At 40.9% G+C, this 72089-nt stretch overlaps 1 protein-coding gene and 1 long non-coding RNA gene across 3 annotated transcripts; one reads left to right on the top strand and one right to left on the bottom strand.

Moving 5' to 3' along the window:
- Positions 1-26868: 26868 nt before the first annotated feature.
- dlc (deltaC) lies at positions 26869-35882 on the bottom strand. 2 transcript variants are annotated; one of them, XM_042062988.1, is made up of 9 exons: positions 35716-35882; positions 31023-31262; positions 30853-30913; positions 30470-30715; positions 29635-29996; positions 29309-29525; positions 28222-28930; positions 27914-28025; positions 26869-27806 (listed from the first exon to the last, which is right to left on the bottom strand). In XM_042062988.1, exons 1-9 carry the CDS (start codon positions 35854-35856, stop codon positions 27801-27803), a joined length of 2094 nt encoding a protein of 697 aa, XP_041918922.1. In that variant the 5' UTR covers positions 35857-35882; the 3' UTR covers positions 26869-27800. The 2 variants fall into 2 exon arrangements, with proteins under 2 accessions (XP_041918922.1, XP_041918923.1); XM_042062989.1 differs by lacking the exon at positions 35716-35882 and adding an exon at positions 31365-31657.
- Positions 35883-39614: 3732 nt separating this feature from the next.
- LOC121683385 lies at positions 39615-54743 on the top strand. The gene is made up of 4 exons (XR_006022769.1): positions 39615-39627; positions 39680-39684; positions 41491-41497; positions 54404-54743. It is a non-coding gene; the product is annotated as an uncharacterized LOC121683385 (long non-coding RNA).
- Positions 54744-72089: the final 17346 nt, after the last annotated feature.

Genomic DNA, 72089 nt, shown 5'->3' with positions numbered 1-72089 from the left:
CCAACTGTAAAGATCCGAAGCTTCCCTAACCAGAAGCCATGGGTGGATAGAGAAGTGAGAACGGCATTATAGACACGCACCATGACTTATAATGCTGGGCTTATTTCAGGGGATATGACGGATTACAAAGCAGCATCTTATAGTTTACGTGAGCTATTAAAGATGCTAAGCGGCGCTATAGAGACAGAGTTGAAGCTGATTTCTTGGAGGGTGATCCAGCACGAGTGTGGAAAGGACTTCGAACCATCACTGGCTACTGGCTTTGAAAGAAAGTCCCCTCCTATGATGAATGTGAGTAAAGCCCTCCCTGATGAACTTAATGCTTTTTATGCTCGCTTTGACATGAAAAACACAGACTATATTGGACTAGCTGCAGCATGTGAAGCAAATGAGGATGCACCTTTCTGTGTCTCTGAGGTCGATGTGAGCAATGCCTTTAGGAGGGTAAATTGTAGAAAAGCTACTGGACCGGATGGAATTTCTAACAGGGTTTTGAAATCCTGCGCTGCTCAGTTAGCTCCTGTGTTCACTTATATCTTTAACACATCATTGGCTCAAGAGACAGTTCCTACTTGCCTCAAGCAGTCTGTTATTGTTCCAGTACCGAAAAACAAAAGTCCATCATGTCTGAATGACTACCGCCCAGTAGCCCTGACGTCTACAGTGATGAAGTGTTTTGAGAAGCTTGTGAAAAACATTATCTGCTCATCCCTCCCTGCCTCCTTCGACCCCCTCCAATTTGCTTACAGAGCCAACAGGTCTACAGAGGATGCCATCTCAAACCTCATGCACACCACCTTAACTCACCTGGAGGAGGGGAATGGGAATTATGTGAGGATGCTGTTCATTGACTTTAGTTCAGCATTCAACACGATAGTACCTCTCACCTTGGTCACAAAGATGAAGGCCTTAGGACTGAACACCACCCTGTGTCACTGGATATTTGACTTCCTCACCAACCGTTCACAAGTGGTTAGAGTGGGGGGTCTGACATCTGACTCATTAACCATCAGCACTGGTGCTCCCCAAGGCTGTGTTTTGAGTCCACTGCTGTACAACATCTACACACATGACTGCAAAGCCAACAGTAGTCATACCTCCATCATCAAGTTTGCAGATGACACAGTGATCTTGGGCCTGATTAGTAACAACAATGAACAGTTCTACTTGGATCAGGTTGATGAGGTGGCACAGTGGTGTCAATCTAACAGCTTGACACTGAATATCAATAAAACCAAGGAAATGGTGGTGGATTACAGAAGGCAGCAGCAGAACTACAGTTACACCCCACTAATGATCAGCGGGCAACCTGTAGAGAGAGTCACAAGTTTTAAATACCTTGGTGTCCACATTACTGAAGACTTAACATGGACTGTTAACACTCAATATGTTCTGAAGAAGTCCAGACAACGACTCTACTTCCTTCGTCAGCTAAGGAAATTCAAAGTTTCTACATCCATCATGAAGGCCTTCTACACTTCAGCGGTTGAGAGTGTTCTAACTGGTAGCATCATCACCTGGTATGGGAACTCCACAGTTAGAGATTGTAGTACTCTGCAGAGAGTAGTGCGCTCAGCTGAACGTACTATAAGAACTCAACTCCCTGCTCTACAAGATATCTATTCCAGAAGAGTACTCCTAAGAGCCCAAAAGATTCTGAAGGACTCTTCTCATCCTAACAATGGATTATTCCTACCGCTGAAATCAAGAAGACGCCTATGTAGTCACAAAGCCAGAACTGAGAGACTCAGGAGAAGTTTTTATCCCCAGGCCATCCGAACTCTGAACTCACACTATACTGACTTTGCACACATTCACTCCTCAGCACTCTCAAACATTTCCCAACTCTGAACTCACACTATATACTGACTTTGCACTCATTCACTCCCCAGCACTCATGACCCCCCCCCCCCCATACACACACCTACAAGACTTTTAGCTCTTTTACATCCCTCTCCCTATGCTACAGATCTTTTATTTATTTTCTTATTTCATCACACGTCAAAACACACACACACACACACACACACACACATATCTGACTTTCTCCAACTTTTGCACATCTCCATAGAACTTTTTATTTATTATTTTTGATTTCTCCTCCATCTACCCATGTCCTTGATTGCCTAGCCTTTCTGTCCCCCACCCACCCCACCCCCATCCCCAACACACACACAAAAAACACACACTTACATCATCACTGTCATCACCTCACATACATACAGCACACTGCTTGCTACAGTAAGCCTCCTCTACATACTTGCTGCACACTGCCCCCCCTCCCTACATACACAACACATTGTCTTCAGGATCTTCTCCAACACACATCCTCTACATACTTACAGCACACTGCCCCCACCTACCCACACACACACTACACACACACACACACAGTCACTGCTCCACTCCCCTCCCGCCCACACACACATCTTCACTCTTCACTGTCATCACTTACATACATCATACATACAGTACTCTGCTTACAATAGTAAGTCCCTTCACCCCCTTTAGCCCCCGACAGCTTTTTTGCTTTATCCATCTTTTTCCATAGACGAAAACTCACTACTCGTACCTGCTCACTCAGCGTTCACGGCGCCCCCACTCCCTCTTCTATGTCAAAATTCTATGATAGAATCTTATGAGATAGGGCGCCTACTCTAGCCTGTTAGTCTTCTAAAATGTTATTTAACATTGAGGAAATGCAGAAATGATTTAGAAACGTACAACAGTAGCTACATATAGAAAACACCAAATATATGATTATTATTATTATTATTATTATTATTATTATTATTATTATTATTACCATCGCTTTGGCGCCCCCATGGTTCTGCGCCCCTATGCGCCGCATATAGCGCATACCCACTTTTTGCGCCACTGCTTGTATCTTGTATTGAATCAAGTAAGTCCTGATTTTCCGTATGTTGTAGAGTGTGAAACGGCAAGGCCGGGCAACTGAGGCAACATGATCTGAGAAGTTAAGTTGGTTGTCGAGAACTCCTAGATTTCTTGCAGTCCTGGTAGGTGAAACAGACAGGGAGTCAAATTTGATGTTGATGTCGTGGCGTATGGTAGGTTTAGCTGGGAGGACCAGCACTTCAGTCTTTGAGAGGTTCAGCTGGAGATGGTGTGCCTTCATCCATGTAGCTATGTCTGAGAGGCAATCCGAGATCCGTGCTGAAACCAAGGGGTCATCAGGTGGAAAGGACAGATAGAGCTGTGTGTCGTCTGCATAGCAGTGGTATGAGAAGTAGAGGGTGACACGAGAATCAATTTTCACTCCCGTCCCATCCTGAGCCCACACAAATACTCCCGTCATATCCCGATCACGTGACTGCCCCCCAAAAAAAATCCTGTCCTGCAAAATCCCGAGAGAAAGGCTCCCGAATCCCGTCCCATTCCCGTTTCGTTCCCTATGTTGTCTAAAGCATTGGTTCCCAAAGGGTGGGTCGTAGGAGATTTTATTTGGGTCGCCAGCATAGTGACAATTTATGTTGTGTAATAGGCCTAGCTTATACCTTATATAGCTTAGGAACTCCTTCCGTGCACATTTAGAACACCGCCAGAAAGTGGATATCACTCGCAAAATGAAACAATATTTCTGTCGGGCGCCTACCATGGACCTCACAGTTGCAAAATGCAAGGGACATGAATGTTTATATTTGCACGAACAATAACGCACATCAGCTCTTCAACATGGCTCATTAAAATCTAGAAAGTATCATTTTAAATCGTAAAAAACCCTGCTGTCAACAAGCAGACATCCATAGACCGGACATGAGGCTTATTTGTGTCATAGGCTACAGATAGTTTCAATTGTAGATAGGCCTCTTTAAAGTTAATAGCAGTCTCCTCACATTCCATCTTATTTCGGATTTAAAACGCACAAAAGTGCATTAGAAAGGCTATAATTTAAATGGACATGTAAACGCTATTTCCTCTTTCCAATCTTGCGAACTTCACTACAGTAAAGCTGCATTGCCATTTATTAGCTAGTTTCCCATAACAACCACCACTGTAGAGCTTCATTTCTATCATTTCACGCGGGCTCGGGCTTGCGCGGTAGGCTAAATGAGCGGTCAGGTGATGCGTTTCGGTTAGCTGCGAGAAAGATGCAGAAAAGGATGCTTAGGAGGTGAAACAGAGGCTGGCCTCTTGTGACTGGCGTTTTAGTTGCACCGGCAAAAAAAACAAAGTCTGAGGTGTGGAAAAGTTTTGATCATGTGCATAATGAGAATAATGAGCCAGTGGTTATGTAAAATCCAAAGGATGCAACATTCTATAGAACGACAGGGAATTCGTCGCTGATAAGGCATGTTGATCAAAGCTGTCAGTGCCCGTCGCTGTAAAGACATTAGGCCTTTTAATATCGTAAATGGCGAGGGGTTTGAAAAGCTGGAGCAAGAACTATTTAATGTCGGGGCTGCTTATGGGAGGGTTCCCGCAAACTTCAGAATGCTGAGAGGACTTAGGGTAGCCTATTTTATTTCTTTGTTACAATTTCCAAGTGGCCTAGGCTACGTTAGTCATGAATAAATGATGTCAAATGTTACTCATTCTTGACAAAAGGCAAAAGAGCTGCGTGTGTGCGGACATTTGAATAATGTCGGGCTGTAAACGGGTTCGGGCTTTTAAAAAGCTGTCAGTCTCGGTGTAAATGGCGTTGATAGGCCTGTATGGGAGCATGTGATTCCTCCGTTTGAATAACAATTATGATAAAAGTTAGTCTGTTTTTGTTTTCCTTTTGTATGTTTATTTTGCTGTGTGGATGGATATGATTATATTTTGTCCTTGGGTTGTTTTTGTTCAATTTATCGTTTGGTTGTATTTCATGAGCCGTGTATGTCATGTGACCTTGAATAAACTTATATGACCTGGAAGCGTTAGGGTCAGGGAAAGGACTTCTGAAATGAGTTTGCGTGCACTGCGTTTGCAACGCTCCAGAGATTCTACCGCTGGTACAAGGCGTACACGGTAATTGCTTGAATTTATTGTATTTTCTTTATACATTTTTGTATGTCTTCTTGCTTAATATTAATGCATGGTATGTGTTTTGTTTGTTGTCTGCCAGTTTTCACGGTGCTCATGACGAGCAAAGAAAATAAAGAGTCATGACATCAGTATGAAGCGTGGACCAGGTTTTATTGACACCAGCAGTAGCTACAGTGAAAACGTCGCCTTCTGACCAAGGATTGCTGTGTTCCTGTGGCGATTGTCGGCGGAACCTTGGCTTGTCGTCCCCCTTCTACGTCCTCCTTCCCGGGCGACCGTGCAGCTGTTCACCACGACAGGCCTTTGCAGAGGCGTATCAAGCTTTTTAAAAGTGTGGGGGTTGTGGGATAGGAAAATGAAACAATCTGGCCAAATTATAAATAACTCCCTACAGGGACGTTGTAAGTATTTTCTGAGAGGGGTGCGGACTATATTGGTGTCTGGGATATTCTGATTGCTAAATAGACCATTTTAATGCAGTTTGAGAGGGACAGAAAAAGCAGCGCCTATGTGTGGCTCATGTGACATGTAGGCCTACATGATCTACCTGCTATCACTTTACTATTTGACACTACCCTACATGGAGACATATCTCATGTTACAAATCAAGGAATCATTTCAGAAATTACGTTTTGTGCATATGGGTTAGCCTAACAGACAGCAGCCTAATTTCGAGGTATCACTAATATCTATTAAATAAATGTAAAGGACACAGAATAGTGACAGAACTGTAAGCTCAAATTCAAATACGTTTGAAGTCTACCCAAACATATGCAAAGGGAATATAAATAAATTGTGTTGCATATAGCCAGATTAATTAATGTCAATTTAAAGATTATGATTAGCAGTCTCTATGGTTTTTCCATTGATAGTTACAGGAAGCCACGTTGTTGTTTAAACTATTGTTGCTTCTAGCCCACGTTACCTCCAGTTTCACTTGTTGCAGGGACGCACACATTGAGCGCTCATAAGCGTTCTATTTGAGTTCTACATGCTGGAAATATTAGTTCTCAGATGTAGAACTCAAATGTGTCTTGACGCCGCCGTTTGTAAGATCAAAATAAGATGTTCTAAATGGAACGCGATCGTATTTAAGACATTAAGATCTCCAGTAGATGTAGCACTACGACACACATTGACAGTGAAATGCCGCCGACGTTTGTACGATCAGGTCAAATAAGACGTTCTAAATGGAACGCGATGTAATTAAGTTGTTCAGATCTTTTCCAAGCATCTTGGAGACGTATGTGTGCTGACTTGGCTATGTCTATATAGTTGATGACACCAAATTAATAAGTGTTTCTGATTGGGGAAACTTGTAGCCTAGTTTTTTTTTTTTCAGTCCGCGGTTCCATACAATTCAATCTTGCTGCAAATGATCAAACGTGTGAATCACCGGGCATAACTTTATTTCGCGGCTACGTGGACCAGTAGGTTAATTGTTGAGGAGGCCCATAGTTTGAAAAAAGCTGCAGATCATAGACAGAGAAAGCATAATGCTCTGAGAACAGTATAAGGTCTTTCTGCAGAAACAACAAGTGCCTTGGTGCGCGCACCCCCGCTTTCACGTTGACTCCCTGCATGTCTACATTGTGGCAAAAACTGTCAGTCAGACAGTTCATTTTGATTTACTAAATTAGCATAATGCGATAACAATTATAATTTCAATTATACCTGAAATCTGCTCACTGCAGACGTTATAATGCAGACCCAAGCAGCAGCACAGCCTTGAAAGACGCACACTTTGAATTTGATCAGAGCAGCTTTGGTTCTTCACTGGCTAACTTGATGTGATTGGCTGGATGACCGTTCAATCAAATCAACAGACCTATTTGTGTCTCTCTGTGTGTGCGTTATGGTAGATACGGTTCCAACTCTTTATGGGAGCGTTTATTTCCATATTTTACTTTCATTTTAATCTGACAAAAAGTGTGGGGGATAGAATCGTGTTCCAGCAAAAGTGTGTACGTTATAACATCCACATCCCCCACGCTTGCTACGCGCCTGGGCCTTCGTGTGCAGTTGGCTCGCCCTAAGAAGGAACTGAATTGCGTGGGCGCGCCTTTTAGGTGGACTATTGGACATTTCATCTTCGCGTCTTCAGCGCACGGCTCCGCGCATCGTGTTGGACAATTGAGGACTCGCTTTGTTCCTGCCGTGGGCTACAGCTACTCGATGGACTCTCATCTGCCGTGTCACAGGTCGTATACTACGTTCTTATGAAATGCTACCTTGATTGATGTGATCAGATACGCTTTAAGAGGCAACAGACACTTTTCTCGTCATATATACCTTGCCAATGCCTTGTTTACATTTGTAAGGGGAATTAAACATTTTATCCTTGTTTCAAATGTCATGATTGTGTGAAGAGCGGTTTTAATGAAAATATGGGTTTATGAGCATTGTACTGCCATTTAACCACAGTTTGTATTTAGTTTTAAATTAACCCTTTGTGTTACAAAATGTCTAATCAAAATGAAGCCGAGGCAGGTGATGGTATGTTAAAAGAAACTGAAGTAGTCTTCATGGAGCAAACAAAGTGTGATATTTGTGGTCAAAACAAAGAGGTTGTTGAAGCTAACGGTGAAAAGGTAGAGAATGCCATTAGACATTTTTCATGTACGTCATGCACAGAAAAGTCAGAGGTCAAAGTGAAAGGGCCTAGTGTTGCCGTTCAGACAAGCGAAATTAGAAAGTCTTCCCGTGAGAGACGTTTCACGCCAAAGATGCAAGAACTAAAAGAGCAAGAGCTCTCCCAGAAAGAAAAAAAGATTTCAGTCTGCCTATTAAAAATGGAAAGTCAGAGAAGTAAGATCGGAGTTGAAGACTCTGTGCACTGAGTCAATCTTATTTCAGATGATGGATGAATTGGAGAAGCGAGAGGGTGAACTGAGAGAGTTATATGATGACATACGGCATATCATGGCACCAAGTCAAGAAATTAAGACCTGTTGAAGTTAATAGGGGTGTGCTCAACTGAAGATGACATGGACTTTGATGCTGAGGCAGAGAAGGCAAGGTTGCGTTTGCTGCTTGACAATGAATATGCACGATCAATATATGGATCTACTGTCTCTAAAGTCACTAACCATAGCCGGCACTCTAGCCATGCCTCTGAAGCCGGAGGTGATGCAGCTAAAAGAGCAGAGGTCACCGCACAGCTGGCAGCAAAGAAAGCTGAATTGGAATTGGAGGCTGATATAGAGGCAAAGCGTCAACAATTAAAAAGGCTAGAGCGTCATAGAGACATTGAGGTCATGGAAGCAAAACTCAGAGCATATAAAGAGGAGGAATTAAGAGATCAAAGCAGGCAATGTAGCCTAGCAGGTGATGTGATCAATTCAAACCCCCTTCCCCCTAGTGTTGCTTCCCTGACAGGACATGCTGCAAAGACTGAAGTAAGTCTAGTGCAGACTCTGCAAGAGTCGATGGCCCTAACTCGACTTCCTGTTCCAGAACCCTCTGTATTCTCTGGGGATCCACTAGAGTTTATAGAGTGGAGTACAAGCTTCAAAGCCCTAATAGAAGGATGATGTTTCAATGCAGCAGACAAGTTGTTCTACTTACAAAAGTATATTGGCAGTGAAGCAAAGTCAGTTTTGGAAGGTAGCTTCTATAGGAAAGATGAGCTGGCATATCAACAAGCCTGGAAGAAGCTGAATGAGAGATATGGTCACTCCTTCGTGGTACACCGTGCTTTTAGGGAAAAACTCAACAGATGGGCAAAGATTGGTGCAAGGGAGTATATTAAGTTAAGAGAATTCAGTGACTTTTTGCAATCCTGCAGCGATGCTATGCCCCACGTCAAGGGCAGTCACGAGCAAATACCTTTGCAACAAATGTGAGGTCTACTGAAGCAGTTTGTTCCTCAGCCAAGTCCAATAATAGTGACACTGAAGATTCTAATACATTCCTGACAACAGTGGCGCCTGGCTTTAGACCAGTGAAATGTGCATTTTGTGGAGAAAGTCATGCTACCCACAAATGTGAGAAATTAATGTTAAGATCAGTAGAGCAGAAAAGAAAATTTGTGCTGGATAATAAGTTGTGCTTTGCGTGCCTGAAAAAGGGGCATACCTCCAGAGATTGCAGGAATAGAGCAACATGTGCACTATGTAAAAAACGTCACCCTACACCATTGCATGAAGATCGTCCTGCAGCAAATGAGTCTTCACAAGCAGTTCTGCCAGCTGAAGAAAACACAGTCTCACTGTCCTGCTCTGTTAGTGGAAAAGCGGGCAGCAGTACATCAATGATTGTTCCAGTCTGGCTCTCATCACCCAATACAGAGTCTGAGATTCTCGTGTATGCCCTATTGGACACTCAGAGCAGTCATACATTTGTTGATCAGGAAGTGTGTAAAAAGCTGCAGACAGAGATGGAACCCGTAAGGCTAAAGCTCTCCACCATGATGGGAGTAGACTCAGTTGTACAAAGCCAACGTGTTAGTGGACTCAAAGTTAGAGGGTTTACATCAGATTGTTACATCCACTTACCTCGTATAAAAGGGATTTTATCCCTCTGGAACGAGCACACATTCCCACTTCTGAGACAGCCAAGAGGTGGAAACATCTTGCCCCAATAGCAGACAAAATGCATGCTCCGATGGAATGTGAAGTTGGACTTTTGATAGGCTATGATTGCTCTAGAGCCCTGGCACCACGGCAAGTTGTTACAGGCGGTGATTATGAGCCATACGCCATGAAGACAGACTTAGGATGGAGCATTGTAGGAAGCGTACCACAGAATGCTAATCCCGAGTGTGTGACCGGATTTTGCCATCGCATATTGGTCAGAGAAATGCCTCCAGTGACTCCAGCTTCTGTCATAAAAACATTTGAACTTGACTTTGCTGATACTCGAACAGGAGAGAAGAGTATATCCCAGGAGCATGTTCAGTTTCTTCAGGTCTTAAGTGAAGGCATCAACCAAAATGAATGTGGTCACATCGAAATGGCCTTACCTTTCAAAACACGCCCTCATCTTCCAGGCAACAAGAAACTTGCACTAGTTCGACTGAAACACCTAAAACGAAAGTTGGAGAGAGATTCTAAATTCAAGCATGATTATATAAGATTTATGGAAGGAGTCCTTGAAGATGGCGATGCGGAGAAGGTAAAAGAACAAGCAAAATCAGGCAGTCTATGGTATATACCGCACCAAGGCGTATATCACCCCAGAAAACCAGATAAGATCAGGGTAGTTTTTGACTGCTCCGCTAAGTATGAAGGCACAGCTTTGAATGATCATTTGTTGACCGGGCCTGATCTCACTAATGGGCTTACTGGGGTGCTCTGCCATTTCTGTAAACACCCAATCGCCATCATGTGTGATGTGGAAAAAATGTTCCACAGGTTTCATGTCCGTAGAGAAGATCGGGACTATCTGCGATTCTTGTGGTGGGAGAATGGCGATACAGATGCAGAACCCACAGAATATCGCATGAAGGTCCACCTTTTCAGAGCGTCATCTTCTCCAGGGTGTGCTAATTATGCTATGAAGCAGCTTGCCAGCATGAATGAAAAAGAGTACCCATCAGCTGCCAGTTTCATCAGGAATCATTTTTATGTAGATGATGGACTCATAAGCCTGTAGTCTGTTGATGAGGCAATAAAGTTGGTAAGGGATGCTCAAGCTGTATGTGCTAAAGGAAAATTACATCTCCACAAATTCCTCTCCAACAACAGAAATGTCCTGGAGACTATTAGTGTGACTGACCGTGCTGCTGAGGTGAAGAATGTCAATCTTAACCATGATCATCTTCCTGTGCAAAATGTGATGGGGGTGAAGTGGGGTCTGCAGCAATGAGCAACATGCTGAAGGAAGAACTTGACCTCAAAGTTGACAGAGAGTACTTTTGGACTGACTCACAAGTAATCCTAGGGTATATCAATAATGAGGCTAGAAGATTTCATGTCTTTGTTGCAAATCGAGTACAGAGAATTCGTGAGACCACAGACCCAAAACAGTGGCACTACATAAGCACAGAGGAGAACCCTGCTGACCATGCCTCTAGAGGCCTTAAGGTAGAAGAACTGATCAATTCCAACTGGTTTACAGGACCCAGATTCCTCTGGGGAAGAGAGATAGTTGTCAGTCAAGAGTGGCCAGAGTTGTTGGTGGGAGATCCTGAGGTCAAAGCTGTCCAAGTCCTGACCACTAATGTTGCAGAAGAAACTGATTTCTTGCAGTGCCTGTCACGTTTCTCAAAATGGCCTCTGGCTGTAAACGTTGTCGCTCGAATCCAACAATTGGCAAAGAGGGCGAAGACGTTAGCGCCCTTGAGTGTGGAAGAAAGGAGGAGGGCTGCAATGACTCTGATCCAGCTTGCACAGCGAGCAGCCTTTGGAGAGGAGATACGAATGCTCAGCCAGGAGTGTGGGAAGATCGCTCGCAGCAACCAACTGTACCAACTGGACCCATTCCTTCAAGATGGTGTAATGAGGGTGGGAGGAAGACTAAGGAGAGCGACAGCACCTTTTGAAGTAAGGCACCCAGTAATCCTTCCCAAAGAGAGTAATGTTACACAGCTTGTTCTTGCACACCACCATGAGAGATCACAGCATCAGGGTAGAGGACAGACCCTCAATGAACTTCGAGCAAATGGCTATTGGGTTGTTGGTGGCAGCAAGGCAGTAGCGCAGTACATAAGCAAATATGTCCCATGTAGAAAAGTTTGTAGGCCACTAGAGCAACAACGAATGGCAGACCTCCCCACTGACTGCACAGATCCTTCCTCACCCTTTACTTATTGCGGTATGGACTGTTTTGGTCCTTTCTATACCAAGCAAGGGCGCAAGGTGCAAAAACGATATGGCCTTCTCTTTACCTGTCTCTGCTCCAGAGCGATTCATATAGAGATGCTGGAAGATATGACCACTGATACTTTCATTAACGCTTTACAATGTTTTATAGCCATCCGGGGAGCTGTTAGACATCTCCGATCAGACCAAGGAACCAACTTTGTCGGAGCAAAGAGTGAGCTGGAGAAAACACTAAAGGAAGTCAGCAAGGAAAGAGTGACTGCTTACCTGGCAACCAAGCAGTGCGATTTTTGTCTGAATGCACCAAGCGCAAGTCATGCTGGTGGAAGCTGGGAACGGCAGATCAGGACGGTGAGGAGTGTGATGAGCTCAGTTCTTGCACAATGTGCTGGGCGATTAAATGATGCTTCTCTGCGAACATTCTTTTATGAAGCAATGTCAATAGTTAACAACCGCCCCCTTACAGTGGATGGCTTAAGTGATTCCACTAGCTTAGAGCCACTCACTCCAAACCATCTGCTTACCATGAAGTCCTCTATCCCACTTCCCCCACCCGGCAGATTTGAAAAGGAAGATCTCTATACAAGAAAGCGATGGAGGCAGGTTCAATATCTGTGTGACCAGTTTTGGTGCAGGTGGAAGAAGGAATATCTTGCTAATATCCCTCTAAGGCAACGGTGGCATTCTCCTAGGAGGAATGTGCAGGTTGGGGACATTGTAATCGTAAAGGATGATGAAGTCTCCCGCAATGAATGGAAGCTGGCCAGGGTCCTGGGGTTTTGCGAGAGTGATGATGGACTAGTACGTAAGGTTGTAATACAGATGGGGGAACGAAGGTTGGGAAAAGGGGGTGAGCGTATTACCAAACCCTCCATTATTGAGCGGCCAATACAAAAGTTGGTTGTCCTGGTAACCGAAGGCTGAAATCCAGTGTGGTAATTAATGATATGTAAATTAAATTTATGATGGGTGTTTTTGCCTTCTTACTGTATGAGTTTCAATGATACATTTGACAAGGTTTGCAATGTTTTAATCTTTTTCTACAATAGGGTGTGTAGATTTTAAATAAAGAATGCAATGATGAATTAAGGCTTTCAATTATGTGCTGGGTTTAATGTACTCAGATGCTGGGAAATTACCATTGATTGGATGTATTTTATGTGTGTAATAATTCAAGGTAATTTGGTGGGAGTGTAACTGGCGTTGATAGGCCTGTATGGGAGCATGTGATTCCTCCATTTGAATAACAATTATGATAAAAGTTTGTCTGTTTTTGTTTCCCTTTTGTATGTTTATTTTGCTGTGTGGGTGGATATGATTATATTTTGTCCTTGGGTTGTTTTTGTTCAATTTATCGTTTGGTTGTATTTCATGAGCCGTGTATGTCATGTGACCTTGAATGAACTTATATGACCTGGAAGCGTTAGGGTCAGGGAAAGGACTTCCGAAATGAGTTTGCGTGCACTGCGTTTGCAACGCTCCAGAGATTCTACCGCTGGTACAAGGCGTACACGGTAATTGCTTGAATTTATTGTATTTTCTTTATACATTTTTGTATGTCTTCTTGCTTAATATTAATGCATGATATGTGTTTTGTTTGTTGTCTGCCAGTTTTCACGGTGCTCATGACGAGCAAAGAAAATAAAGAGTCATGACATCAGTATGAAGCGTGGACCAGGTTTTATTGACACCAGCAGTAGCTACACTCGGGATCGGTCAGGGCTCGGGCTGATTTCTGTGGGGCTCGGGTCTTGTTGGGCCTAAATTTTTTAAGGCCCGATTATAGCTCTACTTCACTGACCAACAGTGGGTGGAGACCTTTAGATTCACAAGTCAGGGTTTGAAGAATTATGACGAATGATAGACCTGGCTGTTATCCCGAGTACTCGTTGTCGGATGCCTATCCCAACAAACAAGCCATCGCATCTATCTATCCATAAATTGCAGGAACATCTGTCTGTCTGTCTGCGTGTCGTTGGTCCGTTCGATTTCAAACTTGGCAGGTGTCTTGCTACTGGCATGAGTAAGTGCAGTGCATAGTTTGACATTGTTTGGATAAGAAAAGCTAAATATATCGTTAGGCTATATATCGGTAAAAGAAGCACACGTTGGCTTTCTCCGCTCTGCGCGCAGGACCAGAGAGAGGATAAGCGGAGATTTGGCAGCACTAAATCACGGTTAAAATGCAAGATGTTTGATTATCATGTCTGACCTCAACAATAAAGAAATTACATGAAAAGTATGTGCAATAAACTGACGCTTTGAATAGCCCAGGCTACATTGGACGTGAGACTTTGAATATTTCCGACTGCAAGGTCCCAAATTGAAACGAGCAATAGGCTAATGGTCCCGAATTTAACATTTCAGAAGACGTGCCACCTGTGGCGCAAAAAGTGGGTATGCACTATATGCGGCTCATAGGGGCGCAGCACCATGGGGGCGCCAAAGCGATGGTAAAAAAACAATATATATATATATATATATATATATATATATATATATATATATATTGGTATTTTCTATATGTAGCTACTGCTGTGCGTTTCTAAATCATTTCAACATTTCCTCAATGTTATAACATTTTAGAGGACTAACAGGCTAGGCGTCCTATCTCATAAGATTCCATCATAGAATTTTAACATAGAAGAGGGAGTGGGGGGCACCGTGAGCGCTGAGCGAGCAGGTACCTACGAGTAATGAGTTGCCGTCTATGGAAAAAGATGGATGCAGCAAAAAAAGCTTTCGGCGGCTAAAATAGAAAAAGAAAGAGGGAAACGGAGATGGCATGTCAAGGGATGCGACAGCAGTTAAATAAGTGGACGGTGAAAGGCAACAGGTAGGATTTAAAGTGTTGATGTCTGTGCTTGGAGGCTTGCAAATATTCATGTTAACAGACTAACTATCGTGTGTTAAGCATATGCGATTGAAACATAGCCTAGGCTATTCCATTTAGATAGCTAGGTGGCTACCATGCTCATACTGCACTTAATGGCAAACAGAAATGTCACGCTAGCAACAACTCATTACATGTTTCCATATCCTAACAATGAAGGCTCCTTGTAATAACTTAATATTGTGTTGTCAATATGGCGCAAACAAACAAGGCTAGAGTAGGCCTATCAGCCTTATCCTTTGGACCAATAGCTGGCAAAAGGACATTATGAGAACCGTTTAGACTCTCTTAAAGTGACAATGCACCATTTATTAATACTTCATCAAATTCAACATCAAATTGGCAGCATTTTTTTTAAATATATAGATATATATTTATACACACTAATGCACAGAAATAGTGTAAATTATTAGTTGTCTTTAGTATTTTATTTTTTTATTTTTTGGGGGGGGGGGGGGTGGGCGCCAATATTGTTGTTGCATACCCCTCAAAAAATGTGTAGCTGCGCCCCTGCGTGCCACACAGCTAGACAACAAGTGGCAGACGGAAGAGAAACGTCACTTATGCTACCAAACACTGCTTGTGAGTCACATCGTTGCAAATGTCAAACGATCACAAAATTGCTTGTCTTCACTATCAGGAAAGTTATGCAATAAGCTAGGCCTATAGCCTTAACGCAAAACATTTGTTATGCCATTCTGATCTGTAGAAATCACATGCAGTCATGCCATTAATTATAGGCTAATATATTATGATATTCAGTATACATTATTGAATGCTTAGCTGCAATGATGTTTTTCCCTATCATCCTATTGTTAAAGCAGGCATACCTGCGGGCATGTAATCGGGCTACAGGTTTTCTACAGGAATGGCATGTTTGAACGGGCACTGCACTAGTTGTATAAACTTGCGATGTGTGCCGATCGAGTTGTTGGCGAAAACTTTAGCGTCAGCAAAACAACTGTGCACCGATGTGTGTATTCAGTTTGTTTTATTCTACGGAAACAAGCAAGAGAACACATCAAGTTGCCTAATGTTATAGGGAAGCGCCAGAGATTGCTGAGATTCTCTGAAGGTTACGTCACACGATGCGAATAAACCGTTTCCATCAACTTTATTCGCATTATGGTGTTGCGTTTTGTGTCCACTCTGGTGTCTACGGGGCTCCCGTAACACAGTAGAGATCGCTACTCCTGTAGGTGTGGGTGCGCTCGTCTTCGGACTGTGAGGATTTCACAGGGTAAAAGAGGAGGTATGCGTTTTGTGACTACTCTGGTGTCTAAAGGGATTCCCCTTAACACAGTTGAGATCGCTACTCCTGTGTGTAATTGTCTTCGGACTGTGATAATATCACAGGGTAAAAGAGGAAGTAGGGAGACCGGGTATGGTTGTAACACATTTTTCTTCAGCACCTAAAACTACCATTTCTTTTAAAGCTACAGTTCTGGAACTTTTTGGCAAAGTACCCACATTTGTCTACTACAAGTGGCAACCATTTAAATCTCTTCAACTATATTACAGAATTTGTGAGATTATGACAAATACAGTGTGTACCTTTGTTACAACCTACCCCACTACTGGGGTAGATTGTAACACCTATTGGGGTAGATTGTAACAGGTAAAAAAAATGGAATTCCATTTGATATACTGATTTATTGCATAAACAGGGTGCACAGGGTGTGAAAATAGATTCACCAACATATTGTATACCATACAATCCGTTCTTCACATAGAGAATGGAGATCATATTAACGTTTTAAACTAAATATAAAAACCACAACGTTTATACTTTTGTGTGTGTATGTATTTGTGTCCCTCATGGAAAGAGAGAGAGGGCTGAACAGTCACACACACAAAGATGAAATTAAACAGACATTAAAGGAGAATTCCGGTGTGATATTGACCTAAAGTGTATTGAAACATGATACCGAGTGTGAACGTATGTCTCATAGCCCATCTCGACTTGTCCCCTGCACTCCAAAATCTGGCGCTAGTTAGCCGATGCTACCAACAACTTTTTCAGTAGTGGTGCTTCGGCATCGGGCTAGCCATGCAAATAAATCACTGTTTTACACCCATTTACGAGGCTCAATGTATCTCCACACTTCATTGGTAGACTTCCTAGGGCCCTGACATTTAAAACGAGACATTGAGAACTTTGAAAAAGCACTGGTAGTTTACTTACAAGACGATTTATACAGACAGTATCTTCACGAAGTTTAACGTTTGCAGCCATCTTGAATTTAGTCACGATAAGTCGAGCAACGAGTAAGAATGAACAGGTATGATAAGGGATCAGATTCCAAAAATAATTCAGTGGAAATGCATGGATTCCAGTTTCTTCCAGTAGCAGCAACTGGCGCCAGATTTTGGAGTGCAGGGGACAAGCCGAGATGGGCTATGAGACATACGTTCACACTCGGTATCATGTTTCGATACACTTTAGGTCAATATCACACCGGAATTCTCCTTTAAGTAACGGTGTTACCCGGGCCATTTTGAACGCTGTTGGAAATGTGCCGGAGGTTAGCGAGGCATTGATCACATGTGTGATAGCTGGTGCGATGGTCGGGCTGATGGACTGAAGTAGGCTCGTAGGTATAGGGTCCAGCGAGCATGTGGTAGGACGGCTACATGTCAGGAGTCTAGATACTTCATTCTCGGAGAGAGGCGCGAATGCTGAAAAAGATGTTCCAGCAGCCCCTAGAGGTTGTAGGAGTGTGGTATCTGAGTCAGATGCGTTGTGTGGGCATGTAGAGAATTGACTGCTGATTGCCGCCACTTTGTTTGTAAAAAATGAGGCAAAGGTATCCGCAGTAAGGCTGGATGGAGGAGGAGGCAGCTGAGGGTTGAGTAGTGATTTGAAGGTTGAGAAAAGTTTTCGAGAGAAACAGCAGTGAGAAACAAATCAAGGAGCAGGAAGAGGGTGAGCCAGAGGAGTCGGTGGAGGTTGGAGAGAGGCCATGTGATGCAAGTCAGGGCTCTGACACAGAGAGGGAAATTCCAGAGGGTGAGGAGCATGAAGAAGATGGAGAGGAAACATATAGGGCCAGAGAGAGGAACAGCCAGCAAATGGATCCATGTGGATCAAGTACTGCACTATCAGGTTTGTGAAGAAGGTTCTTCTTCCTATTTGCAAACCAGTGCAATTACAATTTCATTGTAGGCCTACTGTGTGTCCTACTGTGTGTCCTGCTGTAAATCATTTTTTTGCGTTAATATGGCTCTAAAGTTTTTTTTTTAAGTAAATATTTGGCCTACATGTTGAAATACATGCAGATATACTGTACATATACAAGTAAATACATGTTGTAGTTGTGCCCTATGTTTAGCCTACTGTAAATCTTTCTACAGATATCAGCAACTCCAAGAGTACAGCCCAACTTGAATATATTCCCAACAAATTTGGGGGACAGAAGATGGAGCTTCAGGCCAAACTGGTATAATCTTCATCCATGGATTGAGTATTCTGTCATGATGGACTCTACATATTGCTATGCATGTAGACATTTTAGCACACCAAATGCCCCAGTTAAACTGGTTTGTGTTATTGAGCCATACAGGGAAGTTTTCTTTGAGCTCTTAGACTGTGCAAAATTGCTGTAACCCTTCCTGTCAGCTTCTGTTGCTGTAGGGTAGTGTATCTATATTTCATTAAAATTCAATTGATCCAGCATTGTGGCAATTCAAATACTTAAGTGTGGACTCAACTGTGGAATTGACACCCTGTACTGTATTTTTCATTTTTTATGACCCTCTTTTGCAGGCCAAAAGTTTGGACACACCTTCTATTTCAATGCGTTTTCTTTATTTTCATGACTATTTACATTGTAGATTCTCACTGAAGGCATCAAAACTATGAATGAATGCAGTTATTTGGCCACGTATGAATATTTGTCAATTTATTGCTTGCTGAATATGGTATTAAAAATAAATAAATAAATAAGAAAGAAAATAGCAACTTTGAAGAAACTAGAATATAAGACATGTTTTCAGTTATTTCACACTTTCTTGTTAAGTACATAATTCCACAGGTGTTCATTAATAGTTTTGATGAATCTACAATGAAAATAGTCATGAAAATAAAGGAAATGCATTGAATGAGAAGGTGTGTCCAAACTTTTGGCCTGTACTGTATATGTTATTATACCACCTGCCAAAACGAAAAAATAAACTCCACGATATGTCTCTTTACACTTATTTGTTACCATTTCGTCGTGGCTTTTGCTGAGAAACAAATAGTTCGCAACACACGCTGAACTTGAATCAAACATTCTTTAGAACTCAGCTGATCAACCGTCTTTCACTTTTGAATGAAGTTCCAATGCAAGAAGTGACCGGAATACTTGCAGTGTGATATGATCAGCAGCACAAAACCAGTTGCCATTGACAGCGGTAATTATATGTTTGCAGCGGTAATTACATGAATTTATTTTACCGTAGAACGTTGGGAAATCCCATTCAAGTCAATGGAGCGTTCTACTAGCATTGTGAAGAGTTTGTAAGGTAAATACTCAAAAATAAGAAGAAACAAAAAATTTCAGTCGTCCCATTATGTAACATATGACATATGTAAATCGTTGCACCACTGCTAAATATAAAGCCTCACATTTTATTTAAGATTTTCAAGGGGTGCTATTAATTGTGCCACATGTGTTTTTGATTTATAAAATATTTCTTTATGAGATTTTTTTTCTCAGATAAATTCAAAATTGGATTTGTCCTCATGGTGAGATTAAGATGGGATTTAGTCAACTTTACTACTTACTAGAGGTTCCAATAAATGTGGAGGGCGCTGGAGGTTGTTATGGTTAATGTTATCATTAGAACAACTATGTTTTTATAGCTATTTACATTTGAACAACACATACAGTTCAGTAAAACAGTTCATATATTTAGCAGTAGTACACATCTCCACTGTAATAGGCCTGAAATACTCATTAAAACATCATCTTGATTTCAGTTACCTCATCTAATACTACATCAATATTGAACTACTCAAAGGTTACTGACAACAATTTTATGTCAGTGTTTTTCCTAAAATTGAATAATTCATATTAATTTTGATCTTTAACTGGGTTGAATTTGTATTTATTTTGTAGACAGAAAAGTACATATTTATGTTTCAGGTGTTTTAAGCACAGTAACTGTCAAGCTCTAAATATCTTGCCCTCTTTATTTAGATCTTTGCAAGTCATTCTATCCGCCATAAAAGTGGATGTGCTGGCCTGGGAAAGCATTGTGGCAAAGGCCCCCCATACTCTTTGAAGTGGCTGTAACTCCTCTCACCCTCCCAGATTGAGCTCCTCACTTCCTCCTCTTTCTTTATGGTAAATTCCGGAGACCTGAAATCGTGCCTCTGCTGTGTGCTCTTGCACTGTGACCACCAAGAAAATGTCATCTGTTAAAACACATTATTATGCAGTGGTGGTCCTATGATCTCCAGATTCCTTAATACTCAGAGATGTTGAGAGTGATGAGGTTTGATAAAGGCATGGATTGAGAGATAGCAAAAGCCAATGCCTTACAGCAAAAACAAATGTGAAAATAAAAATCTATTTTCAAAGCATTCAATTCACACTGCAGTAAGATTAAATGTGTTCACTAAATAAATCATTTTAAGTTGTAGTAAAATGAATCAGTGACAGGACTGTGTTTCATAGAGAAATACCAGTAACAACACAACATGCCTGTAGCTAGCAGTAGAATTACTGAATCGCCTAATGCTGGTCAAAGCCTTTGAACTGAGGGCTCATTGTAAAAGCAGTCTCCTGACACCTCTCAGTAGGTGCGACTGATTACATGAGAAGGATCCACTGAACCTGCGGGAAACTTCCTTTTCCCCATATGGCAAAAAGGACAAAGAGCAGTGACAGCAGGGTGTTTGGCTGGAAAAGTGTACAGATAATGGCCATCAGAATTCAGATTCCATATTACATTATGTTTGACTTTAAAAATATCATTTAGATTTAGATTTAGATTCCCTCTGCTTAATGGCATGCCTGAAAAATAATATATATCCTGCTGAAAACATTGCTTTCTTGTTCTTTTGTGTGTTTTTTATGGTTTGTTAATAATGGTTATTGTTATTATTCTGTTCAGTTCTATTTAGTCTATGATGATGATTCATATATTTTTTCTTTTTTTTACTCTAGGCTACATGACTACATTTACCTCATATATTTTTTCTTTTTTTTACTCTAGGCTACATGACTACATTTACCTGTGTTAATGTGTTTATGTATTGTTTATTGATGTAATTGTAAGTCACGGTAGACAAAAGCGTCTCATAAGAACTATAAACATAAATATTAGTGGTGTAGTTTGCTGTCCATGTGTCATGTTGTATCTTGCTAAATTATGGCAGCATTAACCTCAAGCAGTAAACAACAGGAAATAATCTACATGCACTACTTCAACTACAACTGTTTCATGTGATGTTTTGGTTTGCTTTTATAAGGCTTTCTATTTCCTCTACATTTTATATGCTTCACATGTGAATTCATCTAGCCTTTCATGCTTATTCAGGCAGGCACTGTCAGTTGGGTCTGCCCTCTCTTCTGACATTGGGACTCAGCAGGCTTTAGAAGAATTTGATTGATGACTGTATGTCAGCTCCCTTTTCAACATCTCCTCACAGAAAGAAAATTTAACTAAATGGGTCCAGACTGAAGTTGAGCTGGGTGAGCAACTGGAGGTTTGAAAACAGACAGGTTTCTTCTCTGCCGTCTGTTGGAGATGGGGGGTCAGGTGTGAGTTGGTCTGCTAGAGTCATTTGTGCTAATGTTCTTGGTCACGCCAGATCCTACCATTCCTGTTCCCACAGCTTTAGGGTCATAGGGGAGATACTCATCGGATGTAAGGAACTCTAAACCCAGTGGATAAGCACCCCATCCCCAAACACTCTTGCACACAACCAGGGCCCACATGAATCTTCCTCAGACCAGATGTATTGCAACCAAAAACACTAGTGATCTATTTCAGGTCAGTAGTGTGGCAGCTACTGCTGACCCATTGCACACAACACACTACATTTATATTGGTAAATATTCTCCACAATATTGGACTATTTTCTTATCACGTCAATAAAACTTAATACATTTTTATTTGGGCAACTATTTAACCTGTTAACTATTTAACCTATTTTGCTATTTATTTTGGTCTAGTTTGAGTTGAAAACTACATAAAAGCAAGCTAACAGAAACACTAACAACACAGATAAAAGTTTGTTAACATTCTAGATTGTTTTTTAATGTGATATAGTTGGTAATGTCTCTGTAAAAACCTTTCTTACATTTTCAACAGATGATTTAGGCATGAAACGTTTTGAAAAAACGTTTGCAAACAAGAAATCCTACCATAAACATATGCCACAAACCTCACCCAAACACAAATTAAATAGGAAAAGACAGGTCTTTTGATAAGTTCTACATGAATCCAGAGAGGCACGGGAATATAACAGAGAAAGAAAGGCTGCCAGAAGTTTAGACGTGTATGCACAAAAGACTTTGCACATAAATAACAGGACATTTATAAGTGTGAAAAAAATCCTTGGTTGATAGGGCAGAGTCAGAAAATCCAGAGTCCATTTCCTTAAATCTAATGGAGCACTAAGGTAAAGTTCACTTCCCTTGCCTTATCAGGACAGAAATACCCTGAAAACAGGAAGCCAAGCAGGATGAAGGTGATTGCCAGATGTAATGCTGGATACATTCAAAGAAGTTCCCTTCAACCGAAGACATGCCATAATATGTGCCCTCACTGCAGTTTAACAAAATGACCATGTTCATGTCTTATTTCAGTTAGAACAATGCAGACACATCTGCTCTGTCGGGCTGTTAAGCATTAGCCACTTAGGCACAGGCCCTGAGGTACCAGTTACCAGGTGCTGCCCATATATGTCCATGTGTGGGTGTCTAAGGCACTCTCTAAACCACCTGGCTTGAGGTACTATGTAGGACTGAAAGTCAGCACTGGACCAATGTCAGGTTTTGTTTTGTTACTGTACCGCTCTAATTGCTTTCACGACTTTGTTCTTAGCCATTCTTTTCCCAAATACCCTGAAGCACACACTATGCTCTCATGCCATATTGGTGACAGCTCTATTTTTCTCCCTCCCCACCACATACAATAATCAGCAATGAAGGCAGACATGCAGCAGAGCTGTGCATCTAAGGCCGTACTGACAGTATGCCATCCGTACCGTGCCTGAGTATGCTTGACCCCTAAACTCCAGTTTGTTTGACTAGTGTGATCGTTCTGTACCATACCGCAGAAGCTGATCCGTGGCCTGCTTGGCCTGCTTAAAGAGGTGGACTTGGGCACGGTTCAGTTGAACTTAGGCATGGTACAAATCTAGTATGATCGCAAACATACCTGAGTACAGAAAGTGAATGAGGACATTATAAACACAACTGTTCTGTTAATTGCTCAAGTGCAAGGTTGTACTCTCAAGCAAAAATTCTAGAGTGCTTCATCTCAACCGTGTTCGGGTACAGATTGATAAGCGCAGTGTGACCACAGGCCAGTGGGGGAGAGGAGATGGGGTCCAAAACAAGGGGACTAAAAACAGGTATTAAAAAATCCTCTTTTGGTCATCTATTGTAATTTCACAATGAAAACAATGAGGAAAAATCCAACTTTGAAAGGAAGCAAATTTATTCTGAGAAACAAAAATACTTCATTTAAAAATGTATATTTTCTTAACAAAAACACATTGGCCACAATAATTGGCACCCCTGCGTCTAATACCCTACCTCCCTTTCCCAATATAACAGCTCATAATATTCTCCTATGACAACCCATAAAGTTGTAGAATACAAAGCAAAGGATTTGAGACCATTCCTCTTTACAAAATCTCTCCAGGTCGTCCACATTCCTAAATTCTCACTTGTGCATTCCCCTCTTTGACTCACCCTAGTGAGTTTAGATCAGGGGACTGGCAATGGCAGAAAGATGAATGATCCAGTCATTTGTAGGCCCCTATTTTCCACCCTGGCGCATGGAGGAAAACTCGTTATTTTCCCGGCGCAAAGTTTATTTTTGTATTTTGCACTTCTCATTTTTAAACAATGCGCCAGGAGGTGTGGCAATGAACAACCTAGGGAGTGGTCTGGCGCGTTGTCTAAAAATCGATATCGTACACTACCTAAAACGCATTACGCCACTGACCAAGAGAAAATTATTCACCATCATTTGCAAATTGGTAATGACGGAGAGGCAAATATGAAGCACAGCTGAAGACGTGCTGTCACGAAATGTAAGCAACTCCTCTGTGGGATAAACGTTTTTTATTCAGTCATTCGAACATTATTAGGGTAAGTGTTGTTTTTTCCAAGGCCATGTTTTCGATGGTAACCCATTGTCAGGCAATAGTGAAAGTAATTAACTGTGTATTTACTGTTTTGTCGTTGACTGACACCACGGTGAAGTTAGTTTCACTTTGCCAATGAGTTAAAATAATAGACAAGTGCAAATGTGTGAAGGCTATATACTATGCTAGGTTTTAGTAAAGCATGGTTTAGTGCAGTGGTTCTCAAATGGGGGTACGCGTACCCCCGGGGGTACGTGGAGGAACTCCAGGGGGTATGTGAGATTTTAAAATATACATATATACATATATTTAAAAGGTAGAATCCATGCAAAAATACTTTTCTTTACAATTATTTAATAAATATTTCAGGAAAATATAAGTTCATAAAATTAATTTTATATTTCAGTAGGCTGTTCAATTTCATTATCCTAAAAACCCAGAGTCCCCCCCATACCAGGATGGTTCGACCCAACCTGTCACATGTCACTTGGCTGAAAAAATATTTCACAGTGGGTACATCACTGAAAAAAGGTTGAGAACCACTGGTTTAGTGGAATAACTGTTCCATACGGTCTCGCAAGCAGATTCCTTTAAATGCACCGCTGACTGTCAAAATACTGATGCATGGAATGAAGCTGCGCTTCGCGCTGTTAAAGGGAATGACAGATGTCATTCTCATTGGTTTAAATTATGTTATGCCCAAAACACACCCATGACTGATTAAGAAACCTAGGAACGCCTTGTTGCGCCATCCGCCCGACGTTTGATAACGAAAACACTCCCAATGTGGACTGGACATCCTACTAAATTTAAATAAGCTTTTGACTAGTGACGATGCGCTTTAGACTGTCACGATAGGGCCCTTAGTGTCTTGGCAGAGATCGTCAGATTTTCATTGAAAATGTTAAGGTTGTTCTTTGGAGTTCATCATACCATGCACTTTTTAAAAAGTTCCCTGGGCCTTTGGAATAAAAATAGCCCCACAATATCACAGACCCTCCACCATAATTTTCATTAGGCATGGGGTTATTTTCAGTCATTCAAGTATGTCAAACCCACTTTAGAGTGTTTCTTGCCAAAGAGCGCAATGTTCATTGCATCTGACAATAAACAATAATTACAGACAATGTCACTGCAGCATTGAGTAACTTCTGCCATTTACATCTGTAACTAAATAACAGGAAAGGCTTTTACCTGGAATGCCCTCTAAATAATCAATTAGCACTGAGGTCACTTTTGAAGATTTCTTTAGAGACTTGGTGACCCAAGATGATACTTTTTTCTGTAACTCTTCAGCAGTTGCTCTTATGGATTTTTTTTTGCCTCCCCACTGTGTGTGGGAGCAAGATAAACATGAGTCTTTTTCCAAGCAAGTTTAACACATTTTCAATTGATTAGCCTTTTAATTATTGTTTTAAATGGCGACATTTTCAACCAAGTACCTAGTTTTTATAGCTATTCCCTGATTGGTAAATGTCAACACACTTTCTTTTTATTTAGATTTAGTGTATTCTCGTCTTTCCAATGTTGAAAAATGACTAGGGGATTTAACCTCTGTGTCACTTTATGTTCATACCTTAGTGAAAAAGAAAGGCATGGAATGTTGACGTATGTTCACAGACACTATGATTAACTTAAAGAAGTTGAATATAAATGGAAAAATGCTTCTGTTACATTTTAGAATATAAGAGTTTGTAGGGTTGCCAATAATTGTGGACAAGGCACTAATAAATGCAGAAGCTTTTAGTTTAACAAATGTAGACCTGACAAGACCTGAGACAGTAAATTAGCTCAACAATTATAGTGATATGCTGAGTGGAGGTTGACTACATATTATTTCGACCATGCACTTTATTTAAAATTGATGAACTGCCACATGTAAGAAACAGTGCCATATTTATCTAGGTAATCTTTCTAATCTAACTTTTATCTTTTATATCTATGTCTATATCAACTTGCTGAAGTTGCCATGTCTAAAGAAAATAAGTAGTGCTTCTCTATAATGGCAAGTGACCTACACATTGTTCTTTCAGTAAAATTCCATGTACCAAATACCAATACAATTGATTCAGGAGCGTATGAATCATAGAAGTAAGTCTCAGTAATAGTTCAGTCTTTACCTAAACTTAACCGTTGTCTAAATTATATATTGAAGAACCAATCATGCACATACTTATTCTAAAATACTTCTTCAGTAACCCATATTTCATGTAAGCTACACTGAGGACTCTGCATTATCTCTTAACTCATGTCCCAAGGTGCTCTGATGACACTTCTGTTAATTCTTTGGGAAATTACCATGGATTTCTCCTGTACTATCACCATTGGCGAACCCTGCATGCCACAGTTTAACAGCATTGGGTAAACAGGATATGAACAATGAACAACCTCAGACCCCCCTAACCTACTGTATACAACTACATCCTGTTTCCTTTGGCCTCTCAGGCACCAATCAACAATTCCAGAAATACCAACCAGACAACATGTGGCTCTTAACAAAAAGTACATTGGACAGACACTCATTAGCCCATTTGTGTAAGTATACAAATAGATGAAATGTTTAAAAGATTAGATTAAACGTTTTAGCGGTTAACTACTAGTACATTGGGATTGCATTTCTGTAAACTATAACATTTTCCTCATTTAGGCAACATGGTAAACAATGAGTCCAAATTCAGTCTACTTGATTCAGTTTTATGATCATTTCAGTTGAAAAACAACACAATAGAACATTTGACAGTTTTGTGTTTATTTATGAAAAAATATATGCATATAAATTTATAGATATAGATATATAGATAGATTTATTCGCAATAAGAGTCATCAGATATATATATATATATATATATATATATATATATATATATATATATATATATATATATATATATATAAAAAAATTCTCCTCATAAATACAGACTATTTACAAAATTAAATAGATGAAAATATATTTTAGGAACATGTGCAATAGCATTGTCAATTTAAAAAGCACATGAAATTACATAAAACAAGCATTAATTTACTTTCAAAGTTAAATGGTCTTAAAATATTTTGCCTGTTCATGTGATGAAACAGTAGGAATTAACTAAACACTAAATAACAGCATCCACTTAAAATTGCTGTGCAAAAAGGCTTTATAATAAATTGTTTTTCTATCTGAGAAAAAAACTGCAAAAAAATGTCAACATTGAAAATATCCATATCAAAGTATGTTCAACAAGGAGTACCTTTTCAGTGGGCCATTGTAAATTACAAGATCAGGCATGTCCATGTTTGAAAATCCCATTCTAGAGATCAGTGCAGTAGCTGATCTGATCCATTAGGCAGGTTCTTCTGTCATCAATACTGTCTGACTGATTTATTCCATGCATTGTCACAAATGATACCTATCCATGGTAGCCCATTTCCATTTGGTTATGGAATAGCTGTTGGTCAAGGCCTGGGCCACACATTTGTCCTTGTCCATTATAAGGAGTGGTTGAGAATTTAAGCATTCACAGAGAAGTTCCAATCTTGATTGTGATAGATCCTTGGTTCTCTTTGGTCAAAATGGTCAAATGTTGCATTCCATCAAAGCAGTTTATGTGGTTATAGAAACAACTCTTAAATCATAGTGCAAATAATTCTTAAAAGTCCTTAGCAGTCATCTTGATTTGTCACCAAAGAAAATTTGTCCAGATCAGGAATGAACCACAAATGAGCAGCAAAAATAAATATTAAATATTATATATAGATATAGTATACTCTCATATTATCCTTCAATTGTTCTTTTAAAAAGTGTAAACATATTGTAGTAGGTCCCCTGGGTAGATGAGGTGCTTCAGAATTTTGAATACTGTCAAACCTACAATAAAAAGACAGAGAAGAATTGTTAACCCTTCAGTTTCCTAAAACATTCTACAAGTACAGGTACTGTATTGAGAAAAGAAAGAAATTTACAGCAATCCTTACCTCAGTTGCTAAAACGTGCTGCTCCATTTGAGAAATAATGTAGATTGGATGGTATATGCCCTCTTTAGGAAAGCTCACTGAAGGGACAAATATGCTGGTCTCCGATTTATTTCTAGAAGAGAGATGAAAGTTTTTTTTAATTATAAAGTAAATGCAAGGATAACCAGACAAACAACACAGAGAGAACAACACTATCTCAATAATGTCATAAATCTGGGCATAGTCCAAACTGTGGTTGATGGCTACAAGCTGTACAAGTTTGATTACATTTGTAAAGCAGTTAAGATGATAAATGACACAATACTTACATGTCCAAGTTGTTCTTGGTGAGTTCATTGTCCTTGGTTAGGTTGCTGTCTGCAAACTTGTTCTTGTAATGTGCTCTGTCCTGTGGCACCTCCAATGCAGGAGTACTGAGGGCTACATTCTTGTTGGTCACCTTAATCTGGCTGCCTGGGATCAGAAAGGCTTCCTTCTCCCAGCAGCCAGAAGAGCCACTGCTGGGGCTCAGGGAAGTGCGGTTGTTGGCTGCATCCAGGTCATTGCGTACTGATGAGGCAAGGGCTTTGTGATTCCTCCTCATCTGACGCAGAACCATAATCGCTGCACACACCACAAGCGTGAGTGTGATCAGGCCTAGGGTGAAGGACAAGGCCAGGGCAGCTGGGAGGGCTCCTCCCGCCGTAATGGGGGGCTCCTTGGTAGGCTTTGAAAACTCACAGCGGGATCCCATAAAGTTGGGTCGACACTGACAAACTGGCCCACTAAAGTGGGTAAAACACGTGCCACCATTCTGGCAGGGATTCTGGGAGCAAACATCTGCACGGATATGGCAGTCCTTGCCGGTGTATCCAAGTGGACATGTACATGTGTAGTCATTAATGCCATCAACACAGGTACCAGCATGACGGCAGGGGTTCCTGGCACATTCATCAATGTTTATCTCACAGTGGGCACCTCTGAAGCCAGGACTACATCTACATTTCACACTGTGCCCAAGGTCGAGACATTGACCGCCTATGGGAGAAAAAGAGGAAAGGAACAAATGGAACAGAGTTAGTGAAAATGAGCCAAAAGTCAGCTAAACTCAGCACACTCAGTAATGAGATCCCATGGGAGGCATAATGATGCATTCATGCAAGACCAGTGTGGGCAGCTTCACTATCTCTGCCTTTATATCAGAGACACACATGCAGACAGCCAGCAGTCAAATCATGTTAGAACAACATTCTCTGCCGCGGATGACCAAGAAAAAAAAGAGCAGAGAATGTGGTGACTGCCAGACAGTACCTTGTGATGCCAGATAAGGTTTTCAAAACTGCCCTGACAGACTCATAACAAACAAAGTTTTTCTTCCATGAACTAAAGTAGAGGAAGAAACCATCTGTTGCATACCATTAGCACAGGGCTCACTGCTGCAGCGGTCCATTTTCTTCTCACAGTTGGATCCTGTGTAGCCAACAGGGCAGGCACAGCTGTAGCCTCCACTGCTCTTCTCTGTGCATGTCCCACCATTGAAACATGGGCCATCTGCACACTTCATGGCGCTCACCTCACAGTTCTTCCCGTAGAAACCTTGAGGGCAACTGCATGAGTAGTCATTAACCATGTCCTGAAAGGAAACAAGGATTTTTGGTGAGTTTCATGTGTAGGCGTACATAGATCAACAAAGCTCTTGGAAACAATTCATTATTTGGGGCAAAGGTTGTTTGTCAACGTACATTACAGCTGCCTCCATTCTTGCATGGATTGTGGTCACACTCGTTGATCTCCGTCTCACACCTTTCACCACTGAAGCCTTTCTGGCATGTACATGTGTAGCTGCCCTGGCCTGTGTTGGTGCAGGTTGCTCCGTTCATGCATGGCTTATGGTTTGTGCAGAAGTTAAGGTCCTGATCACACAGCAGGCCCCCCCAGCCCTCCTTGCAGTTGCACTGCCATGGCTGGCTGCAGGTGCCATGCACGCAGCTTGGGTAAAGAATGCAGTCATCACAGGAGGGACCCTCCCAGCCAAGGCGGCATTTACATTCACCAGGCTGATCACAGTACCCATGGGTCTCACTACATCCAGATGAGCAGATTGCTGGTGAGAAAGAAGAGAAGAGAAATTAGATTGATTCATGTAACAAAATAGCAACTATTTGCAGGACTCTGGCAAACCAAGTAGCCTATTTGTTAAGTAGCCTATGAAAACAACAAGGCAGGGTGCTCACAAAAAAACATGCTATATTTTCCATTTAAAGCATTTTATGGTCAAATAAAAGTCCCTATTATATCAGACTCCTCGTTTCTATCATTGATGCAAACAAAAGGATCTCACACTGAGCTTCTATGGCGAATATTGGATTACATGAAATAAATGGACTGGTGACTCTGGTCCCAGATCCAAATTTAAGCAACGACCTAACCAAAGTGTTAATAGATAAGTTATGGACGCGGGATTGAATGGCAAATACTTTTGCAAGTAGTCTATGCTATAGATCTATAGATATAGATATCACTCTTATGTCTCTAAACAATAGGCTAAATAGACAATGTGACAGACATATTACTTACGTTCTGAGCAGTATTCGCCTTTCCATCCAGTAAAGCAAACTCTGTTGCCAGTTGCATCACAGGTATAATGTCCGAAGGAATCATCGCGGGGACGGCAGAATTCCGAGCAACTCTCTCCATGATAGTTTTCATCGCAAACAACGTGGTAGGAAAAGCGCAATTCACTTTGCACATCCTGTGACGATTCTTCACCGATTGTTAGTCTTCTTCGAGTGGCCAATCGACTAATCAGGTTGTTCTGGTTTTCTGTAGGATAACAAAAACAGGTTAAATACGCAATGATAAAAGGACATTAAAACAGCCAATTAAAACAAACAAAACCGCAATAGGCCTAATAACACAAGTGCCATCATATGTAGGAAATAATAAGGTAGGCTACTCACCTAAGGAGTGGTCAGCAGATGACTCTGCGTTCCAAGCCTCCACGATGAGCGAAAATGTTCCCTGTTGAAGGAAAATTAATTAAGTTCACATTGTTTCTGATGAACAGACATTTAAAGCTCCAGATCTGGCATAGCCTACTGCCATGATCACAAAAAGGTAGCCTACTTACCGGCCATTTGAAATGAAATGGTATTTTTACTGGTGAGCTCCTGGAGATAGAATCATCGTCAGCGCGAAAAACGTCCGTGACACCAGTGCCGTAGGTACACGGGGGTTCGGGCAAAATCACATCTTGAGAGTGTTTCAAGCACACTCGGAAAAAAACTAGACATTCTCTGGACCGTTTGCAGACCTTATCAGTGGTGGAGAAAGAATGAACTTTCAGCTCAAACACGCCAGATGATTCTACCTGCAATGATAAAATAAGACGATATTAACCCACAGGCAAAACTTTTTTGTAGGCTAAATGTACACACATGCTTATGTTTAACGGAGTCATAGCCAAACTTACCAGTTGTGTTGATAAAAATGACAAAAAGCATGCTAATAAAAACGTGTAAGCCATATCTATGGGTTCAATATCCCTGCTAAGCAACGGAGACAGACTATGACTAAATTAGACTTAGGCCTATAGGCTTACCACAAACAAACAAAAAAACCCAGCAGAAAGGTGTGGGTGGATTTATTATAGCCGATCAACAGAAAGAAAAACTGTAGCCTACAACTAAACTGCAAGGACAGTTAAACGAAACAAGGTAGGCTAGCCCAGAGACCAGTTCCAGTTATCTTCTGTACTTTGAACTGAAGTCTAACGCGGTGGCAGTAGGCTAAATACTCGCACACGGGGGCGGGCCAGATATGCAAATCGTTAGAGAGCGACCCTCATCCTGGGTGTCATTTCGTCTACCCTGGTAGCCTACATTAAAACAGTTAACACAAATAGCCTAAATTTGATACTATGGATGTTTTGTTTAATAAAATACATACAATAAAATAAACTATATTGCAATATAGGCCCACGCCGGGTAAGCTAGTGTCCCTCTGTGTTGTGGGATAGCCCTTATATTGGCTGCGTATTTTGCAGACCACCTCCAAAATATTCCATGGGTCTATCTGGGGTAGTGTGGTCTGCTGTAACTATAGGCTAGTTATGCAATGCATTTTATTCGTTTTTGCAGTAGCCCATTGACATTAGCCTTATGGCATTATAGGTATAAACTAGGCTAAAGCCTATTATGAAGTTAACAATTTCATTGTTGTCTAGGCTACTGGCAGCCTATAGCCCTGTACTACTACTTTAGCCTACTGTTTTTCATTATGGCATGCTTAGATCACTCAATCACCAAAGTTGAATGAAAGGTCAAACTTTCAGTGTTACGCTACAACACGGTGGTTTCACTGCGCTTTTCAAACGGTTCTTTCAATGTCGCGTGGCATCAGAGATGCGATCTCCTGGGGGAGGGAGCCCGCGCGTGGATGAATGGAGTGGGTGGATGCCCCATTCACCCCAGAATTGCTAATTGTCTTGACGCGTGTGGGTCGTTAAACCGGCAAGGTCTTTTATCACGCCTCAGAGAGATCCGGGGTGGAAGGGCGTCGGGCGTTTGTGGTGGGGGTGGTACGCTAGGCTTAGATTGAACATTTGAGATGTCTGATCAAACCGCTTTTGTGCGCGTGCGGGGGGGGGTCTAGACTCGTTTACAGCTGTATGGTAATTTAGAGCACCTGGCCTTTTCCACCACCCGTTGTGATGACCTGTACACTGAATAATCTAAACCATTGTGAACTGACTTGTATTCCAATATAAGGCATATTTTGCGAAACCACAGTGCAGTGATGCCTACTATGCCTTGCAGTTATTTCACCATGCTCCGAAAACTGGAAACAAAAGAAAGTAAGGGGCAACCTGCCCCTCAAACAAACATGAAAACGTGTGGAGTTTCTCTGGGAATACTGAGAGGGGTGATCTAATGCACGTTTTTTGGCTCAACACTTGTGCTAATACATTTGAATATAGGCTAAACATAAACAAGGACGTGTTCAAGACCGACATCAGTTTGATTTTGACCGTTTGTGGCTGGGCTCATATATCAGTAGGCTATTTAGTTTGCGTTTGGTTTACGTGTAGACATGTTGACTGCGTGCATGGAGGAATGGACAATAGGATGATTGGAACTGTTGCGCTTTATGCTATATTATGCGCTTGTCTATTATGATGGTAATGAAGTCAACGCGTGCCTCTGGTAGCCTTGTCTTGCCATCACCCCGGGACGTCTGTTCACCCTAGCAAAGGCACATGTCGCTGCAGGTCACTAAGCATCGACAAAAGAATTAGAGCTATAGGCCACACACACACACAGGCTTTGTAGCCTAGGCCTGGTAGACTTTATTTTCGAGTGCTTTTTGAAGATTTAGATAAGTAGGCCTATACCTTATGTGCTCATGCTTATGTTAAGTTACCAACATCAACGTTGTTGAGGACTAGGCCTGGTCCATCATGAGAAACATTGACACTTCAACACCTCTCTCTATATTGCACGTGTCCCACAAATGGTGAGGTAACTGTCGCCTTTGATGAGTGGTGGCGTGTGTCTGGTTTTAAGTGCGAAAACGTCTTGTGGCAGAGAAGAAAAGGCACACGACGCTCACAGGCAGGCACAAGCTACTAGCAAAAGGCAACATCTGTGAAAGTTCGCACATTTGGGCAAAGGTGTAAGTTTTCACTTTGTGATGATAGGGAGCCAGAATGACTTTAGAAGGATGCACAGGGGAAAATGCACACAGAGTGCATAATGTGAAAGAGTTTAAATAGGCTATAGGCCTACACGTTTTAGGCTACAATCAAGCTTTATTATAACGTTACCGACCTTTGTTTCAGCTCAGTTTGACACAATCATGAAACTGCGAGCTGCCATGCTAGCATTTAACATTAGGTGCCTGCAGTCTGTATTGAGTACGAACTCCGATAACAACGTCACGAACTATGAAACAACACACTGTCAAGATCCACCGAGCTGCAGATCAGCAAGATCGCCCATCACTTCACTGCAAAAACTGTTAACATCTTACCAAGTCTTTTTGTCACGGAAATGTAAAAATGCATGGAGTCAAAGACGTTGAAACCAAGCCATTTGTTGTTTCTGTGTAGGCCCTTGACTACACTTGACACGCAACTGCATTCTGTTCTCAGAGCATCTCTGTCTATGATTTGCAGGCTTTTCTCAAACTGTGGGCCTCCTCGACAATTGAATGCTCATGCAATATGTGTGCGTCCCTACGGAAGTGAAACTAAAAGCAACATTTAAACAACAAACGACATGGATTCCTGTAGCTGCATGCATAGAACAGCATAGAGGCGGCATAGCCTAATCCTAGTCTTTAAATTGACATCAATTAAGCTGGTAGGCTATGCAACACAATTTATTTATATCCCCTTTGCATACGTTTTCAAACATGCTTTGGGTAGACTTCAAACGTTGTTGGATTTGATCTTAAAGTTCTGTCATTATTCTGTGTCTTTTACATGTACTGCCTAAGTTAGACCCATGCATTAATAGCCCAGTGATAGGCTACCTCGAAATTAGGCTGTTGTCTGTTAGGCAATTTATTGTAGCCTAATAGAGGTAGCCTACTGCGATGACAGCTTTAAAAACATTCACTTGTCCCGCTGCAGTGAACGCAGACCATGGGCTTGCACAAATAAATTAATTAGAGATGATCAGCATCTCCGTTCATCTAAAGCTATGGTTGTGCTAACCCATTTGCACAAAACATAATTTCTGAAATGTTTTCTTATTTGATAACATGAGATATCTCCATTTAGTAGTAGTCAAGCAGTGAAGTGATACCAGGCAGGTAATGTAGGCCTACATGTCACATGAGCCACACAGAAGAGGGGGCTGCTTGTTCTGCCCTTCCCAAACTGCATTAACACATGCCCCCCCCCCCCCCCACACACACACACACACACACACACTTTTAAAAAGCTTGATACGCCGCTGGTTATGTATGCTCGCTGTCTGGTTACAAGTGGCGCAAATTCATGTCCTTTACGACAGGGAGAGGGGAGGCTAAATACTAGGCCTGGTCCACCATGAGAAACACTCACACCTTAACACCTTGGCTCTAAATTATTGCACGTGTCATGGTCCCACAAATGGTGAGGTAACTGTCGCCTTTGATGAGTGGTGGCGTGTGTCTGGTCTTGAGTGCGAAAACGTCTTCTGTAGGAGAAGAAAGGGAGCGGAAAGGCACACGACTCACACAGGTGTTATTGGCAGAAGGCAACAACTGTGAACGTGCTTTCTACACTCGGGTGTGAAGTTGAAATTTCCCAACGCCTCCTCTTTCCATACGTTTGCCGTTTGCATCTTTGTCTTCTGCATTTAGCCTATTGTAACGGGATTGGGCAAAACATCTCCTTATGCAACAAGGCCTTACAAGGTTCAAGGCCTTAGCCAGGATATTTCAAATAGGCCTACCGAGGTCAGAGGCATCGCTAGAAATTTTGTGCACCCCCGAAATGCTTGGGGGTTCTTCCGAACCCTCCCACCAGAAGAAAGTATTGAAAAATTAACCCTTTAAAAGCTGACTTTTGGTGAATTTTGTGGAAACTAATTGATAAATTGAAATATATCACATACAATATACAATATATACATTTTAGCATAGCCTAGCATGCTCATTTAGCAAAGTAGTCTAGCCTATATAGGCTAGGGCCTACGCAAGACTAAACCATACAGGGGGGCTGAAATATAGAAAGTTAGGCCTATCATAATCATTTTACCAACAATGACGTAGAACATAGATTTATGTTTTGTTTATAACAAGAGCCTTTTCCCAAATTGGCTTTGGATACTTACTGGATCCTGCTCAGTTATTAAAAATGCTCTGCTTCTCCTCATCAGTGTAGCGAATGTTGCTTTTAGAATTTGCAGGGTCATAGGCTGCAGAGCTTGTAGGCTTTCTGACACAGTGAATGTCACATCTTGGCCTCTTCTCATTTGTCCTTTTGTATATCCTCCATCCCTCCCTTCCTTCCTTCATCCGGTCCTAGCCCCTCCTCCTAATTAATGTTGTGAAGGAAACAAGGAAGGAACGATGGGAGGATGGAGGAATGAAGGAGAGACAGATATGAGAGATGAGATGCTGCTCACTCATGCATCACTTTTAAGAGACATCAATTACTGGTGATGCGGAGCATCTCTTAGGCTAGAATAAACAGACACGCAAATTGCAGAAATATGAGCTTACACCAAAGCCTAAAATGTCATATGAACATGGACTCTTCCCACTTATTGACCCTGATAATGAGGTAATGTTTGATAGTTCTCAAAGCATGAATGAATACTTTTTATACAATGCGTGAACAAAACAGGCGTGAACATTCTTTTTAAGAAAGTTTGCATGGTAGTTCATGATAATTTTAGCATATAATGGTCTTTTTCATCTACTAGTTTATTGACGCAAATAAATCCCTATGAACTTGTTGGAAAACGAAAGTTGACAGACATGGGAGGGAACTTTTTACCTTGGCAGCTTGGACCAATGATCGCACAATTCCGACACAATTAAAAGTTTGAGAAGAGGCCATTGACTCTCACTCACTTGGGAGGGCCCTTCACCTATCCTTTCCCTCTCCACAACTGCCTGATTTCTATCTCCTGTGTTGGATATCTTAAAACAATTCTCTAAATTACTGACCAATAATTGATATAATTTGACAATAGGTCATGAGATAATATCCATCACAACATTAATTATCCCTCCTATATAACATTAAAGCTGCAGTTGGCAAATCTGACAGATTGAGGGGACTTAATTTTGAATGTTTACAACTCTCATGCCCCTCCCCCACTACCACCGAGCACCCTCTCATCAAGTTTGTGCTCATCAGTGCATACCAGATTACACCAGACTGTGATTGACAGTCAGATCTCACACAGCCCTGCTCTGATTGGACCAGAAGAACCGGGAGGTGTGGATTTTTGCAAAACAAATAACAGGCTGTAGGTGGAGGTAGAAGTGCTGATTTTTTTCCAAAACAGGCTGATTTATGTTTTTCTGTCATATTATAGTGTCGGTTTTAGTGAATATGATCAAAAAAATCTTGCCAACTGCAGCTTCATTTTCAGTGCAGGTTAGCTAACTGCATTTGAACTGAATTTCAACATTTTCATTACATGTTAGCATCTCATTGGAGCCCTATTGCATCTTTATTGTATTCAGCCATTACCTTTCTCAACTTCCCTCCTGCTGATCTTCTGCTGGCTTTCCAAACGTTAACTTTGTTGCAGTCTTTGTTACATCAGGTGAATAAGATTAGGCCTACTGGCAGAAATTAAGTTTATTTATTTTGGACAATGGATTTGTGGGTGTTAAAGTTTATGGACACACTCCGCGATAGAGTCGCCTCTAGGCGCTACTTTCGTTTTGACATGTCAGAGGTATCTGCAAGACGTGTTACGTGGTGATGCGTTGATGTTTGTAGCTTAACAAATGAAACGAAACTGAAAAAAAAAATACCAAGGACATGACCTCGGTGTCCTTTATGTCTCGGTGTCGGCCATGGTGGCGTTAGTTTTTGCGAGCTCCTCGCTCTGCATGCTCCTGGTCTGCATTGTTTTAAACTGGGAGGGCGTTGGAATGCATTTCGTGGTGGGGGTGCTGAAGTAGCGGGGGTATGGTGGTGGAAAACATGGCACAAATTCCGGCACCAGTTTTTACATGCTGATTGATAGATGACAGCTCATGGACGAGTTTAAGCTAAGTGAAGCCAAGTCAATTTTGTTTGCACATGCACAGAGTACAACCAAAAGCGCTTCACAAAGACATTTAGCGTATTTCCATCCAACTCATGCGAATTAGTGATGCGCATCCGTGGTAATGCGCATAAATAAAATGCGCATTAGTCAGCGTTTCAAACACCTATTGATTCTAAGTATTTTGGGACACTTGCCTATGTTAAGTGAAATGGACGCCCTCCTCTCTGCGGTCGGAATAGCCTAAGCCCTAGGCCTAATGCATTCCTTCATTTTGAAAATATTTTGTTTAATATCGATTAGAAGGAGAAGGCGGAGAATGTTTATATTGCGCAATCGGGTGTTGGCAGCTTCCCATCGCCGGAGACCGCCATACACTTGGGAACGACCAAGGTCTCGGCAGTTTTTTTTGTCAAATTTGGCACTTCACTGTAGAGCTTAATTTCTATCATTTCACGCGGGCTCGGGCTTGCGCGGTAGGCTAAATGAGCGGTCAGGTGATGCGTTTCGGTTAGCTGCGAGAAAGATGCAGAAATTGATGCTTAGGAGGTGAAAAAGAGGCTGGTCTCTTGTGACTGGCGTTTTAGTTGCACCGGCAAAGAAAGCAAAGTCTGAGGTGTGGAAACGTTTTGATCATGTGCATAATGACAATAATGAGCCAGTGGTTATGTAAAATCCAAAGGATACAACATTCTGTAGAACGACAGGGAATTCGTCGCTGATAAGGCATGTTGATCAAAGCTGTCAGTGCCCATCAGGATCACATCGTTTGTTAGGCTACAGCAACAAAATCAAACCCTGCAAAGGTGAAAAAAATGGTTACGGAGAAGAAGTGTGTCAGCTTTCGCTGTAAAGACATTAGGCCTTTTAATATCGTAAATGGCGAGGGGTTTGAAAAGCTGGAGCAAGAACTAATGTCGGGGCTGCGTATGGGAGGGTTCCCGCAAACTTCAGAATGCTGAGAGGACTTGGGGTATTTTATTTCTTTGTTCCAACTTCCAAGTGGCCTAGGCTACGTTAGTCATGAATAAATTATGTCAAATGTTACTCATTCTTGACAAAAGGCAAAAGTGCTGCGTGCGTGCGGACATTTGAATAATGTCGGGCTGTAAACGGGTTCGGGCTTTTAAAAAGCTGTCAGTCTCGGGCTCGGTCAGGGCTCGGGCTGATTTCTGTGGGGCTCGGGTCTTGTCGGGCCTACATTTTTTAAGGCCCGATTATAGCTCTACTTCACTGACCAACAGTGGGTGGAGAACTTTAGATTCACAGAACTTTACCTGGCTGTTGCCCCGAGTACTCGTTGTCGGATGCCTATCCCAACAAACAAGCAATCGTTGTATCTATCCATACATTGCAGGAACGACATTGTTTGGATAAGAAAAGCTAAATATATCGTTAGGCTATATATATCGGTAAAAGAAGCACACGTTGGCTTTCTCCGCTCTACGCGCAGGACCAGAGAGAGGATAAGCGGAGATTTGGCAGCACTAAATCACGGTTAAAATGCAAGATGTTTGATTATCATCTCTGACCTCAACAATAAAGACATTACATGAAAAGTATGTGCAATAAACTGACGCTTTGAATAGCCCAGGCTACATTGGACGTGAGACTTGAATAAACAAACTATATTTCCGACTGCAAGGTCCCAAATTGAAACAAGCAATAGGCTAATGGTCCCGAATTCAACGTTTCAGAAGACGTGCCACACAGCTAGACAACAAGTGGCAGACAGATAAACGACACTCATGCTACCAAACACTGCTTGTGAGTCACATCGTTGCAAATGTCAAACGATCACAAAATGGCTTGTCTTCACTATCAGGAAAGTTATGGGCCTTAACTCAAAACATTTGTTATGCCATTCTGATCTGTAGAAATCACATGCAGTCATGCCTAAATTCTGCTTACTGCACATTAATTATAGGCTAATATATTATCAGAGGTGGACAGAGTACACAGCTTCATTACTTGAGTAAAAGTACAGATACCCTTTGCTAAATTTTACTTTAAGTACAAGTAAAAGTACAACAGTCATATGTCTACTTAAGTAAAAGTACTGAAGTACTTGTTTTTAAAAGTACTTGAGTATCAAGAGTACATTTTCTAAATATTGCATTACTACTGGCACAGTGCTTACATTTATGTACAGAAACGTCCTACATGGAGTTATGAAAAATGTTAATGTTAATACCTTGGAGAATGCAAAAGGAATTGAAAGTAAAATCAAGTCATTTTCATCTTTTTACCATGTTGCCAGGGATGGGCAGTATTTCCAATACATGTAATTAAAATATGTATTTTAAATACAAAATACTATTTTGTAATTGAAACACTTGAAGTGAACATTACCATTAACTTTGTTCAGAAAATGGAAATAGGCTGGCGAGGTGGGGCCATGGGTTGGCACATTCCCAGGATGGACCTGCTGCGTCTTCATCCATTGTTTCGTCCATGGTTTCATGTCTTATCTAAATCTGACCATGGAGTTGCTTTGGCGCAAAGCTGAAAGTGATTGCTGATAGGCTGTCCCAATCAGTGGTGCCTGCACAATCCAATCATGTTTGAGAGGGAAACAACAAATTGAGGTTTTCCGAGATTTTTCTTTTTTTCCCTTTTTTTTTAGAAGAAGTAACGGGTACTCACAGTTATAGATAGAAATGTAGTGGAGTAAAGAGTACAATATTTGCCTCTCAAATGTACTTGAGTAAAGTCATGAGTACTCCCCAAAAATGATACTCGAGTAAAGTACAGATTCCTCAAAAAAGTACTGTACTCAAGTATATGTACTCCGTTACTGTCCGGCTCTGTATATTATGATATTCAGTATACATTATTGAGTGCTTAGCTGGAATGATGTTTTTCCCCATCATCCTATTGTTAAAGCAGGCATACCTGTGGGCATGTAATCGGGCTACAGGTTTTCTACAGGAATGGCATGTTTGAACGGGCACTAGTTGTATAAACTTGCGATGTGTGCCGATCGAGTTGTTGGCGAAAACTTTAGCGTCAGCAAAACAACTGTGCACCGATGTGTGTATTCAGTTTGTTTTATTCTAAGGAAACAAGCAAGAGAACACATCAAGTTGCCTAATGTTATAGGGAAGCGCCAGAGATTGCTGAGATTCTCTGAAGGTTACGTCACACGATGCGAATAAACCGTTTCCATCAACTTTATTCGCATTATGGTTATGGTTATGGATTTAGCAGACGCCTTTGTCCAAAGCGACCCCCTTGAAAACGAGATGATTCATCTCAAGGGGCTATCCTTAATAAAATTGAAATTAAAATAAATACAAAACAACATAATAATATTTAAAATTGAACAGGGAACAGATTAGAATGTAGGTCAAATATAATAAGGAGAATAGTTATAATACACAATAATATAAATTCAATCAATAGCCTAATAAAAAAGCAATGGAAAAAAAGGGGAAAGCCAATAATAAAACAATAATGTCCATTCAATCAATAATATAAAAACAATGACATGCTAAGACTACATTAAGGAGAATATCAATACTAAACAATTATGTCAAATTAATTAACAGCCCAATTAAAATAAAAAAACATTATACACAACATAACACATAAGCGTTTAAACAACTAAGTATAAGTTGAATAGGAATTTCTTTAGACCCCTCTTAAACGACCCAAAACTACCACAGGAACGGAGAGCACTGGTAATTCATTCCACCAACATGGAACCACTGAAGAAAAGAGTCTGGAATTAGACCCAGTTTTCATGACTGAGCATTATACCTTATGCGCATCGAGAGTTAATCCACCCCCCTCTAGCGAATCAAATATAGATGCGCATTAGGATTTTTGATGCGCATTTCACGTGTTTCCAACCGGGATTTCTTATTCGAATAGATTAAATGTGCATTAGGAAGTTGGATGGAAACACGCTAATTGACACATGACAAAAGATGCCGGACGGAGCTGCATAGTCGCCAGCCTACCCGCGACACCAAGACAGACAGACAACAAACAAAATTAACAAGTAATAAAATAAATAGATAATAGGCTAAGACATTTTTAAAAAGAAAATTCCATGTTAAGTTAGTCCAATTGGTTGCATCTAAGTTAACCGGCTGAGTAAAGGGCAATGCTGATGGCACACATCTTTATAACAGACCAATGGAGGATTTAACATTAGCCTGGCAGCAGGGGCGTAGCCAGAATTATTTTATGGGGGGGGGGGGGGGGGGGCAGCTGGGTCCAGACATTTTATTGGGGTGGCACTTGGAAATCAAAACTACTATATTTTCAGCAGAGTCTATGCTACCCAGATCTGCCACAATCTCATGTATTAATACTTGCATTGATTTAATTTTGATTTTTAAATAATAAAAATACAAAAAGTGTATTATAAACATTATTTTATTTTGACATGACATGTACATGTATCTTACCACTGCAAGCTGGCATGTGTGTATAGGGCAGACTGTCCTGAATCTGGCAATATCATTGCCATGGTGAAGGGATTCTCTGGGGCTGAGCAAATGTGAAAAAATATGGTGTGTGCCTTACGGAAATAAATGCCATTTTTTTTTATTTAGCCCTATAAGCCCTACTCTATTTTTGGCCATTCTCACTACCTTTAGTTATAAGCATTTATCCTGGTCATTGTAAGTGCCATTTACACATGCTATATTTTTTCAGAACAGTCTAGGCTACCCAGATCTGCCACCAATTCACATATTAATACTTGATTTGATTTTGATTTTTAAACAATACAAAGACAAAAAGTGTATTATACAATTCTTACATTTTGAAATATCTCTGTCAGTTGGACATGACTTTCATGTATGTGTAGGCCAGACTGTCCTGAATCTGGCAATATAAGAACCATGGTGGAGGTGGGCTTTGGGGCTGAGCAATTTACAGACATGTGGTGTGCGCCTTACAGAAATAAATGCCATTTTTTTTATTTAGTAATGAAAAATTACCTTTCTGCGCTCCATATCTGTGACACGACTGATCTGACCTGACTTGAGAGTTTGCGTGTTAGTCTGTGTGTGCACTCATGATGATTCTACAACTTTTTACTGCATTGCCATGAACAAAGTGAAGGCAAAAAGGTGTTCCTTTGTTGAATAAATTGGGATGCAATGTGAGTCTTGAATTGGATGCCATGCAGGAATTTGCTATCTCAAAACCGGATTATGAACATGCTTTGCAATAGAGAAACACATGATAGCGTTGGATTATGAATATGCTTTGCCACCACAACACACAAAAACGTGGGGTAAGTTGAACTATATGAAGTTATTATTTTGATGTCACTTCGTCTGTTTTATAACCCAGAAGGATGTACTTGGTATCAAATGATAGCTCTGTGTCTCCTCTTTCATCTGACATGCGTGACATATCTATCCGATCACGGGTTCGTGAGTTATTTTCATACTTGATCGCACAGACAAGTGTTTAGTCTCGTTGGAAAGCCCCACTTCTGCTCTGTCACACAATTAAGGTTTCATCTCGCTGCGATGAACAGTTCTGGAGCAATGTAACAAAGAACTCAGGCAACGCAGCTGCCTGCCTCTGTCTGACCAGCTATGGCAAGAACCACACGCAGTCAGCAAATTATGTTTTTATAAAGTAGCCTAGGCTAGGTCCTATTAGACTACTTTTATTGGAGCCATCTGGAGATATGTGCCTAATATGCTTGCATTTCACCCGAACATTATGGAAATATATTTTGTAACAACGTTACCGCGGGCATCCGCTTATTTTGATCAGCTTCATTACATTACATTACATTACATTACATTACATTTGGCTGACGCTTTTTAACCAAAGCGACTAACAACATGGTAAACAGTAAGTTTTTAGAACAATTCTCACAATTTTAGGACAGTTTAAAAAAAAAACATTAGAGTACAGTAAGAATAAGTGCGTCGGTGAGTGCTGTTTTTAACAGTTACTTGTCAGTTTAAAACGGCTGGTGAGTGCTAGGATCAGTAAGACTTGTTGTAAGTGTTGCTATGAGAGTAGATGTTCTCTAAAGAGCTGGGTCTTCAGGAGTTTTTTGAAAGTGGAAAAGGATGTCCCTGCCCTTGTAGGAACTGGCAGTGTGTTCCACCAACGAGGAACAACAGATGAGAAAAGTTTGGATTGGCTTGAGCGTACCGGTGGTAGAGCTAGACGTCGTTCGTCAGAGGAGCGCAGCGGTCTGGAGGTAGTGTAAGTCTGTATGAGGGCATTCAAGTAGGTGGGAGCAGAACCGGAGACTACTTTGTAGGCAAGCGTTAGAGACTTGAATTTGATGCGGGCCGCCATAGGTAGCCAGTGTAGCTGGATGAGCAGCGGGGTAACATGTGCCCTTTTGGGTTGGTTGTAGACCAGGCGCGCCGCCGCGTTCTGGATCATCTGAAGTGGTTTCACTGCGCAGGCTGGGAGACCTGTCAGGAGGGCATTGCAGTAGTCGAGTCGTGAGATGACTATTGCCTGAACCAGAAGTTGGGTAGCATCTTGAGTCAAGTAAGTCCTGATTTTCCGTATGTTGTAGAGTGCAAAACGGCATGACCGGGCGACTGAGGCAACATGATCTGAGAAGTTTAGTTGGTTGTCAAGAACAACTCCTAGATTTCTTGCAGTCCTGGTCGGTGAAACAGACAGGGAGTCAAATTTGATGTTGATGTCGTGGTGTATGGTAGGTTTAGCTGGGATGACCAGCAGTTCAGTCTTTGAGAGGTTCAGCTGGAGGTGGTGTGCCTTCATCCATGTAGCTATGTCTGAAAGGCAATCCGAGATCCGTGCTGAAACCAGGGGGTCGTCAGGTGGAAAGGACAGATAGAGCTGTGTGTCGTCTGCATAGCAGTGGTATGAGAAGCCGTGCGAACGGATAATCTGTCCCAAGGAGGTGGTGTAGATAGCAAAGAGGAGGGGGCCCAGCACTGAGCCCTGGGGGACCCCTGTGGTGAGATGGTGAGGTGCGGATAGCTGACCAAGCCATGATACGTTAAACGAGCTTCACACGTCAATGTCAGAGCCTACCTAACAAGGACAGCCCAACGCAGCTCACTTTGCTATGATTCGTGACACATTCTAACATCTTATTAGAGTGCATGAAAATGCAATCTACTGTTATCCGATTTCTTCTTATTACAGTGCATGAAAATGCACTGTACTGTTATTCCAAGGCTTTTTCTTCTGATTATTCTTCTTCTTCTTCTAACGCATTTAATGCAGCTTCAACCGTTTAACGTAGAAACTTCAGGTCTTACTTACTTTGCGTAGGTCTTACTTAGGACATGGGGGCTTTGTATTTTTCATCTTTGTAACTTTTATACTTTTTAAACTATTAATTAAAAACTAATCAAAATTTCCCCATTGACTTAACATTATGATTATGACATCAAAATACGGCCGTTAAGCAATTAGAATCCTATGGCAGGTGTTTGGGCCACCTGGACCAACTGCCAGTCTCAGGCTTTAAGCATACAAACTGGCCCTATTAAGACTACACATCCTGTTGAACAGCTTCCTCTGCCAAAAACTGTTTCAAAATAAAAGTCCTCACTATAATATTTTACTGTTAAACAATTTAACCCTTTAAACTACTGAACTTTTTAACTGTTCAGCCATTGTAACTGTTACTTGTCATCAACTATGACTCCTACCCACTGTAGCTAGTTAGCTAAGTTAGCTAAGTCACATGGTTAGCATAGTTAGCATGCTAGCATGTTAACATGCTAGTTAGCATTTTTAGCAAAACTGCTTAAAATGATTAGCTAAGTTAGCTAAGTCACATGGTTAGCATAGTTAGCATGCTAGCATGCTAGTTAGCATTTTTAGCAAAACTGCTAAAAATGATTAGCTAAGTTAGCTAACTCACATGGTTAGCATAGTTAGCATGTTAGCATGCTAGTTAGCATTTTTAGCAAAACTGCTTAAAATGATGAACTAAGTCAGCTAAGTAACATGGTTAACATAGTTAGCATGTTAGTTAGCATAGTTAGCATAACTGCTAAAAATAATTAGCTAAGTTAGCTAAGTCACATGGTTAGCATACTTAGCATTTTAACATTGATAACTGCTAAAAATAATTAGCTAAGTTAGCTAAGTCACATGGTTAGCATACTTAACATTTTAACATTGTTAGCATGCTAGTTACCATAGTAACTTGGTTAACATTATTATCTTTGTTAACATAGTTAGCATAACTGCTAGCAAACATTAGAGCCATTCCAAGTGTCAGTTATCGTCAACTATCTACCTAAATAATTTAACCATTTAAACTATCCACTTATTTAACCGTTCAATCATTCCACCTATATTAAACCTTATCTACCAAGTAAATCATTTACCTATATAAACTATCCACCTATTTAACTGTTCAGTCATTCCAACTATATTAAACCTCATCTACCTAGCAACCAATATAGTCTGTTTTTACTCTGTATGATATTTGACATCATATTGTTTGCATTTTCATGCACTGTATTTCCTTCAGGAAATGCTTTTCTAGTTACAGTGCATGAAAATGCACTGTACTGTTCTTCCAAGGCATTTTATTACAGTGCATGAAAATGCACTGTACTGTTATTCCAAGGCATTTTATTATTATTCTTCTTCTAACGCACTTAATGCAGCTTCAACCGTTTAACATAGAAACTTCATTCAAACTATGTTACGTAGGTCTTACTTAGGACATGGGTGCTATGTATTTTTCAGCTTTGTAACTTTTATACTTTTTAAACTATTAATTAAAAACTAGTCAAAATTTCCCCATAGACTTAACATGGGCTGATGACATCACAATAGAGCCGTTAAGCAATTAGAATCCTATGGCAGGTGTTCAGGCCACCTGGATCAACTGCCAGTCTCAGGCTTTAAGCATACAAACTGGCCCTATTAAGACTACACATCCTGTTCAACTGCTTCCTCTGCCAAAAACTGTTTCAAAATAAAAGTCCTCACTACAATATTTCACTGTTAAACAATTTAACCCTTTAAACTACTGAAATGTTTAACTGTTCAGCCATTGTAAACTGTTACTTGTCATCAACTATGACTCCTACCCACTGTAGCTAGTTAGCTAAGTTAGCTAAGTAACATGGTTAGCATAGTTAGCATGCTAGCATGCTAGTTAGCATTTTTAGCAAAACTGCTAAAAATGATTAGCTAAGTTAGCTAAGTAACATGGTTAGCATAGTTAGCATGCTAGCATGTTAGCATGCTAGTTAACATTTTTAGCAAAACTGCTGAAAACGATTAGCTATGTTAGCTAAGTAATGTGGTTAGCATAGTTAGCATGCTAACATATTAGCATGCTAGTTAGCATTTTTAGCATAACTGCTAAAAACGATTAGCTAAGTAACGTGGTTAGCATAGTTAGCATGCTAACATATTAGCATGCTAGTTAGCATTTTTAGTATAACTGCTAAAAATGATTAGCTAAGTTAGCTAAGTAACGTGGTTATTATTGTTAGCATGCTAACATGCTAGTTCACATTTTTAGCAAAACTGCTAAAAATGATTAGCTAAGTTAGCTAAGTAATGTGGTTAGCATAGTTAGCATGCTAGCGTGTTAGCATGCTAGTTAGCATAGTAAATTTGTTAATATTATTATCTTTGTTAACATAGTTAGCATAACTGCTAGCAAACATTAGAGCCATTCCAACTGTCAGTTATCGTCAACTATCTACCTAAATAATTTAACCATTTAAACTATCCACCTATTTAACCGTTAAGTCATTCCAACTATATTAAACCTCATCTACCTAGCAATCAATATAGTTTGTTTTTACTCTGTATGATATTTTACATCATATTTTTTGCATTTTCATGCACTGTATTTCCTTCAGGAAATGCTTTTCTAGTTATTATTACAGTGCATGAAAATGCACTGTACTGTTCTTCCTAGGCTTCTTATTCTTCTTCTTCTTCTAACGCGTTTAATGCAGCTTCAACCGTTTAACGTAGAAACTTCATTCAAACTATGTTACGTAGGTCTTACTTAGGACATGGGTGCTATGTATTTATCAGCTTTGTAACTTTTATACTTTTTAAACTATTAATTAAAAACTGTTCAAAATTTCCCCATAGACTTAACATGGGCTGATGACATCACAATAGAGCCGTTAAGCAATTAGAATCCTATGGCAGGTGTTCGGGCCACCTGGATCAACTGCCATTCTCAGGCTTTAAGCATACAAACTGGCCCTATTAAGACTACACATCCTGTTCAACTGCTTCCTCTGCCAAAAACTGTTTCAAAATAAAAGTCCTCACTACAATATTTCACTGTTAAACAATTTAACCCTTTAAACTACTGAACTTTTTAACTGTTCAGCCATTGTAACTGTTACTTATCATCAACTATGACTCCTACCCACTGTAGCTAGTTAGCTAAGTAACATGGTTAGCATAGTTAGCATAATAGCATGTTAGCATGCTAGTTAGCATTTTTAGTAAAACTGCTAAAAATGATTAGCTAAGTTAGCTAAGTCACATGGTTAGCATAGTTAGCATGTTAGCATGCTAGTTAGCATTTTTAACAAAACTACTTAAAATGATTAGCTAAGTTAGCTAAGTCACATGGTTAGCATGCTAGCATGTTAGCATGCTAGTTAGCATTTTTAGCAAAACTGCTTAAAACGATTAGCTAAGTCAGCTAAGTAACATGGTTAGCATAGTTAGCATGTTAACATTATTAGTTAGCATAGTTAGCATAACTGCTAAAAATGATTAACTAAGTTAGCTAAGTAACATGGTTAGCATAGTTAGCATATTAGCATGCTAGTTAGCATAGTTAGCTAATTATTTTTAGTAGTTATGCTAAGTTAGCTAAGTCACATGGTTAGCATACTTAGCATTTTAACATTGTTAGCATGCTAGTTAGCATAGTAACTTGGTTAACATTATTATCTTTGTTAACATAGTTAGCATAACTGCTAGCAAACATTAGAGCCATTCCAAGTGTCAGTTATCGTCAACTATCTACCTAAATAATTTAACCATTTAAACTATCCACTTATTTAACCGTTCAATCATTCCAACTATATTAAACCTTATCTACCAAGCAAATCATTTAACTATATAAACTATCCACTTATTTAACTGTTCAGTCATTCCATCTATATTAAACTTCATCTACCTAGCAACCAATATAGTTTGTTTTTACTCTGTATGATATTTGACATCATATTTTTTGCATTTTCATGCACTGTATTTCCTTCAGAAAATGCTTTTCTAGTTCTTCTTCTAACGCACTTAATGCAGCTTCAACCGTTTAACTTAGAAACTTCATTCAAACTATGTTACGTAGGTCTTACTTAGGACATGGGTGCTATGTATTTTTCATCTTTGTAACTTTTATACTTTTTAAACTATTAATTAAAAACTAATCAAAATTTCCCCATAGAGTTAACATGGGCTGATGACATCACAATAGAGCCGTTAAGCAATTAGAATCCTATGGCAGGTGTTCAGGCCACCTGTCCCAACTGCCATTCTCAGGCTTTAAGCATACAAACTGGCCCTATTAAGACTACACACCCTATTCAACTGCTTCCTCTGCCAAAAACGGTTTCAAAATAAAAGTCCTCACTACAATATTTCACTGTTAAACAATTTAACCCTTTAAACTACTGAACTTTTTAACTGTTCAGCCATTGTAGCTGTTACTTGTCATCAACTATGACTCCTACCCACTGTAGCTAGTTAGCTAAGTTAGCTAAGTCACATGGTTAACATATTTAGCATGCTAGCATGTTAGCATGCTAGTTAGCATTTTTAACAAAACTGCTAAAAATGATTAGCTAAGTTAGCTAAGTCACATGGTTAGCATGCTAGCATGTTAGCATGCTAGTTAGCATTTTTAGCAAAACTGCTTAAAATGATGAGCTAAATCAGCTAAGTAACATGGTTAACATTGTTAGCATGTTAGTTAGCATAGTTAGCATAACTGCTAAAAATGATTAACTAAGTTAGCTAAGTCACATGGTTAGCATACTTAGCATTTTAACATTGTTAGCATGCTAGTTAGCATAGTAACTTGGTTAGCATTATTATCTTTGTTAATATAGTTAGCATAACTGCTAGCAAACATTAGAGCCATTCCAAGTGTCAGTTATCGTCAACTATCTACCTAAATAATTTAACCATTTAAACTATCCACTTATTTAACTGTTCAGTCATTCCAACTATATTAAACCTCATCTACCTAGCAACCAAAATAGTTTGTTTTTACTCTGTATGATATTTTACATCATATTTTTGCATTTTCATGCACTGTATTTCCTTCAGGAAATGCTTTTCTAGTTATTATTCTTCTTCTAACGCTTTTTCTGCATTTAATGCGGCTTCAACCGTTTAATGTAGAAACTTCATTCAAACTGCGTTACGTAGGTTTTACTTAGGACAGGTGTGGAATGTATTTTTCATATTTGTAACTTTTATACTTTTTGAACTATTAATTCAAAACTATTACAATTTTCCCCATAGACTTAACATTGGCGATTATGGCATCACAATAGAGCACTTAGAATCCTATGCCAAGTGTTCCGGCCAGAGCCATATGGTTCCGGCCACCTCCAGCAACTGTCTGTCTCAAGCTTTAAGCACACAATCTGGCTCTCTTAAGACTACAGATCCTGTTCAACTGTTTCCTCTGCCCACAACTGTTTCAAAATAAAAGTTTCCACTACAATAATTCCCTATTAAATAATTTAACCATTTAAACTATCCAACTATTTAACTGTTCAACTATTCCAACTGTCAGTTATTAACTATGCCTCTAGCCTACTATATTAAACCACCACCTACCTAGCAACCATTGAAATTAAGCATCTATGTCAGTTTCCATAGCAACCAAGATGATTATACTAGCAAACCACTGTAGTAACTCTTTTATTTCTGATAGTAGCCACCATGGACACCCTAGCAACAACCTAGAAATGACTTCAAGTACCCTAGCAACAGCCTAGCAACCACATTCACAGTTAAAACCTAGCAACCAGCATAGCAACCACCATAACTACTCTAGCAACAGTCAGTTGTCATCAACTTTGACTCCCGTCAACTGTTTCCTCTCCCCACAACTGTTTCAAAATAAAAGTCTTCACTGCTATAATCCCCTATTAAATGATTTAACCATTTAAACTATCCAACGTTTTAACTGTTCAACTATTCCAACTGTCAGTTGTCATCAACTATGACTCCCGTCAACTGTTTCCTCTGCCCAAAGCTGTTTCAAAATAAAACTCCTCACTACAATAATTCCCTATGAAATATTTGAACCAATCCAACTGTCAGTTGTCATCAGCTATGACTCCCGCCAATTGTGTCCTCTGTCCACAACTGTTTGGCAGCCTGGGCTTTTCAGTCAACTAGTGTGATCAACTCCCAATCTATATTCAACTTTTAAACTGTCTACTTTTAAACTATCAACTTTTATTAAGCTGTGCAACCACCATGTCTGTCCTAGCGTCATTTTCATGCACTCGTAATTCCCTGGAATTACATTCTCTAGTTAACATTAATGTTCCAACTCATCATCAACTCACCTGTTGTTACTGAGGTTTAGTAGTCTACTGTCAAGTGTTTTTAACAGATGGCTACTTTGAATTGTCCCGCTGCTGCTGCTGCACTAGGCCTACTCACAATTTGATTAGAACCGTAGGCTACACTTTCTGACTGGGCCAATGGTCGTAGATAGAGTGCAGTAATTGGTTCAGTCAAGTGTTGGCAAAGTGCCGTTCTTTTTTACTTTTCACTGAATGGAGCTGGGGGGGCCAGCAGGGTGGCCAAGCTTTGACCAGTGGTGGCCATGGCCCCCCCTGGCCACCACGTAGCTCCGCCCCTGCCTGGCAGTCTGGAGAGTATAGGCTACTGGAAGCACAGAGCAGTCTGAAGTCGTGGGCGATCCTGCAGATCAGCTACTCGGTGGACTTTGACAGTGACAGTTCAGCGACAATCTAGACTCCAGGCAGCAAATCACGGCACCTCGCATAGTTAAGTGTTGGGCACGAGCGTCCTCGAGCGTCGATGTTAGTTAAGCATTTCTGGGATACGACAAATAAAACGGCTGCCTACTTGGATTGAGCTACTGATATTTAACTAAATGCCTACATGTTTAGGCTGTATGGTAAGTAACACTTTATATTAAAGGAAAATTCCGGTTTTTAGCACTAAGGCCCTTTTCTGGTTTGTTTTGGATGAACTAGAGTGGTGGACACCGAAATTTTGACGATTGGTCCTGTCTCGACTTTTCTGACTCGTTTTGAATCGCCTTTTCACTTGTCAGGGTGGCTGGCAATGGGTATACTGTAGTAGGCTACCAGTGGTGGAATGTAACGAAGTACAAATACTTCGTTACTGTACTTAAGTAAATTTTCCACGTATTTGTACTTTACTTAAGTAAAATTTATAGTGCATACTTTTGACTTTTACTTCGTTACATTTTACAGCAATTATCTGTACTTTTACTCCGCTACATTTCTACAACACCATCGTTCCTTTTTATGATACATTTTATGATCAGTTTTTTTTTTTCTCTCTGACAAACATGTTTGTTTTACCGGGGGGTTGCTACGAAAGATTCTGGAGCGCTACGTGCATTCTTAGAAACATAAGCTTCTAGTCTAGACCAGGCAAAGCGTGAGCTTGTAGCCATCTGCATTCGGTAGGCTATATTCACCAGACCCATGGCTACACTGTACATGCAACTGTGTTCTGTGCCTTTCTCTGTCTGTTATCTGCAGCGTTAGGGCCTCCTCTCCGATGAGATTGCTATCCGCGGATCAGCGAAGTTACAGGCTATGCCCATGCTTCTGTCACACGTCTGATCATTTGCGGCACAAATGAATGGTAGACTATTAATGAACCGGTGGCCGGAAAAAACGTAACATTTTCCAGATTAGGAAATATTCCTTAATTGTGTGTGATTAAATAAAGATGCATAGCCTACAATTGGGGGGTAGTAACGTGAGCGCTCATTCAATGTCTATGCGTCTGCGCAAGTGAAACTGAACTTAATCATAAAGACACCTTTCTCAGCAACTTTTCTGTTCAATCAGCATAATTGGCATTACGATCCACCCGACGTTTCCCTTGTCTACCCCGTTAAACTTCAGGCTCTCGTGTTTTGCTGAATGATATTACTCAGCAGATCACCCTAGTAGATAACCAGAATTACAGTCTCTAGAATTGTAGGTCAGAATGTAAACTGGGCCACAGATGGTAAGCACAATTGCATTAACTTAAAACTATCTAGTCGAGTATAACCTAAAACTAGCTTAATTAAAATGCCACAGCCCATACTGATTTTTCCTTTTAGAATATAGATATTAAGAGAATAAATCATTATGCAAATACTTTTACTTTTAATACTTAAAGTACATTTAAAAGCAGGTACTTTTTACTTTTACTTAAGTAGGGTTGTCATTGTGGTACTTTTACTTTTACTAAAGTAAATATTTCTCTGTGTATTTGTACTTTTACTTAAGTACTGAGGTTCAGTACTTCCTCCACCACTGTAGGCTACTAGCCTAGAAATCTAGACGCGCCCCTAGCGGCAGCAAATTACATTTGCTGCCAGGGCTAGTCTAGCAACTCTCCGTTGGCTTGTGAGCGCCAGAAATCGAAACTTAATCAGGCCAATGAAATCGTGTATAGAGTCGTTAGGTGGGCTTAACATAATGATTGATGGCAGAGTTGCAACGGTTTGGCTTGAATTCCCTGCTACTTGAAAACAAATAAGATGGATGTTGCTGCTGGCAAACAGTGTGACACGAGTTAAGCCTTAAGTTGGCAAACGTTTGAACTAGCCAACTAGCTCCGCTGGTGGGAAACGCATGGGACTCATAGCGCTGCCGCTGTCCTATTGCGTGCAGAGGGAATTTGAAAGACAACTGATTATCCCGCCCCTCGGACTGAGCACTGCGAACGGTGAGTTTCCAGACCCTGCATTTTAATGTGGGTCTGGCTCGTCAGGCTAGTAGGCTACTCAAACATGTCCTAAAACAACTCTTAACGTTCGTTTTCAAAACTGTGCAACTCACCGAGTGGTTAGTGGAGTTTGTTGACTATTAAAAGCAAATATATCGGCGCAATGTATGATTCGTATTTGAACCTGAAGCATAGACGGTGGCGCAGTAGTAATATCAACGTGCAATGAGTCTTCCAACAGAAATCAATGGGATTTTACAAAATGCCAAATAAAAGACGACAGAAACTGTATTTCGCTACGCTACTTGTTTTGGAACATCACTCGGTGAGTTGCACAGTTTTGAAAACGAAAGTTAAGGGTTGTTTTAGGACATGTTTGAGTAGCCTACTACAGTATGCCCATTGCCAGCCACCCTGAGAGGTGAAAAGGCGATTCAAAACGAGTCAGAAAAGTCGAGACAGGACCAATCGTCAAAATTTCGGTGTCCACCACTCTAGTTCATCCAAAACAAACCAGAAAAGGGCCTTAAAGTGCTAAAAAACGGAATTTTCCTTTAAGACACACATATTCACCATTAATGAGCTGCTTACTAACATGTATATTAGTAGCATACTAGCCATTTGTTAGTCATTATAAGTCACTAATTAATACATTATTCTGCAAGACCTTATTCTACCCTTACTAGACCCTTAATTAAGAATTTCCCCTATGTAAGCTCCTAATTACCCCTTATTCATAGTTAGTAAAAAAAAGTTGTTGCATATGAATTATGACCTAAATATGTATGGCTCAGTATGGGGCTTGTAAGGTGGTAGTACCACAAGAACAGTTATTCACCCCTAATAATACTTAATACAGTTATTCACCCCTAATAATACATCAAAGATGCTCTTTTCAAATGGAACTAGACACTAAACCACAAGTGCTAATAGTGTACAAATAACTCATAATTAAGTCTTTGTAATGCAGAATATGTTCCCTATTCTAAAGTTGGGTCTAAAATTGATTTTTGTATTTGTGCTAACTTGGCTGTCTGCTTGTTGTGTGCGCTGTAATACACTTAAAAAGTGTGAATAGGAGGCAACTTTAGTTTAGGGAACACATGGGGGTTAATAAGTGCCAAATGAATTGTGAATTAAATGTGAACAAAGACCAAACTTTAGAACAGGGAACATATTCTGCATTACAAAGACTTAATTATGAGTTATTTGTACACTATTAGCACTTGTGGTTTTGTGTCTCCATATGAATAGACCATCTTTAATAAGTATTATTAGGAGTGAATAACTGTTCTTGTGGTACTACCACTTTACAAGCCCTATGCTAAGCCATGCATAGGTCATAATTCTTATGCAACAACTTACTTAATAACTATGAATAAGGGTTACATAGGGGGAATTCTTAATTAAGGGTCTAGTAAGGGTAGAATAAGGTCTTGCAGAATAAGGTATTGATTAGTGACTTATAATGACTAACAAATGGCTAGTATGCTACTAATATACATATAAGTAAGCAGCTAATTAATGGTGAATATGTGTGTCTTAATATAAGGTGTTACCGGCTGTATTATACCAGACTTTTATACAGACGGAGATTGACATTCGAGACAGGGGCACAGTTTTTTTTTTAAGAAACTTGTAAAAAAAAGCTGAGACCCGGCCTACCACTTGGGGACCATAGCATGAAATAAAAAAAAAATAAAAAAATATATATATATATATATATTAGGGCTGTCAAAATAACTGATTAATTTCGATTAATTAATTTGAGAAAAATTAACTGATTAAAAAAATTAGTGCAGATTAATCGATTCTGTATGACCTTTGACCCGAGCTGTTCTAGTCAGTAAAAATTAGACTGTAAAATGAAGGGAGAGAGAAGAAAACGTGCTGCCTGGATCATTGATTGGAGCATTTACTTTTAAAAAACGGCCTGATGGTGTTGATAAAAAGTGTTGAAAATAAAGTCCTTTGCAATGTCTGCAGCAAGGAATTTGCATATCACCGGAGTTCATCAACTCTATAGTCGCACATCAATGCAAAGAAATAAGTGTTGACATTGAGGGGAGTGTTCATTTTTTTTCATTGTGTCCCCTAGGTTATATCTGTGGCCTGAAATGCCTTGTATGTGAAAAAAAACTTCTTCCCGAAACACTTTTGAGTTCAAAAACTCTCACTCAAACTTTCACTGTTCCAATAATGGCCATAATAATCTATGAAATGACCTAATATGCTGAGGAAATAAATTCAAAAGTGCTTTGGGAAGGCATTTCAGGCCACAGATATAACCTAGGGTACACAATGAAAATAAATTAACACTCCCCTCAATGTCAACACTATTTCTTTGCATTGATGTGCGACTTTAGAGTTGACAAACTCTGGTGATATGCAAATTCCTTGATGCAGACATTGCAGAGGACTTTATTTTAATCAACACTTTATTTTTATCAACACCATCAGGCGGTTTGTCAAAAGTAAATGTTCCAATCAATGATCTAGGCAGCACATTTTCTTCTCTCTCCTTCCTTTTACAGTCTAATAGTTACTGACTAGAACGGCTCGGGGTCAAAGGTCATACGGAATCGATTAATCTGCGCTATTTTTTTTTAATCAGTTATTTTTTCTCAAATTAATTAATCAAAATTAATCAGTTATTATATATAGGCTATATATTAGGGCTGTCAATCGATTAAAAAATGTAATCGAATTAATCCGCTGCGCATCGGGGAGTTCTTTGCCCCTCACCCTCGTCTATTTATTCCGTATAACAGGACACCTTGGCAGCCGTTATCCCTTACATATAGTGTAGCGCCGAGGCTATTTGCTCCCTTGTTGGACTTGCCTGTGTCTTCTGTTTTCCTGGTGTATGCGTGTGTGAGTGTGTGTGCGTGAGAGTGTTTGAGTCTCCCTCTCCCTCCTGTGTCATAGAATGTATCAATGAGTTCTGATGTGTTTTTATTGGGGGGAGGTGTCCGGGAGGGCATATTTAAGGGTTCAGATTGGCGATTGATAAGGGGGAGGGGATAGAATAGGGGGTTCTAAGACGTCTAGTAAGTTTAGTCAGAGAAGTGGATTATGTGCGAGTGAGTTGTGTTGCGTTGTTGAGTGTGCCGAGTGACTGAGACTGTGATTTATTAAAGTGATCAGTTTGTTGTTTTTGAGTGGATACCTCCTGCTGCCCGTGCCCTTGCCTGTAGGGGAGAACTGGTACAATTGTAACAGAGGTACAAATGTAACAGTGTTTTATTCTCAATATATGGTGTAGCTACTGAAACGTAAATCGGTCTCTGTCAGTTACGTTTGTTAATCATTGTGACGTCAACGAGTCGTTATTTTGCAGGTATTGCAGTCAGTCAAGGAACGATACACTGTGACAGTGGGCGGCAACTCTGAGGCAAAGTGTAGTAGCAAAGAGTAGGCCCCTATCTACTATTTTTTTATACAGCAAAAAAAGGGGAAAATGGACAAAAACAGACAGCGCGAGAGGATACCATATAGAGACAAGCTCAGCAAAGATGCCAGAGACCGTTATTTCGAGAAATTGTTGTCTATTATATCGATCCATATACGATCTGACAGGAAAAAGCTGGAGTGCTGATCCTGCATTGCTACCTCCAACATCTTACTTGGATATTACTAACTACTTCATCCACGGCATTAGTGCTTACACTTACGAACAGTTTCGAAACTATAAATCCCTTGAAGCCCACTGACATTTCACCAATGGTTGGGTGCAGGATTTGTTGATATTTCGACCAAAGGACTGTGACGCCCTTTGTATCAACTAAGGTAAGCTGGTTTTCCCCACACTCGTTTTACAAGGCTACAATGTAGCCTAACCTAGGGCAACTTAAAGGGACACCAGGCAAGCCTGATGCTTTTTCTCTACGAAACTCCTCCTCACTCGGTCTGAAGCTTTCCTTTTCTTTGTATCTTCCGTCAAGGGTTTTCACTGCTTCTTCGCCGGCTCTGCCATTATACACACGTTTGCAACAATCGCTAGCGTTTCGTTAGCCTGCCTCTGTGCTGTGGATGCAGGATGTAAACTGATCCTGCTTTGGTCGGCGGGTACGATACACTGAACTTGCAAGCGGGATATTCTTCCTACAGGCAGTAGGGGCGGGTGAGAGAGTCTTCATTCGCCCTGTAATGAGTCATTTAACCATACTGACTTACGAAGATGAGTAATTAACACGAAAACGTTGCCTGGTGTCCCTTTAAGACGGGATGGATCAGACAGGCTTTTGATATCGGGATGGGACCAACAGTAAACCCCATGCGGTGCGGTAACTAATTGATTTTTTTAGGTTATGTCATGTGCCTGTTTTGATTTAGCCTAGTGGCAGCAATATGGGCTACACGAGCACAACAATGCACCGAGAAAAAGGCCAGGTATTTAGGCTAGGTTAGATTCAACTTGTTATATATAAACATTAATTACCACTTAAATAGTTAAGTAATAGCCTAGTCTATGTAGGAAATAAATAAATAAATACATACACATAAATATACATAACGTGCAATGCAATGTTAAAGTGCAAGGTGCAAAGGGAGTCAGTTCATGCTAAAGTCAACAACAGTAGGCTACATAGATATAACAGTAGGCTACATGACATTACTCATAGTCCATGATTGTATCATGTTGTGAGTAAAGTGTGTGATTGATTAGTTTTTAATAATACATAAAGTAAATGAATAGATAGATAGAGGCCCCACATTGTCTTTCAAAGTAATGTCAAAGTAACCCATTCATATTCTATATTTTCTACAGGTCTTACACTCGCAGTGTCTGAATGATACACCACTCAAACCCTGGGCCATCATCAACTTGTTTTGTGGACTTTGAAAGATTGTGTCGTGCTGCAGGTTGCACCTGACCCACTGCTCCGGAATGCCCTTTTGGAGAAGGCACAGCAATTTTTTGAGCTTGTGTCTCTCCCTGAGCTTGGACTGGTTACTTTACTTCACCATCCACTGTTGTATAACTCAGTGTTTTTCAACCTTTTTTGTGCCACACTTTTGACACTTAAAATGTCCCACGGCACACTAACATCCTGTGTGAAGAAAAAATAAACATACCATAGCCTAAAATTTCAAATAATACACAGATACGGCCTTATTATGGCTTCTATGCAAGACCTGCTCAATAAAACAAGCGCCCTTTGTTTCATTTGTAGGTGACTATATCTAATTTAATTGTTGTTATAAACTGGATATGTGATGATTCAGTGAATACTGGATATGGGGCCCCCATTGTACAATGCCTGCATACCACAAATAGTGCAATCATACAATCAATGAGAGCATGTGGTTATAAATTCTTTGATGCAACAGTTGCTTTTCTGGACCAGTGAGTGACATTTGGGTAATTTTCTGTGGCACACCTGATGATCTCTCACGGCACACTAGTGTGCCCCGGCACAGTGGTTGAAAAACACTGTGCCGGGGCACACTAACTTAACTTTAACTTAACTTAAATTAATATTATATTTTTACTTGATACTTAATATGTTCTATTTGCATTGCTTGATTATATGCACATTTTCACTATTCAACACTGATTACAAATAGTTTAAAAAACTTGCTTACATAGTAGAAGAACTCATAGAAGTAATAAATGCACTCCCGGCAGGTAAAGCACCAGGCCCAAATGGCTACACGGCAGAATTCTTTAAAAGCTTTGCATCAGAGTTAGCTCCACTTTTGTTATATCTATACGCTGAGTCACTGGAGAGGGGGGAATTACCCCCAACTTTGAGACAGGCACTGATCATTTTCCCTTGTCTTTAAAAAGGGAAAAGATTCTGGAGATTGTAAAAATTATCGCCCGATTTCTCTCATTCAGATGGATGTGAAAATTCTCTCAAAGGTTCTAGCCAACTGATTGAATAAGGTCATAACATCGTTGATTCACCCCGATCAAGTGGGATTCATTCATGGTCGCAGCTCCTCTGATAATATGTGTTTTATCAATATTATGTGGACAGTGGCTGATGCTCAATTCCCTATAGCAGCCATCTCCCTAGACGCTGAAAAGGCCTTTGATATGGTCGAATGGGGCTATTTGATAAAAATACTAAAAGTATATGGGTTTGCTAGCAAGACACCCTGAAGCTGCAGTGCAAACTATGGGCTCATATCTGACTATTTCACTCTGGGGAGGGGAACAAGGCAAGGCTCACCCCTTTTGCCCTTGTTATTTTGTCTAGCTCTAGAGCCTTTGGAAGCAGCTATAAGGAGGGATACTGAGTTCCCAGGTGTAGACGCAGCTGGAATGGTGCATAAACCATTTCCTATATCAAACAATATATTATGTGTGTCTGACCCAGATCGATCAATACCTTCACTTTTAAGAACAATTAGTTCTTTTTCAAAATTTTCAGGATACAAAGTGAACTGGTCAAAGTCAGAGGCACTCCCTCTAACAGCCTACAGGCTCATTTCAGTGGCCCAAGCTATCCTATATCCTATCCTCATCACATGCTACATTTACTGATCTTCGACTATCCTCATCCACAAGTGTTAAAAATCTAGGAGTTACAATTGACCAAGACCTATCACTAAGTAATCACATAAAACAGATTACCAAAACTTCATTTTATCATTTAAGGAACATTTCAAAGATAAGGAAGTCTTTATCCTTACTAGACGCTGAGAAATTAATCCATGCTTTTGTCACCTCAAGGATTGATTATTGCAATGCTCTATACGCTGGCTGCAACAACACCTGTCTAAAGAGCCTACAGCTTATACAAAATGCAGCTGCTCGCACACTCACTAGAACTAAAAAATATGAACATATTTCCCCTATCCTGGCATCTCTACACTGGCTGCCTGTTAAAAGTCGCATTGACTTCAAAATATTGCTTCTAACATACAAAGCCATTAATGGCCAGGCACCAGAATATATTAAAGATCTCCTAGTCCCATATAACCCACCTAGACCGCTACGATCACAGAATACTGGCCTTCTTGTAATTCCAAGAATCTCAAAAACTACAGTAGGAGGCAGAGCTTTCAGCTATCGCGCACCCCTCCTCTGGAATAATCTTCCTTCCTCATGGTATGGTCACTGACCATGCCTCATGGTATGGTCACTGACCATACCTGCGCTGGTGCTGACTACCCCTCACCATGCCTTAGTTATGCTGCTATAGCATAGTGCGGTCATGGACTTTTCATGTGTCATGCCGTACAACACCCCCTCTCCTCTCTCCCCTTCTCTCTCTCTCTCAACTCTCCCTCTCTTGCCTATTCTCATTATGATATACTGTAACAATATATAGTACCACTAATTACTTATTGACATTAACCATTTTGATTTTCAGTAATACTAACCCACTCTACATCTCTCTTTCTTTCCCCTTACTGTACCTCACTTGTGAGGTATATCATCGCCAGTCATCAACTATCCATGTGTTGGCCCTCCTCTCACCCATCTCACCTGAAGTCCCATCCTCGACTGCCCTATTGTCCCCCTATCTGGATTCCTGGCCCATACAGCCTAGCGACCCACCACCTGCCTATGACAATTCTGCCCGGATTCCTGGCTTGTCTGCCGACCCACTACATGCCTCTACTATTTGAACTTTCTGTCACTAAATCAGGATTAATGAATTATCAAACCAGATATGTAATCACCCCACCTCTTGTAACTTTCAGCTCAAGTGCTTTTTAACGCCATGTCTTATTCTCTACACCTGACTATCATATGCATTTGTCATATATACAGACCCTACTGTCCTGTATTGACCCTAGGCAGATGGGTCAGGCCCTTGAGTCGTGGATCTGCTCGAGGTTTCTTCCTATATGTATCTCCAATTCTAGGGAGTTTTTCCTCGCCCCTGTTACTCATGGGCCTCTCTCTCTCTTTCTTTTCTTCCTTTCTTCCCTTTTTCTCTGATTGCCTACATTCTGTAAAGCACCATGAAACATGTGTAATGTTTTGGCGCTCTATAAGCACAATAAATTGAAATTGAAAATTCAAGCAAGGTATCCTTTTCCCACCACAGTTGAAAGACCTGGTTAAAGTCAATTTTGACCCACTGCTTCATAAAATTGCCTGTGATGTGAATAGGTGGGCAATACTGAATTTGTTTTATTTGATAATTTTTATTTGCATTTATTTGATTCAGTCTATTCCTCTTGAGGTCCCCATGTCATACTTTAAATGGTTTGACAAGATAGTAAAGATATTTATCTGGAACGGTAAGAGACCCCGCTTACATCTTAGAAAGCTGCAGAGAACAATTGACAGAGGTAGATTAGGATTACCTAATATGTTATTTTATTACATAAATGGGCCGTGGATCTGCCCAAGGTTTCTTCCTTGGTAAGGGAGTTTTTCCTTGCCCCTGTTGCTCTTGGGTGCTCCTTGTTGGTGCCCCCCCCCCCCAATTCCAATCCTCCCCCACCTTTCTTATGCAGCCCTTGCCACTTAATCTACTAAACCTCTCTTCTACTGCACTTTTTACCCCCCCCCCCCCCCCCCACTTTGCACAAATAGGCTGACACCAGACATAATTTCACTGCATTTCTTACTTCCAGTAACTATATGCATGTGACAATAAACTTCCTTGTATCCTTGTATCCTTATTACTATGCTTTTAATTTAAGACAACTAGACCACTGGACACTTCCTCCAGAGAGGGCACCACCCTGGCTCTGTATTGAGCAGTCAGTTGCCCCAGTACCGCCACTCCAATGTTTGTCCATTGACCTAACAAGAGAAGCTAAAACTCATCCAATACTCACCAACCTGAAAGAGATGTGGATTAAATTCGCTAGGCTGTTTAAGTTTGAACCCTTTTTGAATGTATGCTCTAGTATGTGGTTGAATCCAAAATTACGCATTAAAGGAGAATTCCGATGTGATATTGACGTAAAGTGTATTGAAACATGATACTGAGTGTGAACGTATGTCTCATAGCTCATCTTGGCTTGTCCCCTGCACTCAGAAATCTGGCACTAGCAGGCGCGCGGAAACCTATTTTTGACCAGGGGTGCTGAATAACAAAAATAATGGATGTCCGGATGGATGTAAATTCGTCATTTTAGTGCGGTGTGCGGGTGATAGCAAGTTTTAGAAAAGTCCTGGGCAGCCACAAATTCCAATGTTCCGCGACAGCACTCCGAGTCCACTGCGCCCACCCTAACCCCACAGAAGCGCACTTGACATCATTAGCCTATTTCAGTATAGCTAAGGAAAATTACTTTTATATAGGCTAATAGTCAGGATGCAATGATCTCGTAAATCATTTCTGAATAGCCTAAAGTGTGTCGTCTCCACAGCAAGTATGTGTCCTAATAATTTCTATCTTAGCGACTAGGATGGTCAGTGGCGTGCACAGACATTTTGGGGGGCAGGTGCTCATTTTTTGTAGAACACTTAATTATATAAAAACAATTACACGCACATGTTGAATTAATTTGACTTGTGCTGCAATTAGTAAATCAATATACAACTAGACTGCATTTCCGGCGGGAACTGCGAAAGTGTGCTTGCCCTGGTCCGGTCAGCAACGTGAGCAGACAGTGGCATACGCTATGCTGAACCTGGCTTGATCCAGGCATTGTAACGGTGCCTTTCAGTGTTGGAGCAGTGGCAATATCCCAAAAGCTCTAGGAGAGGGCTATTCAACTATTGGCTTGCGGGTTGAATGTGATTCGTTGGATTTTACCTTTGGCCTGCCTTCGAATTTAGCTTCTATAACTGAGATCAAATCAATAAAATAAAATGACAGCAGTGATTGGCTGCAAAAATAAATAATGTCACGTGTCTTGCGCCTCTCAAACTGGGCTATCAGGTAACCTACAGAGGAATTGAAATGATGAAATATGACCAAGGCATTAAAAAGCTGCTTGTTTGTCAGGATACTTTTTCACTGATTTATTTAAAAAAAAATATGAGCTATGAGTGTGAATGTTATATATTCCATCCCACAAATTATGTTTTACTGGTTTATTTGACAAATAATCTATATGGATTTGCTCTATAAAGACCTTATGTCTGTTTGGGATTGTTTTGTGAGCCTGGGGTTGTTTTGAGAGCCTATTGATGTAGCCTATCTCAGAATAAAGGAATACTTCATATTACTCTAAACCACTGTCTGTAAATCGACTGTATACTACTGTCTACATTGCACTATATTTCTTGACCTGTCTCTGTATGTTTCATCACCTTTCTATACTTTGCAACACAGCTCAGATCTTTGGTTGCTATGAAGGCCAGTCGTTCTAAATGGATGGTTGCTATGGCCAAAGGCCAGTTCTATCTCTGCCGTTGTCAAGCGGGCATATCGTAGAATTCTGATTAACCTTATCTTAAACCATCTCTATTTTACTTAGCCCACTTCCATACAGTGGGTCCCATTAAGAAGTGGCCACTTCATTCACGCTTACCGTGATACACACAGCAGCATTAAATTAATCTGTCACCATACGCCTATGCCTACGTTTGCAAAGAAAACATTTTAATTTGATTCACATGAAACGTTACATTTCATGTACATGTTGACAATGAGTAGGCTAGTTTTGGTTGTTGGTGGTGTTATTGCATCCCTTAGTTATGCCTACAATGCAAGTTCCCTCGCGATTGGAAGCTCCTGTAGACAATAGTAGAAGCATTTCAAAACATCGCGTTAGGAGTCCTTGCCACTTCTTTTAAGCCGTCACAGACGTAGGTGCTACTTTTAGGGCTAAAGTGCTTCGTGAATTACTGTTAGTAAAAAAAAAATAGCAGTCCTAAAGTTACACGTGACGAAGTTACGAGTGCAAGCATCTCATATCAAATGACCATGGCATTACACTAAACAACATAAATCCCAATTAGCAACATAGCACTACATCTCCTCCTCCCTATAGCTAGCCACACAAGAAATTAGTGATACTAAATCTCTGCTTAGCATGCTTCTCCGCTTAGCATTCTAATAACAGAAGGGGCACATTTATGTTGACCACTACAACATGACTCATTATGTCTGTAACGTTAACTGTATAAAACACTTACTTTCATAAAGGACGCATACCATCCAGCACATGGAAACCGATATTTTAGGTTCTTGGCCACAAACTCAAAACGTGTCTCTCTGAAGCCCTGTTCTAGAATCTTTGCTCTGAAGGCTGTGTTGCTAAGGCAACATCAAATAAACGAAATGATAGTCTTTCAGTATTAAATGTGTACGTGTGATTCCGAATGGATGTGTGTGGTTTGCAATTAGAATAAACAAGAAATAACATTTCCAATAATTTCCCATAATAAATTACATAATATTTGCACCTTCCTTACTTGTGAATCTCACACCGTATTTCAAGTAGGCTACACTAGTGAAATGTAATACAACGTTGCCACCTAGCGTTCAGATAGTTCTAGGCTATTTAACATTAACGTGACATTGCTTGTTTATTCTTTCGTCAACTCCATGCTTTTAGGAAAACAATCTTTTTATCATAGTACCCTCTTCAATGAGCGATTACCAGCTCGTTTTTGTAACAGAGATAGCTGTTTATTATCCCTAGGTTTACAGAAATACCTATTCATATTAATACGTAGCCTATGGAGTGCTGCCGACCACTGTTCATTACGGCCCAGAATGCCTTGCATGTCTTTACAACAAAACAACACAGTAAAACCTAAATGCCCGTAAACATATGCATTTGCATACTTGTAACATTTTTAATAATACTCTCCCATCATGATATGTAACAATAATGAAAAATTTAATTTGAATACCGTCAATGTGAAAACAACTCTATTATGTAAGCTATATAAAGCTACTGTTCTCCTTGCTATTTCAGTTCGTAAGTCCATACTATCCCATGGCAGAGCAAGGATTTCATGATTGGGCAGGGTTGCTTGGAGAAATTGTGTCTGCTCTGAGACATTGTGCATACATGGAAGGCATTGTGATAGAAGGTGAATGGTGTGAGTTACCAAATACCCGTGGGTGGTTTGCCAAATGATGGGAACTTTTGGAATATTTCTTTTTTTTTTTTTTGCCTATGCACCCTCACACTGGAGTCCCCAGTTCATATACAAAATTTGGTATCGATATGTGACTGTTCCTGAGATATGGACGACTTCCTGTTTCGGAGCTTCGCCGCCGATTTCGTTTGGCTGTGACGGGCAAACGCTTTCGAAAATCAAAAATCCTTCCGCTAACATTTGTGAGGCTTGGTCCAAGGATAATGTACGCCAAGTTTCGTGGCGTTCGGACCAAATTTGTGACCTGTGAAAATTTAGTTTCGCTTTCTGTTCAATCCAATATGGCGGACAAACGGCACGCCCACCTCAAAGTCAAAGTCAAAGTCAGCTTTATTGTCAATTTCTTCACATGTTCCAGACATACAAAGAGATCGAAATTACGTTTCTCACTATCCCACGGTGAAGACAAGACATATTTTACCAATTTAAGTCCACAGACAAACATAACATTCAAGTAAACAAAAAAGTAAGTAAATAAGAGGGCACATATAATAATGAAAAAAATAAGAGCAGCAAAATTTGGTTGAAATTGTGCATAGACAGTCAATAAAATACTAGTGCAAAGTCAGGCCAATAAAAGGCTTGTGTAGTTCTGTTTGACCTAAGTAAGAAAGAAAGTGACATAGTGGTGCAAGTTATGTAAGAGCAGCAGATGTGTTGTGTTTTCAGGACAACAACAACAAGTTGTAAAGTGTACAAGTGTGCAAGTGTGCAAGTGGAGTAGTGCACGCGGCCATTGTGGGTCCAATGTCCAGGATGTTATGTAGCTGAGGGTGGAGGGGGGAGAGGAGGGAGAGAGTTCAGCATCCTTACAGCTTGGTGTATGAAGCTGTTGGTGAGTCTGGTAGTGCGGGAGCGCAGGCTTCTGTACCTCTTCCCAGAGGGCAGTAGATCGAACAGATTGTGAGCGGGGTGACTTGCATCACTCACAATTTTGGTCGCCTTGCGGGTGAGGTGGGTGGTGTAAATGTCCTTCAGGGAGGGGAGTGAAGCACCAATAATCCTTCCAGCTGTGTTCACTATGCGCTGCAGGGCTTTCCTGTTGTATTCAGTGCAGCTTCCGCCCCACACAGCGATACAGCTGGAGAGGATGCTCTCAATGGTGCCTCGGTAGAATGTGGTCATGATGGCTGGTGGAGCACTTGCTCGCCTGAGTTTCCGCAGGAAGTACAGGCGGCGCTGAGCTCTCTTCGCCAGTGATGCAGTGTTGGTGGTCCAGGAGAGGTCTTCGCTGATGTGCACCCCCAGGAATTTGGTGCTGCTCGCTCTCTCCACCACAGCACCGTCGATGGTCAGTGGCAGGTGTTGGGTGTGACCTCTCCGGAAGTCAACAACAATCTCTTTGGTCTTGCTGACGTTCAGCAGGAGGTTGTTGTCCCTGCACCACGTGGTCAGATGGTCGACCTCCAACCTGTATTGGGTCTCGTCGCCCTTGGTGATGAGACCCACCAGAGTTGTGTCGTCAGCAAATTTCACTATGTGATTGTTGCTGTAGGTTGCAGTGCAGTCATGCGTCAGCAGGGTGAAGAGCAGCGGACTGAGCACGCAGCCTTGGGGGGCCCCTGTGCTCAGTGTGATGCTGCTTGAGGTATTGTTGCCAACCCGTACTACTTGAGGCCTCTGACAGAGGAAGTCCAGTAGCCAGTTGCAGAGGTAGGTACTGAGTCCCAGTTTGTCAAGTTTGCTGATGAGTTGTTGTGGTATTATGGTGTTGAATGCAGAACTGAAGTCTATAAACAGCAATCTCACATATGAGTCTCTTTTTTCCAGGTGGGTGAGGGCTGGGTGGAGGGCAGAGCAGATTGCATCCTCTGTAGACCGCTTGGCTCGGTATGCAAACTGGAAGGGGTCCAGGGTGGGGGGGAGAATGGATTTGATATGTGACATGACAAGCCGCTCAAAGCACTTCATGATGATGGGTGTCAGTGCCACAGGGCGGTAGTCATTGAAGCAGGATGGAGCAGTTTTCTTCGGCACAGGTATGATGGTGGCAGCTTTGAAACATGATGGGACGATGGCTTGCTTCAGGGAAGTGTTAAAGATGTCTGTGAAGACATCCTTAAGCTCCCCTGCGCAGTCCTTCAGCGCACGACCTGGAATGTTGTCTGGACCTGTTGCCTTACGGGTGTTGATAGCAGCAAGTGTCCTCTTCACGCTGTCGGCAGAGAGGCACAGGGGCTGCTCATGTAGAGGGGGATGGGTCTTCTGTGGGCAGGTGCTGTTTTGTGCTTCAAAGCGAGCAAAGAAGCGGTTCAGGTTGTTGAGCAGAGGGATGTTGCTCTCACAGCTCTGTGGCGCGGGCTTGTAGTCCGTGAGGGCCTGAATGCCCTGCCATAGGCTTTGTGCGTTCCTGCTGTCTTTGAAGTGGGTGGTTACCTGACGTCATCTTCGCGACCAACTTACACCGGTACTGACCGGACGTTTTAAAGTTGGAACGGTGTCTCTGTCTCAAAGGGCCTAGGCGCTAGGGCTGACAAAAAATTAGGGAGACGGGAAAAATAATAATAAAACTTAAGAAGAACAATACGTGTGCTGCTTTGCAAGCACACTTAATTACATGATATGTGTCTATCGGTCTCTGACAGATGACATAACAGTATTATCTGAATCCAATCATCCACCATTTTGCAGGTATTCTGAGGTAGTGGCGGAGCGTTAACGTGAGCTTGTAGTTTGTAGTTTAGTGTCGTGGAAAATGTCGGTCGTGTTGCGTAAAAGGATGCAACAATAAATCTCACAACGGAAAAGGTGAGAAAATTAATCATGGGGCGAGATTTTTCAAGTTTCCCACCTGGAAAAAGAGCCAAGGACCGCAATTTGTGGATATTACAAAAAGGTGCCGGATGATGGCCTGGGTTGCGGCGGTGAGGTGAAAGGACATCACTTTCGACAAGATATCTCCCTTCATGACTGTTTGTTCCTGGCATTTTCATAAAGGTATGTTTTCAAGTAATTTAACTGATTTTATTGTTTGTCTATGTTCTTAAGCACTAGCTAACGTTTATGTTGTGCTGTGTGTTGTGTTTGCTAGGCAAGCTGGCAATGTTAACGCTAACTTCACACAGGGCAGCACCTCATGGAAGCAATAGTGTGTGTTTTTTTTTTTTTTTTTTTTAGTTTTTTAAGTCTGAAATATCATACATCCTTGCTTATGCAGGTCAGCCTGCATATGAGATGCTGGAGACTGATCCAGACTGGGCACCATCTCTCCATCTGGGCCACATGGATACCACATGCACAGACACAGCACACTCTGCAAGGAGAGGTACGCGGGAGCAGCTGAAAAGTGTCACACAGCAGCAAGTTAGGACTCAAGAGGCTGGACATCATCACCCCCCTGATGAGGGCACACAAGAAGCTGAGGAAGGTGTCCAGGCACACCATGAAGAAGGCACTCAGGACAACACCGAGGAGGTGCCAAAGACTGAATGTCATCTGTGTGCTCTCCAGTCTGCCGAAGTAAACCACTTGTTAAACGAAAACGGAGAGCTACGGAGAGCGTGATCGGCGTGAGAGGAGTACAGAATGTCTGAGGGTTTCTTTGGAGATAGTGATGATGAAGTGAAGTACTATACAGGTCTGCCAAACTTGGCAACATTTATGGCTCTATTCAATTTATAGGTTCCTCTATAGGCAGACCAGAGAAAAATACTTACTCCTTTCTAAATTATTTTGTTAACTTTCATGCGTCTTGGATTGGATCTGCCTGCACTACACCTGGCCCATCTCTTCCGTGTGACTCCAAAGACTGTATATAGGACATTCAATGACACTGTGGCATTATTATTTTTTTTTAAGTATATTTTTTGGGCTTTTTTTGCCTTTATTCAGATAGGACAGTGAAGATAGACAGGAAGGAGTGGGAGAGAGATGGGGTGGGATTGGGACATGACCGCAGGCCGGACTCGAACCTGGGTCCCCGTGGGCACTTGGACCCGTACATGGTATGGGCGCTGTAGCCTGTTGCGCCACAGCGCCCCCACACTATGACATTCTTGTATGCAAACCTGAAGCGTTCCATTGTATGGCCTGACAGGGACACTCTGCGTAGCGTTATGCCACACCAGTTTGTGGAGGCATTTGGACACAGAGTTGCAGTGATAATTGACTGTTTTGAGATTTTCACAGAAAGACCGACCAACCTGAAGGCATGCCCATATGTTTTCCAGTTACAAGCACACACACACACCATGAAATATTTGATTGGTATTACACCCAAGCAATGTTCCCTCTAAGCTGCGTGCGTGCGCGGACGCGCAAACCAGTCGAAGTGGCCGCGCACATTTTTCAGACTGCACAGACTATTTTTTTCAGGGATTAAAAATCTGAGCCTCAAAGGCTAGGTAATAAACATTTAAAATACTGACATGTCTGACAACTAAGCCGGATTTAAGTTACATACAAAGTATCCTTTAGGCTACTCTAGGCAGGCCCTGCTCCAGTTATGTAGTAGGCTACCATGGCGAGCAGATGCTACAGAAAAATGTCTGCCTAACGTTTAAACATGAGTGGCTAGATGAAATACTCCAATCTGACACAAAAGATGGTCCAGGTAGGAAAAAACTTTCAGACATATTTACGAAAGGAGTGGCGTGATCTGCAAATTCTGCTTGGAGGCAAAAGCGAAAGGAGAGTTCGCTTGTGGGAAAACTTGGTCTGAGTGGAAGCTTGATTACCTAAAGCGTTATCTGACACAGAAAGTCCATGTAGACGTATTGAAAACATTAAGACTTAGACATGGGAACTCTATTGATCAAATTCTCCCCGAAACTAATGAATCCCGAGAGAGACGAATTCAGAGAGCACGATCCGACCCTGAACAAATAAAATTATTAATCGACAATGTGATGCTAGCAATTAACACCAACATGTCCACGTTATCAGTTCAAGATACACGATCATATGGCACGATGCTTGTGCTTTACATTACGTTTTGGAAGCAAACTGATTTCAGTTACAAGACTGAAATGGAATCATTCAGCTTTCAGGATGCCCTGCAGAAAACATCCTTAATGCCATTACCAAGTTCTACGCCTTGAATTTCCCTTGGGGATCAATAAAGTATTCATCTATCTATCTACGCAGACCATGCGCTAAACATTAAAGGGACACCATGTAACGTTTTCGTGTTAATTACTCATCTTCGTAAGTCAGTATATGGTTAAATGACTCATTACAGGGCGAATGAAGACTCTCTCGCCCGCCCCTACTGCCTGTAGGAAGAATGTCCCGCTTGCAAGTTCAGTGTACCGTACCCGCCGACCGAAGCAGGATCAGTTTACATCCTGCATCCACAGCACAGAGGCAGGCTAACGAAACGCTAGCGATTGTTGCAAACGTGTGTATAATGGCAGAGCCGGCGAAGAAGCAGCGAAAACCCTTGACGGAAGATGCAAAGAAAAGGAAAAGAGCTTCAGACCGAGCGAGGGGGAGTTTTGTAGAAAAAAAGGCATCAGACATATTGATGCATTTGCTGTTATCTCTTTGAATTCCCTATGGCTAACGCAAGTTCGTGGTCATTTTCGGCAGGTCGCGTGGTTGCGAATTGCTCACAGTGCTGAAATGTGTGCTCAGAAAACAAAATATTTGCTTAGTGCTGAAAAAAATTAGAGGGAACATTTCACCCAAGGGATCAATTTGTTTTCTATCAAAAGGCTATTACGCAGAACAACGGGTTTCTTAACAACTTGCTGCCTGGTGATATTGTTATGGCTGACAGAGGCTTTGACATTCAGGGAAGTGTTGGTATGTTGTGTGCAGAGGTAAAACTTCCAGCATTTACAAAAGGTCACTGTCAACTGGCTGCAAGGGATGTAGAGGAGACTAGAAAGATAGCACACTTGAGAATTCATGTCGAAAGGGTCATTGGGAATATTTGTCAAAAGTACAAAATCCTAACAGGAACTATACCCATCAACATGATATTTCTATGTGAAGGTGACAATGTCACATTTATGGACAAGATCGTCACTGTGTGTTGTGCACTGACTAACCAATGTCCAGCCATAGTTTAGAATGGACTTTCTTGGTGTTTCTCCCAGGATCATCTCCTGTGAGTGTGATTAGGATCCTGTTCAACTTTTAAGTAACTTGTAGCACTCAGTGCAAGGGGCTAGATGTATTGTATATATTCATTTTGAGTAACTTTGTTTCTACTGTACATATTTTAATTGTCATTTACTGTTTATACTGTTTAAAGTATAAATTGCCATTTACATTTGACTTGGTCTTGTATGTAGAATAAAGTATGTGAAATGGCGATTCTTAAATCTATTCTTTTGACTGTTTCCTTATCAATCTTTACTAGACTGAATGAGGTATGGAACCAACTACTGAATGAGGTATGGAACCAACTACTATTCACACAAGGCAATGTTTAATTGTAAACAATTCATTCATTCAATTCACAGTGCAAATGTGCTGTAATCAATGCTGAACAGTAACAAAATGCATGTAAGCAAGTTTTTTTTTGTGAATAACAGTTTTTTATATTTTTTGAATACAGACAAACCCAAATACAACACCCCTCACACCACCCACCCTAACAAAAACCCATCACCACAAACAAATTCGCCTTGGTTGCACATAG

Source organism: Alosa sapidissima, chromosome 15 (assembly GCF_018492685.1).
Source record: "Alosa sapidissima isolate fAloSap1 chromosome 15, fAloSap1.pri, whole genome shotgun sequence".
NCBI lineage: Eukaryota > Metazoa > Chordata > Actinopteri > Clupeiformes > Clupeidae > Alosa > Alosa sapidissima.
Note: the sequence above shows the minus strand (reverse complement) of the source record. Positions and strands in the feature narration are given on the sequence as shown.

Excerpts from the sequence above, each read along its gene's own strand:
- dlc (XM_042062988.1), bottom strand. The coding sequence starts at position 35,856 with ATGAGAAGAGGCCAAGATGTGACATTCACTGTGTCAGAAAGCCTACAA. Across the intron at positions 31,263-35,715 it reads TAATAACTGAGCAGGATCCA|GTAGAATCATCTGGCGTGTT; the intron begins GTAAGTATCCAA and ends TTATCATTGCAG. Across the intron at positions 29,997-30,469 it reads AGGCGAATACTGCTCAGAAC|CAATCTGCTCATCTGGATGT; the intron begins GTAAGTAATATG and ends CTTTCTCACCAG.